General features: G+C 38.2%; 1 protein-coding gene across 1 annotated transcript; it reads right to left on the reverse strand.

The window, feature by feature from the left end:
* Positions 1-18,756: 18,756 nt before the first annotated feature.
* Positions 18,757-49,635, reverse strand: ANKRD50 (ankyrin repeat domain 50). Its single transcript, XM_041759121.1, has 5 exons — positions 49,501-49,635; positions 46,972-47,919; positions 29,652-29,881; positions 23,469-27,019; positions 18,757-21,866 (listed from the first exon to the last, which is right to left on the reverse strand). The coding sequence occupies exons 2-4, from the start codon at positions 47,481-47,483 to the stop codon at positions 23,472-23,474; spliced, it is 4,290 nt and encodes a 1,429-aa protein (XP_041615055.1). The 5' UTR covers positions 47,484-47,919; positions 49,501-49,635; the 3' UTR covers positions 18,757-21,866; positions 23,469-23,471.
* Positions 49,636-72,089: the final 22,454 nt, after the last annotated feature.

Genomic DNA, 72,089 nt, shown 5'->3' on the forward strand with positions numbered 1-72,089 from the left:
GTCAATAAATGACAAAATTATAGAGCAGAACATGCAAGGCAACTTTGCCAAGGTCCAGCATTACAGAGAGGCTAACCTGAACAAAATGCAAAGATTGCCAACTACTATCATTAAATTAAATTTCTCTTTCAGTATTTGAATGTGGTTTTCAAATTTCTCTCTCTTTGCATAGCCTGCTTGTTCTCTTCTTTGTAAGTGTTTGACATTTCATGTGACTTTGTTATTTGGGAATATACTGGAATTTCCAACAATTTTAATTCTGAAGATTTTAATTTCATTAAAATTTAGGTATAATTTAAAACTGAGTCCCCGGTATTAAAATTTGCCAGTACTTGAAATCTAGATATAATACCTCTTGTAAAATAGTTTCATATAATCCTATGAAGAGTTGGAAGAGCAAGAATTATTATTTCTAAATTATAAATGTGAAAACAGTATCTCAGGAAGCAATATGGAACAAAGAACAGCAGAACAGAGACGACTTCTCAGGTTTCCTGGAAACTCAGCACTCTTTCCAATATAATGCAAATCATTAAAAAAAAATTCTCCCAATAGTATGCTACCAGAGGAATAGTCTCCATAGAAACCTAGGAAGTTTTGTGTTTTGTTTTTTTTTAAATGTTCTACATACATTAACATTCATGCTAAAGATAATTTTGCCAGAAATAACTCCTACATGTAGGTGCAAGGGATTTTCCAATTTAGCATTTGAATCCTTACTGGATGGAATTTATGTTTCGTGCCAACAGAAATCATAATCCCAGTAATCCCCAAGTTTTACTAGAAAGTAACTAACAGTACTTTATTTATCCTTGCTAATGGATGGATCTCTGTGAAAAGGTAGGAACACATTTTTTGTTGTGGTTTTAATGAATGAGAGCTCCTTCCGATGTGAACTGGTTTTGGAAGCAGGTGTTCTGTTTTGTTTTCTTTCTCTTGTTTTGTGTAGATGAGGGCTTTAAGTTTCAAAATCAGTTTATATGTGGTAACTTATCATATTATCATATATATAGTTCTTTCCTATATTCAAAGATAACCAAATGCTTATGGTGACTGTTCCTCTCTTTGCACAAAGTCATGCTGACAAGCCAGATTCTCACTTTCGAAAACTTTCTGGGAATCCTCCTGGATGATTTGCTGACTACTAAAAGTCTCTGCAAACAAATTGCAGAACACGAGAAGAAAATCATATGATCATCTGGCCTTTCTTTCACTTCCACTGGCGCATATTCAGGTTTGCTCATCTTTTCCCGTCTCATACTTAAGAGATAATAAGAGATAATAATTAAGAAATCATTTCTTTTCAAATCTTCCCTACAGGCAGATTTCTTCCACCAAAATCATAAAACTTTTTAAAAAAACATTTCTAAGGATTGTTACCCTTAACTTATATTCTCCCAATTACAAAGATCATTCACTAACACTACACATTGTTTTGAATGTAAATTATGCCTTTATTCTTCTATATGTAAGATAGAGCCTAATACATCTTCCTGTTAACTATACTGGAATTAAAATTAAAAACTTAATAAAGAAAACATTTTCCTTACAGATTTTATGAATTTGGAAGTAATGCTGAGTCACCCTTCACCTTTTGTTTTCCACACTTTCCAACCTCCTTTTGCGTGACCCTTCATACACCCTAAATTGTCACCTGCTTCTTCAGCTTTTCCTTCTACTTAATATTCAGTAAAGCAAATCCAGAATTTTGGCACTATCTGTTTACTAATTTTTTTTTGGCAATGAACAAGTTATGGAGTCCTCTTAACATGATTTCTCAATTCATAAAATATGAGTAGTATAACTTCGTGAAATTTTGTAAGGATCACACGCAAAGTAATTGTATATGATGCATTGAGCACAGTGCCTAAAAGCGCTTGGTAAATAGTCTACTCTCTGTAGCTCTGAAGCTGAGGAGAGGAGCATGGGGAAGGTCTGTAACTTATAAGATGGTTCTCTGTAGAAGAAGGAAGGAAGGAGGGAAGGAGAGGAGGAAGGAAGGAAGGAAGGAAGGAAGGAAGGAAGGAAGGAAGGAAGGAAGCTGAGGAGGGAGGAAGAGAATATGGAAGTGGAGGGTGGAGAGAAAGAAGAAAAGAAAGAAAAAGAAAAAGAAGAGGGATCCCTGGGTGGCGCAGCGGTTTGGCGCCTGCCTTTGGCCCAGGGCGCGATCCTGGAGACCCGGGATCGAATCCCACATCAGGCTCCCGGTGCATGGAGCCTGCTTCTCCCTCCGCCTGTGTCTCTGCCTCTCTCTCTCTCTCTGTGACTATCATAAATAAATAAAAAAAAAAAAAAAAAAAAAAAAGAAAGAAGGAAAGAAAGAGAAAACCACTAAATTAGTCTTTACCAAAATTCATGGATTCCGGAAGCAGGATTTTCTCCCCACTCTGGTCAGTTCACAAATGCTGTCTGTCCTTTAACTACCCACTGCCTTGGTGTTAGCAGGACTGACTCTGTTTGGGGTTTTGCCTACCGGCCTCATCCTAAATAGGCTATTTCTTTGCAAATGTAGCCTCTGATTGCTTTACACCCATGTGTTCCGCCCGCTGTTCTCATTTCCCCAACTCCAGAGCTGACGTTACTATTCTTCAAATTGAGGGCACCCTGAGGATGGAAACCTGCAGGGAAGCAGAATGAACTTAATCCCATTGTTAGTTTCTATTCTAAACTGCTCAGCAAGCAAAGAGCAACTCTTGATAGAATGTGTTGCTCCTGAGAATGTGTTGCTCCTGAGGGTGAAAGGGTAATGAACTGTGAAACCAGATGGCTCAGTCCCCTCAGGCCATTACAGGGTTAACTTCCCACCAACTCGAGGGCAGCCTGGGTGCCCCCTCCTGCCCATCACCTCCTCACATCCCTGTGTCTTAAAAGAAGTTTCCTTTCATTGGGGAAAAGAAATGTTAAAATGTGCTAAGATGAAGCACAAGTCATTTGTTGTAGAAACTGATAGGGACTGTTTCCATTTCCTGATCCTTTTCCCTTTCTTTTTTTTTTTTTTTTTTTTAAGATTGTATTTATTTATTCATGAAAGACACAGAGAGAGAGAGAGAGAGAGAGAGGCAGAGACACAGAGGAGAAGCAGGCTCCATGCAGGGAGCCCGATGTGGGACTCCATCCTGGGATTCCAGGATCACACCCTGGGCCAACCCAGGGATCCACCCAGGGATCCCTCCTTTTCCCTTTCTATCCATTCTATTTTTTTCAATAATTGTATTAGGACGATGACAGGAGCCACAGGTGATTAGTGGTCAATGTAGTTCTGAAGATGTCTTTTTTTTTCTCTCAAAACTTAGTGGAAGGTACCTTCATCCAGTAAAGTTAAGACTAGAAGAAGAGGAAGCCAGGGCTGTTCATTCGGTCCACGTTACAATCCTCATTGTCCCTTGGCCTTTTTTCAAACTGTAATACTGTGAGAAATCAAATACAACCACAAATCTTGCAACACAATTTTCATTCTGCATTGTTCTCAAATATCACTATCTTGATTATGACATGAAAAATGCAGAAAACTCCTTCAGAAAGTCATTTGGGGAACCAAATGCCATTGCTTTGATCCCTGGTTTCTAGAAGTCAGGAGCAGTCTTCATGGGACGTCCCAAATAAATCACAAGTTCCCCCTGGATGACCTAACCCGCAGTTTCATTTTCCTAAGTAGAATATTTCAGAGTATTTATTAGCCTTTGAAGGGGAAGCTTGTTGCTAATGCTAATTTGGCTTTTAATTTGCTTGTATCTGTTTCTTATTTACCTCTGCTTTACCTTAGCTCCTAACGTGGTAGTCACCAGGTGTAACATTTTGCATTACCCCTAGTTGCTAAATCAAAGCATAGAGCTGTCTACACTATAATTAATCCTGATTAGTAAGGAAGAAAAAAAAAGTTGTCTGCACACAAAAACCCATTTCGCAGTTTTCATGGAATGAACTTGTCCCAAGAAATCCATGAACCAGCTATCAGTCAGCATCTCATGAAGGACCATGCTGTTCATTTAAACTGGCGGCCCCGGTGAACGTACGTTCATAGGCTGTGTCTATAGTCTTGGCCATGATACCAGAGAAGGCCAAAAAACTCATATGACCAAAGAGTTTTATCAGAACTGTTCACACTTAATTAGACTGATGACTACAAAGTCATAAATGAATGAATAGGGGCTAGTTATTCAAGTCAGTTAATTTAGAGTGTCCTTTGCTAAACCTAGCAAGGCAGGTGGGAAAAAGAAAAAGAAAAAATTTGTTCAAATTTGGCATTTGTTCTGGGACTCAACAGGTATTCAACGCGAGTTAGCTCCTGGAATCCTCCCAACCTTGCAGTCAAGGTGTTATGGTCCTGATTTTGCGAAAAGGAAATCAAAGCAGAGAGAGGTTAAGTTGCCTAAGGTCGCAGTGCTAGGAAATGGTAGATACTGGATATGAAATTAAGTCTGACTAAAGCAGTTTATGCCTTGCTCTTCTGCTTGGCTCGTGGCGTGCCGCCCAGGCAGGAAACTGCTTCATGTCTTTCGCTCATTCATGGGCTTGCAAACGGGGAATGCTGAAGGGAGGTGGTGATGAGTCATGTTGGCGTAATTCCAGCCCATGTACGAAGTGGCAAATGGGACCTACCTCACATGCAGGAAAAAGATTAAATGGGCGCCTGGTAAATAAATAATATTTTAAAATATTGACCTGGAGGGGCACCTGGGTGGCTCAGTGGTTGAACATCTGCCTTTGACTCAGTTAGTGATCCCAGGGTCCTGGGATCGAGTCCCGCATCAGGCTCCCCATAGGGAGCCTGCGTCTCCTTCTGCCTATGTCTCGGACTCTCTCTGTGTGTCTCTCATAAATAAATAAGTAAAATCTTTTTAAAAAGATATTGACCTGGAAAATGAGAATTCAGCTATCTGATTTCATTGGCCATTCTTTTTGAAATGGGAATACATTCACTTGGTAGATAAATAAGAGATGTCCAGTGAGAAAGTCTCCCTCTAGCTTGGCTCTATGGGCCCAGTTGGCATCCTCTTCCTCCTACATGGAAGCTGTTGTTTATACAGAACTTATCATCATCACCCTTTTGCTCAAGGTGTTGTGTATCAAGCTTTTCTCGCGTGACACGATGTTGTAGGGATCTCTTAGTGTTAGTACACGGGGAGCATTCTCGCTTTTAGGTTTTTTTTTTAAGATTTTATTTATTTATTCATGAGAGACCCAGAGAAAGAGGCAGAGACATAGGCAGAGGGAGAAGCAGGCTCCCTGCGGGGAGCTCTATACAGGACTCAATCCCAGGACCCTGGGATCACCACCTGAGCCAAAGGCAGATGCTCAACCACTGAGCCACCCAGGCGTCCCTTGCTCTTACTTTATAGCCATACTGTTCCACTGCACAAATAGGCCAAAAAATGTATTGAATTAGTCTCCCATCGATGGACATGTCTTTCAGATGTCTCGCCATTTCAGTTTTTGTTTCTTAATTGTACTCTCATTTTTTGTTGGGCTATTGTCTCTTTCAATGAATTAACTTGTGCCGTCTTCATTTCAAACGTGTACAGGCCTATCTGTAAGTAAACTATCAAAGTGGAATTTCTGGATCGAAGAGAAAATTAATTTGCAATTTCATTATGTAGTAGGTAAATTGCTTTCCACAGAAATCGTAGCAGCCTGTACTCCCTTCTGCAGTGTAGTAACATGCCTGTTTTCTCACAGAGTTTCAAAAAGGGGGTTTTGAATGACTGAATTTTGGGACTTTTGTCATTCTGATAGACCCCCAAAAATGTTATTTTCATGTTTTTCTTCCACTGTATGTTGCACCTGGTTATTGAGTGTATATGTGAAAACTGCTGAAAATACATGTTAACGGTGTACCTCACTGCTTTATTGAAATCTTTAATTGCTTATGGTAGTTTTTCAGTTGATTCACTTGGGCTTTTCTAAGTATATGATGACAATGTTTGCACATAGTGATAATAACATTTCCTGCTTCATTACAAACTCAACCCTTTTTTCTTCTTTTTCTAATCATGTTGGCTATGACATTAGAACAATATTGAATAAGAATAGGGACAGTGAATTTTCATGATTTATTCTTGACTTTATTTATTTATTTATTTATTTATTTATTTATTTTTAAAGACTTTATTTATTCATGAGAGACACAGGGAGAGAGAGGGAGAGACATAGGCAGAGGGACATGCAGGCTCCCTGCGAAGAGCCTGTTGCAGGACTCGATCCAGGGACTCCAGGATCATGCCCTGAGCCAAAGGCAGATGCTCAACCACTGAGCCACCCAGGTGTCCCCTATTCTTGACTTTAGAGGGCTGTATCTCCTATTTCATCAGTAAGCCTAAAAATGAATTTTATGCTGAGAAATATATTTTATCCTATTTCTATAGTGTTTTTGCCAAAAACTATTGTAATTCATCAAATGTCATTTCAGAATCCATGAAGGATGTGTGTGTATATATAATTAAAAGAACTACTATATGAATAGCTTTCCCAATATTGAACCATGCTTGAGTTTCTGGTTGCCAATATTTATTTAGGTCTTTTTTTAACTAAAGATTTTATTTATTTATTCATGAGACACATAGAGAGAGGCAGAGATGTAGGTAGAGGGAGAAGCAGGTTTGATGCAGGACTCAATCCCAGGACCCAGGATCATGACTTGAGCCAAAGACAGACACTCAATGACTGAGTTATACAAATGCTCCCACTCAAGTTTTTTTTTAATCAAAAATCATAAGTAGGGTGCCTGAGTGGCTCAGTCAGTTAAGTCCTGGATGGTCCTGGAATGGAGCCCCACATCAGGCTCCCTGCTCAGTGGGAAGTCCACTCTTCCTTCTCCCTTAGACCCTTCCCCAGTTTGTGCTGTGATCCCTCTCACACACTTCCTCTCTCAAATAAATAAATAAATAAATAAATAAATAAATAAATAAAATCTTTTTTTTTTAATCTTTTTTTAAAATTAAAAAAGAAAAAGAAAATCATAAGTAAGGTCAGTATATGGGTCCATTATTTTCTTTTTCATGCAAGTTGGTACCGATTACCAACTCATTTTGCACTGCAGTGTGAAAAGGTAAAATTGACTCTGCACACTGAAATCATGCAAAGAGATCTTAATAACCTTTGAAATTGAGTGCACATTTCTCAGCAGCATCCAGGGTTGTGCTGACAGTTTCCCCAGATGACATTAACCAATTCGCACCAACTCCTGAGACAATGAAACCAACATTTATTGGCAGTGAAATAAACGTCAGTCTTCTCATAACAGCTGTATACGGTTTCAACCGCAGTGGTTTCCTGTCTTTAGCACATTTTAAACGAAAAAATGTTAAAACAAGTTCGGTTTGTTTTTTATGTTTATCAAACTTGGCTAACATGGTTTGTACTATAACTTAGTGGAGACCCGATCTCACCCCATCTTTGGTGTTAAATCTTCTTCTCACATCCAGTTGTACTCTGGCATCATCCATTTTCATGTCTTTGCTGTGCTTAAGTCTTTGTTGGCCAATTTCCTCTTTCAATGATCCATCCTTGTAAAATGATACAAGGGTTTGTCATTGGGAGACAAAGAAACAACACAATTTCATGTTTTGCTGTCTGTGCATAGAGTGAGTGATGGATCCTCAGTGACCCATCACAATAGACTTTGAAAGAGGTAACATGATGGACACTGGTCATAATGCATATCTGTTATGTACATAGTGATTTGTGGACTGAAAGCTAGCAGTGAAGTGTTTGCTTTATGCACTTACTGTTGGTTAATACATCGTGGTTACTGAAATTTGAACCCCGTTGTTGAGGAACTAGTGTTATTAAACTAAACTATAATAAGTTCATGCATTATGAAGACTGCCTACAAAGTATTTGAGTTTTTTTTTCACAATGTTTTAGAACAGTTTTAAAGACATGAAAATTTTCAGCTCTTTGTCACATAGAATTCTGTGAGGTGATCTATTCTTGCTTCTTTTCTTTTTTTTCTACTCTAAGATAGCTATATTTATTTTATAGAAATAAAATATTTAGATTTTAAAAAATCTTGTCTGGGGTCAGAAGTGGTAAGTTAGATTTTTTTTAAGATTATTTATTTATTCATGAGAGAGACAGAGAGAGAGAGAGAGAGAGAGAGAGAGGCAGAGAGACACAGGCAGAGAGAGAAGCAGGCTCCATGCAGCGAGTTTGATGTGGGACTCGATCCCCGGACCCGGGATCATGCCCTGAGTCAAAGGCAGATGCTCAACTGCTGAGCCACCCAGGTGTCCCTAAGTTAGATTTTGTAGGAAAATTATCCATTTCAGATTTTCAAATGTATCTAACATTAAATAGATCTCAATGTATGCATCAAATATAGGTTGGTTATTTCAGGTTGGTCTTTTACCTTAAGAAAGTGTATTTTTGCTGCATTCTTTTGTTTTTTGAGTTCTGCTGCCACTGGGCCATCTTGCTGTCCCCTTTCCCTGAAACTATATTTGCTGATCTTCATCCCGAGAAGCTTAGGAGATGCTCTTACTACGCACAGCAGACCCTATCCTTTTATTTGCATCTGTGAATGATGGTTGTCTTCTGATTTCACTGAAAATGAATATACAGGTTTTGTTAATGTTCACCTTGCTACTTTTGTATAAAATACAGAAAGACAAAAGGGAAATTGATGTCTTACATTTCATGTTTTACTAGAAGTAATCACTGGCTTTCCAACACAAAGTTAAACAATTTTTTTTATTTAACATATACATGTATCGCAAAAAAGTAGGACTTTCATAACTAAATGACCTGTGAATACCTTTGTCACTGTAGCTGCCAGGGGCTTGGTTTGTGGGAAAAGCGTGATTATAAAGGAAGAGTTTGAGGGAGTTTTGGGGGGATAATGGAACAATTCTGTATCCTGATTGTAGCAGAGATCATATAAATTCATGTGTGTGATCCAATTTCATATAACTATTTAAAAAATGAAAAACAAAAACATGGGGAGTACAAATAAGGTGTTTTTTTTAAAGGATTTTATTTATTTATTTATTTTGGAGAGAGAGAGTACAATCCGGGGAGGGGCAAAGGGAGAGGAAGAGAGAGAATCTGAAGCAGACTCCTCGCTGATCTCAGAGCCTGATGCAGGGCTCAAGTTCCCAACCCTGGGATCATGACCTGAGCTTAAACCAAGAGACAGAGGCTTAACTGACTGAGCCACCTAGGAACCCCACAAATAAGGTTTATGGGTGTTTTTTAGCAGTATTTTTTCAGTATCAACTTCCTGGTTTTAGTAAGTGTACTATGGTTATATAATATTATCACTGGAAGAATCCAGGTGAAGAATATACAAGAATCCTAAATCACTTTTTGCAAGAAAAATAAAAAATGTACTTACATTTGGGCAAATTTTTATTCTAATTCTTAGATCAATTTCTTTTTTTTTTTAGATTATTTATTTATTTATTTGAGAGAAAGAGAGCACAAGTGAGGGGGAGGAGGCAGAGAGAGAGAAGCAGACTCCCTGCTGAGCAGGGAGCCCAATGTGGGGCTTGATCCAGGACCCTGAGGTCATGACCTGAGCCAAAGGCAGATGCTTAACTGACTGAGCCACCCAGGTGCCCCTATTTTTATTTTTATAGAAACTCAGACCTTTTAGATATTTAGGTATGCTTAGATGTAGTAAGAAACTCAGTAATATTGTTTAGTCTATGCTCATTCAGGGTTCATATGTGTTTCATTATGTCATGGTTGTATTTCCATATAGCATGGTTATCTTCACTTGAAAACTTGGATAAAAATTTTCTCAAAATTGGAATATATGCTACTGTTTCCTGTACTGATCTTTGATGGGAAAACAGGCATCTTTGTTCAGTAGTGTGAGGTTAAAGAAAGAAATATGATCCACTGTTCTTCAAAATAATCAAACTTGGGATGCCTGGGTGGCTCAGCAGTAGCATCTGTCTTTGGCTCAGGGTGTGATCCCAGATCTGGGATCGAGTTCCACATCAGGCTCCCTACGAGGAGCCAGCTTCTCCCTTTGTCTGTGTCTCTTTCTCTCTCCCTGTGTCTCTCATTAATAAATAAAAAAAATATTTTTTAAAAAATGGTTAAAAATAAAAGAAATAATAAAACCTCACCGTGGATTCCCTTCAATGAGGGAGGAAGAATGTCAGAATAATCGAGACAAAAAGTGAAAGGTAAAATCTTAGAGGTTGATGTGGGAAACCTGGGAATGGGAAATCACTCAGCTTGGATGAAGAAGGTCTGGCACATGATTGAGATTAAGTTTTCTGAGTCATTCCGTTAAAGGAGGAGGTTGAACCAGAAGACCCAGGGCAGTGCTTCCCGAGCACAGCTGGTGTCCAGAAGAAACTGAGAAGCTGTTAAAGTGGCCAGCTGGAGTTGGAAATCCACAGATCCAAGATAAATTTCACATCAAAAATTACTGCTTTGGGGCACCTGGGTGGCTCAGTGGTTGAGCATCTGCCTTTGGCTCAGGTCGTGATCCCAGGATCTTGGGATCGAGTCCTGCATGGAGCTCCCCGCCCTGCATGGAGCCTGTTTCTCCCTCTGCCTGTGTCTCTGCTTCTCTCTGTGTCTCTCATGATAAATAAATAAAATCTTACAAAAAAATTTACTGCTTTAAGTAGGACTATAACAATATCCATTGCAGAAAGAAGTGATATTCCTATCTAACAACCAATTGATTGAAAAAGTGAGTGTTCTTAAACTAGTCTACATATGCATTTTCAGACCTTAGAGAAATATTCTTATTTATAAGAGCATCTTATCCCTTGGAAATTCTAGATCACCTACAATCTTTATTCTTATGCATTCCCTTATGAGCATATTTGACTGAAATATATTGTAAATAGCAGTTTTAGTGCCATGAAGTCAAAATTTTCTTTGAGTTATTCTGAAGTACTTCATTATCATAAAGGAATTCATTATTTGAGGTTTGAATAGGATCACTACAAAAAAAAAAAGGAGGAAATACTTCAGATAAAGCCTCTGTTTGACTTTATAACTGATAAAACATTTCTTTAATGTACGTTCTATTTTATATTCTCTCTAGCTTTTCATTACTTAATTTTCAAAAATGACTGACCAATTTTTCTTTCTCTTAAAATATATATATTTTTGATTGTTTATCACCTCCATGGGGTAATCACTTGAAGTTCTTACTCTTGTTTTGGTCTGTATTAGCATATACTTTGGTTAAAAAGAAAAAAAAAAGTTTTTTTTTCTTTAATGCAAGTTAAAGACTGTTTTTTTTTTTTCCTTGTAACTCTTGATTTTTACCCTAAGCCACTGATAGGTTTTTAAGGCAGAGATATTCCTGTGAACATTCCTGTGAGGCCCATTGCAGGAGAAACTATCACATGTAGGATAACTAAGGTCATGGCCCCCTCTTGACCCTCTTGTCCTGTCAAGGTTAAGGGTGTCGCTCTTGGCTCAGGTCCCACGCTTACATTGCATCACTGCCCTGGGAGAAGGGCGGGAGCCCACAGTGACTGTCCTGGGGTTCTTTTCTTCAGGAAGTCTATGTGTTTGGATAGGGAAGGTGCCTTTATGATAGAGAGGAATGTTTGATGGGGAAAATATTTCAAAGCAAGGTGGCCACAGTCTTCTTCTCCCTTAAGACCCTATGGAGGCCCAGACACTCCTCTGGGAATACCAAAGAACAGCTTCTGGAGGGAAGCACAGGTACTCTGACATGAAGGCAACGACATAAAGCTGATCTCTTGATTGAATCCCAAACAGCTTTGCCTGATTTCCTCGTGTTCCTGCATCTTCTTCATAAATACATTTATATAATTCTCCAAGTTCCACCAAGCAGATGGAGGCGCAAACTGGCAAAAGATCCATCCTGTTCTTGGTGTCGTAGGGCTGCCTGACACATACCAGAAGCAAACGACAGGGTTTGAGGATACTACCCAACACCAGCCCCAGCACTGCTGCCCTGTTCCCTCTGAACCTACACAACCCAAATCCCTCAGCTGTATGTCCCTAACCATATATTATTCTCTAGTCCCTTTGAACTCCAGTTTTAATGATTTGGATGTTGGGTTTTTCTTCTTCTTTGGTTTGAATCAGACTTTCATCTATCAGTGTCTCCTTGTTCCTCTCAGCTCATTCTCTCATCTTGTTAGTAGACAATTCTCCATGAATCCCTCATGTTTCTGCCCATCTTGTGACATCATTTGTCTGGAATGTCTTTTCAAGGATGTCTGTGTTGCAAATAGCCTTGGAATATACAGCATTTCCTTTCAGTGCAAAGGGAAGATTTCTTTGCTGTCCGAGATGAAAACTATGGCTCTCTCTGGGATGAGTATGGGCAAGTCTGCTAGCAGCCCTTTTAGAAGATTGAGAGTCCTAGGCTCACAGTTTCTTGGTTGTGCATTTGATGTCCTTCTGGGCCTGCTTCTGCATCATTCCCATTGAGCTCAGGGATAAGGAGAACCAACTCAAACATGAAACCCATGAGGCCTGCTGTTGGTATAATATTTATTATAATATAATATTTATTTTTATATTTATTTTTTATATTTATTTTATATATTTATTATTATAAATAAATATTATAATATAATATTTATTTATAATATTTATTGAATAATAAAGTTCTGTGTCTGATCTAAAAGTCTTGTGTCTTCTGCTGGTATATCTCTGAAACTGTGGCACACTGACTTGTGACTTTATAAGGGGGATAATCACAGTTCTTGGTGTTGACATAAGCACTCAGTTGACATAAGCACTAGGGCTAGCATTTTCTAGCTGGGATTCCCTAGCATTTATTTTCCTTTCCTAATAGCACCCCGATGCCCTCTTGAGAGTTCTGTATTCCCTATTGGACAGTATCTCGGGAAAATGATTTCATGTTCTGTCCTCTCCTAGCTAAGAGATGGGAGCATGACCCAAGTTGACCTCACTGAAACTTAAACAGAATGACAGACACAATGAAAAACAATTGGTATTCATTTATCCCAGCAACCTAAACAAGTACTTCCTGCTATTTCTGAACATCCTTTTTTTAGAATCTATAGATAACCTGAACTCTGCCTGTGTCCAGCCCAGTTTCTTCATGTTTCCCATGAATTTTGTGAGTTCCTAATATTCCCCAAATGAGTTTCCTTTGGCTTGAGTTGGTTTTTGTTTCCTTCAACCAAAGACTTCTAAATAATCACCTCAGTCTAGCACTTTGCAAGTCATAATGTGTTTCATGTGTGTTGTGGATTGTGTTTTCACATAACATGATTATCCTTCACTATGTAGAGTTTTTGGGTTAGAAACAAGACAGTTTTAGACACATAAATTAAAAAAAAAAACAAACCTAAATTTCTAGATTCTGTAGATCTTTTCTCTGCCTGCAAAGCTATTTCAAAGCATTCATTCATTAATTTAACCAATATTTACTGAGCACCTTCTTTATATTAAGAACTGCTAGGACTATGAACAAAAGGGCAAATGTCTATTTTTTCATACAGCTTCTAATCTCATTCTATTATACATCCTAGTTTTACTCTTTCTTTAAAAAGAGACTGTTAAGGGATGCCTGGGTGGCTCAGTGGTTGAATGTCTGCCTTTGACCCAGGGGCCTGCTTCTCCCTCTGCCTGTGTCTCTCCCCTCTGTGTGTGTGTGTGTCTCATTAATAAATACATAAAATCTTTTAAAAAAGAGCCAGAGAGAGAGACAGATAAAATATAAATGCTTTGTGGGCAAAAACCTTGTTTTTCTTCTTTATCATTTTTATTGGTGACTGCTTATTAAGTATTTAATAAATATTTACTGACTAAAAAAATAAGTCTCACTTCTAAAGGGAAGTTGCTGGCACTGAAATGTCTGCATTATCGGTCACAAACAATTGTCCAAAACAGAAGATTAAAAGCAGTAGAACCCAAAGGGATGAGAGGATAAATAAAGTTATTTTTGTATTTAAGTCTTAAGTTAGTAATAGTATGACAAAGTCTCGATGTCCAAAGGACACTAGAAGTCATTCTTTATTAATAAGAATTTAACTGGAAAGTATGATTACCTTTAAAGAGAACAAGTAATAAATGTAAGAAATGCAAATAATAAAATAAATGTAAATAAAATTTAATTTACAGTTAATCAAAGTATTTTTTTGCACAAATCAAATGAAATATAATTCAGAACTTTAAGGCAAAACCATTGTCTTCGTTAATTAGTTCATACAATCTCATCTTCCTTTCCCTTTCAGAACCTCTGTGTTTCTTTTAAGATCATATTTTCTTTTGTTTTCCATCCTGGCACATATTTTTTAAAACTTTATTTCACCAGTTTTATTTCATTTTTAATAGACTATTTTTTTCCCACATGCCCAACTGTTCCCATTGCAGCTTCTATTAAAATCTACATCAAATGAATTATTATGGATCTCAAATCAAATGCCTATTACTATTATACCGGAAGAACTTACGATGGTTTCTTAGGGAAAAGGTCGGGGAGTGATGCATCTGTGACATGGAGCAGAGCCGTCAGCTTACACTTAACCTTGTTGTGTCCCTGAAACCCTCTGGCTTTCCCTGTTTGCTGCATAATTAAGGGACAAACGGATGCATTTTCTCAATTTTAGTGACGGTTACTAAGTTCTCCTTAAAAGAATAAACTGAATTCAACTTAATTGTTTCCAGTTACAAAGAGGTCAGGTCAGGTTATCAGCTGAAAGCAATCAGAGTCTGTCACATGTTCTAATAAATGATAAATAATTGGCTTGTTTTTCTGCGATATTCAATCCAAGCTAAGTGAGTAGAACAGATGGAAAAGCAGTGATGGGAAAATATATACTATTTTTTACCGAGTTTGATCACTCTTGGAGGTTGGGTAAGCTCAGTATGTTTTGTCCAGTGGACCAAAAATAGCAGAATTTAAATATTTCTCCCACAGCTGTCTCTGAATGAGAAGAAAGTGCCATGAGAAGAATAGTAAATGAACACTTACTATGTTTGAGACAATCCAAAAGATACAAAGATGAGTTAAGACTCAATGCCTGTCAAGAAAGAAGATTACAGTGGGGGAAAAGGGGACAATGTTTAGCATAATGCATAAGAAGGACCACAAAAGGCAAGTGTAAAAATACAAGAGTAATTAAAAAGCCCTTCCCTCTGGTTGGGAGATGGGGAGAAAGATGAACGTGGGCATAGAAATATAGGTCAGAAGGAGCATGGAGTGTTCTAGCAATAGCAAATATGTCTGTGGGGGTTGGGGAGCAGAGGGTTTGGTGTGTGGCCAGTGGGGTGGAGTGGTAGAGGCCAGGGAAGCAGGGGCGGCGGGCAGGAGGGGCAAGAGCTAATCTGTGGGGGGCTCTTGGTGACAGGCATGAACTGTGCTGGCAGATGGTGAAGGTTTCTGGGCAGGAGTAAACCGTAATCAGAGTGAGGTTCTAGAAAGAAAACTGGTGGCTACCTGAAGGACAGACTTCACGGGAGACAGAGTAGAGGCTGGCTGGAGCCTGTGACAAGAAGAGGGCCACGCTTTCAGAGATAGATGTGTTCAGTCTGTAGGGGCGGAGGAGGCCCAGCACAGGGGAGAGGAGTCCTGGTGAAGAGCGGGTTCTGGGGGAGCAGATGAGGCCCCAACACGAATGGTGGGAGTGAGAACTCACGGGTGACAACTAACCTTGTGAACAGGGAAGAGAGGCAAGGCAACTCTGTGATGCATTTTTAGCCCATGTTTTATTTAACAGGCGTTATTTAAGACTATGGAGCAGGGAGTGCGATCATCAATTTTTTTTTTTTGGAAAAAAAACCCACTAGTATATACAAAGTTAAATTAACTTATCTTTTCCTGAAGGACCTCTCAGAGATTTTATTTTATTTTAAAGACTTTATTGATTTATTCATGAGAGACACACAGAGACAGAGGCAGAGACATAGGCAGAGGGAGAAGCAGGGTCCCCTTGGGGAGCCCGATGGGGGACTGGATCCCATCCTGGAATCCAGGGATCACGCGCTGAGTGAGCCACTCAGGTGTCCTGCCCTCAGAGATTTTGATATGATGATGTGCATTGTGATTGGCCAAGAGAGAAGAATAGCATGCAGCACTTAGAAAACCTAGTATAACATAAACATCTATTTTAGACCTAGCAACACCTTTTGGAAACAAAGTACAGTAATGTTACTTTGGAGTTTTAAACCTACCTGCCTAGGAGAGTGATGTGGAAAGTAGAAACCCTCTTAGGAATTCAGCTAGGATGGATATTTGTTTTTTTTTTTTTTTTTTAAGATTTTATTTATTCATTCATGATAGTCACATCTATAGAGAGACAGAGAGGCAGAGACACAGGTAGAGGGAGAAGCAGGCTCCATGCAGGGAGCCCGACATGGGATTCGATCCCGGGTCTCCAGGATCAAACCCCGGGCCAAAGGCAGGCGCCAAACCGCTGCGCCACCCAGGGATCCCCGCCACCCAGGGATCCAGGTTTTCTTTTTTTTTTTTTTTAATTGGAGTTCAATTTGCCAACAGGATATTTGGTTTTCTAATCAAACCATTAACTATTTGAAATTTTAATCACAACACATTGTATTTCAGCTAAAAATATATAGCAGTGCATCATCCCTTGGTTAATTTCTTGAGGAAGGACCAAAGCCTTGTCTACGAAGAAGGGCTCCCTGATGGGATTTCCCTGTCCTCTCCCATGCATAAGCCCCACATATAGAGCATCATCTACAATATCCGATTTCAGTTTCTTGAAAGTAGAATGAAAAACTATTCACAAAGGAGTTAAGAGGACTGGTGTTTAGGTGAGAAAGTTGATGGCTTTAGGTTTGGATATACTGAATTTATGGTGTTTTTAAATGTGTTTGTAGGTTTTTTTTTAGCAGGTTATTTGGGAATGCATAGCTTGCCTTTCCCTATGAGAATTAATCACAATTATAGCATCTTTTTTTTTTTTTTGCATGTATACAAGTGTTTATGTTTGTTCTATCTTTACCTACTGAAAGCTACTAATGGAGTTAAATCACCATCGAATCTCATAAGATCACGTTTTCTTTTAACCTCTACCTTCACAATAATCATTATTCTCAGATGCAGGAGGTTTATAAATATATGTTTTGGCCAATATCTTGGTCAGGATGATGGTTAAATAGGTATGCTCAACTTGTAAAAAATGATAGGACAGTGCCTTAAGATTTGTGTATTTCCGATACGTTATAGTAGAGCATAACTTTACAAACAAAATGGGAATAACACTCTTCAAAAATGTAAATCAATTCTTTTGGGACCTATCATTACATCACTTTTCACCATGAAGACTGAAAACATGCAAAAGCTGTAAGTAAAAGCTTCTTCTTCTTCTTCTTCTTCTTTTTTTTTTTTAAGATTTATTCATTAGACACAGAGAGAGAGAGAGAGAGGCAGAGACACAGGAGGAGGGACAAGCAGGCCCATGCGGGGAGCCAGACGTGGGACTCGATCCCGGAACTCCAGGATCGAGCCCTGGGCCAAAGGCAGACGCAAAACCGCTGAGCCACCCAGGGATCCCCAGTAAAAGCTTCTTCTAAACATTGCAAATATATCCTTCTACGAATATGTTTCATAATTTAAGTTTTGTCAATGTGAGAATGACTGTACATTTGAGTAGTACTCCAAACATGCAGTAAATTTCAAATGATTCCATTTTAATATTGGATAGTTTTAATTTTACTGTACTAGTAAGATAGGTCAGCAGAAACCCTATCTTGAAAGTAAGATTAGTGCATATATTTGCTTAATGGAAATTTCCCCCCAAATCCAGGAATCTAAGCCTTCATAATATCTAACACTACTATTAGTTGGAATCCTCCCAACTACTAAGGCAAAAGAGTTAAAACCTTAGTCATTGCCAAGTTCTCAGTGTATTTCTTTGGATTGCCAGCTAGAAAATTCCATAGAAGTTTGCTAACCAGTCTTCTTCAAAATTCTCCCAAGTACCTCACCATTTGTGTTTAAGCATTGTTATTAAAAAATTTGAGGGATGCTTGGGTGGCTCAGCAGTTGAGTATCTGCCTTGGGCTCAGGGTGTGATCCCGGCTCCTGGGATAGAGTCCCACATCAGGCTCCCTGCAGGGAGCCTGCTTCTCCCTCTGCCTATGTCTCTACCTCTCTTTCTGTGTCTCTCATGTATAAATAAATAAAATCTTTAAAAATAAAAAAAAAAAGTTTGAGTCAGATTTTTATTAATCCATTTATAAAGAATTACTGTAATTACTGTAGAACTCTATAATTATAAAATCACCTAACACAGAATTCCTTGCTGGCTTTTGCAGAAACCTCTTTAGAGTAATATATTGTATATATTCACACAAATGTAGATACATGCATATGATGTTGTGTTCTGGTGGGAGAGGCAGATCATGAAGTGACCCAACTTTACGAAGAATACATAGAAATTTATTTAGAAAAGGACCATATTTGCAATTAACTCCAAAATATCAAATGTGAGATGTCCATAATATTCTAATGACCAAGGAGCATGCATGTACACAACTGATTGGATTACTGCAATTTCAGAGTCATGAAATCTGACATGGTGACAACAGTAATAACAGTTATTAGGGGAAAAAAAAAAACCCACTAAGTCCTTATAGTAACTTTTGGAAGACATAAAGTCAAGATCTTTTTGTTTTTCCACCTTCCTTTGTGAAGTTTTTATATCTCATTTTTTTTTTTTTTTTGGTAAAATGTTTCCAAATTCGTCTTCTCAGTATTTATTTAAAATGTCAAAACTTAAAACTGATATATATATATATTTTTTTGCTGCAAATGTCATGCATGTTCTGTTGGGTCAAGGATTAAAATTAAAACAAGATATCCTCTGTAGAGCAAATATATTTATTATGCACTTTCATATACATAGGGATTTTTGCTTAATATAATACAAGGAATAAAATAAAACTTTTACAATGTGAAATTCAATGTACATTTTAGGCTATTTACATACCCCAAACCAAGGAAAAAATAAAAAAAGAAAGCATTTGTCTGCAACTACATTTGCTGAGAAGTGTAAATGGAGAACATTAAGCAAAACAAACATTTGCATAGCCAAACAATATTGAGCAAATTATTTACTCCTGTTTTTAAAGTAGTGAATTTTTTTTGGTAAGGATTCCAGTAGGGGTGCGGAATGAGGAAGAGAGACACAAGATACTGGCTGTACTCTGCAGTACATGGGGGTTCCAGTCAATTTTCCTTCCAAAGCCTTTCCAACATATATTCAGATCTTAGTTTTTCTTTACTGTATTTTTTTTTTATCACTTCCCTTATTACCAGCTCATGACTTTTAGGGAATGGGCACAGATGGAATGTTAAAAAGTTATAAGCACATGGCATTATAGGTGTGTACTGACATCAGGTGATTTACAAAATTTAAACATTTTGATTTTTAAAATAGCTATTTAGACATTTTAAATTGAGGGGGCTATTTTTTTTACTCTTAATGAAGCAAAAGCCACATTCATTCATGTTATTCAATCCCCCACAAAAACAAATAGGCAAAGCAGGGCATCTTCAGCACCCTTATCATCCTTATCCTAACTAAAAGCCATTTCTTTCCTATTCCAAAACACAATACAAAAAAATCCAGAGGAGTACTTACTTGTGAAAATCATATTTTTCCAACATATTCTCTTCCTACCAACTGTTTCAAGTGTACATAATATGGATATGAAAACATTCAGCTCTTTGAAAAACATAAATCCCTTATGTAATGAGTCATATCTTTGCCCTTTGGCCACAAGGTGCATTTTTGTAAAAAACAATAAAATTAAATAAATACAATTCCAATAATTCAAAGTTATAGAAAAACTGGCAGCTTTCAGGGTTCTCTTTCTAAAGAAAAATACACCTAATAAGAAATTAGAGCTTCATCTTCTACAGTAATGTAAATGTACTGTATTTGAGATACGAGTAAGATTGGTTCTAATAATAGTATGTATTCATATTTATCAATAGAATCATTAACACTTTTAAGGCTACTTTGCAAGAGTCCTATTAAGTGTATTTAATAAATGTCCCATGGGGACAAAAATTCAATACTTGAAACATTCACATTCGAGTTATCAATATTGCCATGTCACCTTATTATCGATTGAACTTCTCTCCTATTCCTGATTATGACTTACCGATGACACAAACAAAATGTGTTTTGCTGACTTTAAAAAGTAAATTAGAAAATAAAAACCTTACACGAAGATTCAAGTGAAACACTTTTCACAACCAATTACACGTTTCTATTTCTGTGAACAATGCATCACATATGTGTCCTTCATAGATGAGGATGACATTACTGATCTCTGTTACGAAGACCTTTGTTACTCAAGATTTTGCTCTAGTAGCAGTGTTTTTATGCTGAATCTCCAAATTCTCTTTCCTCATTCCTCTTCCTTATCAACAAATGCACATGGGAAAATAGAATTTCTGGGCTTTCTAAAATTCACGGGGCTTATCCAAAAATCAAACCCACAACAATGGCTTCTCAACAATAAATTCTAACCTTTCCAGGCATTACACAACCCACTTAAGTCAGCTCTGCTGGTTTAGAGTCCATCCAGGAGGCCCAGGCTGTGGGTCCCCTGCTCATTTGGGCCAGTCACCTTGGTTTTCCTTGGTCATAGATTTCACCTTTAACCCTACCATCCAGTTATCCTGTGAGCAACTGGCCAAAGAAGAAAACAGGAAAGAGTATGTGGACAGAAAAGTGCAAATCTATCACTATCATTTACCAAAACTCAATTTAAAAAAAAAAATACACATGTGCTGTGACTGGCAGGTTAGTGGTGTCACCTGTGAAGGACCCACATATTACGTTCATTAGAAATATTCACCCAGCTACCACTAAAACTGCTTCCATTGATTTTGAGTGGGGGTTATTTTGGTCATTCAATGATTTACAAGATAGAAACAACTGAGAGAGAAGCCAGCATGAAATTTACACTGGTCAATTCTATTTAACTGGACAGGAGATAAGTGTGGTCGATGAATTGTTCAGGGATCAAAAGTCTACCCTCAGGTGCATCTCCTTCTACGTACACTCGCCCTGAGGCACAGCCTTGTCCCTGAGAATTTCCATGCCTCAGAAATGATAGTCTGTCTTCTTGGAGGTGGACTGACTAGTGAGTGGAAGGTGAAATTGCATCCCAGTGAATGAAACAGAACTTTGTTCTGCCTATAGTCTGTTTTGTTCTTTTCTTTCTTTCTTTCTTTTTCTTTCTTTTTTTCTTTCTTTATTTCTTTCTCTCTCTTTCTTTTTTTCATCCTTAGCCAGAGATTAGGAGGATTCTACTGGGAAATTCAAATTTAAACTACTTAGAGCAGCTCCCTAAAACACTAGAATTATTTTTTAAAACTGTCAACAAACCATTTCTCACCTCAATGTGGCATTAAATAGAAACACATGTTCAACCAATGCTGAAGGTGTACTGAACATAAAATAGTTGCATGATTTATTTTATTGAGCAACATTTTTTAAGATACAAGAAACAAGCCATACACTACAACAATGCAAATGTGACTGAAACAATATGCTTACGTTTCGTTTGCCACTAAAAAGAAAAAAAAAATAAATACAAAGAACACTGCCTTTTCGTATATAATTGATCATGGCACATGCACATTTATCAAATCTTAACTTAAATTTTTTTCTCAGCTTTTATCAGGGAACTGCAGTATATACCTGCATTTAGAAACAAAAGTGCTTATTCTTGTGTAGTGAATACAAAGCACACAAAATGAAATTTTTTAAGCACAGAGGGTTACATTGAGAAGGCAGCCTTACTATTTAGGCACATTACAGTAATTAAGGTAACTGTACTGCAGATATCACATTCTTCATTTTTTTTTTCAGCAAATCAACAGGCATTTTATGTTTTCATCCAGTAGCTGAAGAACCACTCCAATCACAATGTCTTCTGTTTCACAGAATAGGAAACTAATGTAAAAGTTAAAAAAGAAATTAATTTCTACATTATACTTACTATATAACTCCATGTAGTTTTAAGACCATATATAATTATAAGTACATATAATTATATAATAGTATATATATATATACATATATATATACTATGTGAAGCATAAAGTAGACACATCAATTAGAGATTCATTATTCAATTTAGAAATCACTTTTAAAGATTCCATACAATGTTTACCCTAATTCATGTGTTTTATTGTTTAATATAGATTTATACTTTGCCTTTACAAAAGATATCATTAGAGTTAGAGAGTTGTACCATCAGAACTAAATATTCTTAAAATAAATCACATTGCAGAATGAACTACTTTATACAAACTATTTTTGAATGAGATTTGACCAGTCATCCATTGATTCATATTGAAGGGTATTTACTATTAGAAAGCACAGGAAGTTTATAATTTATAATAATGCTTCACCTAAAATACCCTAAAATATAGCTCCAAAGACAAAGAAGGGAAAGGAGGAAATATCAGTTTGCTAAAGTAAAGAGTACAATTCTGTTAAAGGATGAAAAATGATTAAGCAAAGTGGGATAAATATACTTGCAGTATAAATTAGCAAAGATTCCTAATGAAACCTTGGGATTTATCTCAATGGAGAGAAATGTGCTTCTGAAAAAGTATCTATTATATAAAATTACGTATATACTTTCTCATTAACTTCCCCTATGTAAGTAGTGAAGCATCCATTGTAGTGGAAAGAAGTAAAAGCTTTTACTTAATAAATATGACTTTATTTTGATCTTTAAACATATAATTCTCATGTCTAAGTATACTAGGCCCTAAATGCCCTCTTACCAATACACCCAATTTATCATCTGCCCTCACCTATTCTTGGTGTGTGCAAATTTTACTCGGAAGATTCTTAAGAGATCTGTCATCATAAAAGCTACTTTGTGCTAAGTCTTTGACTTCTTCCAGGGTGAGAAAGAAGGAAATTAACATTGACTACCTATCTACTAAGCACTACATACACTATTTTATTCAAATAAAAATGTGAATATTACAGAAATGGTCCTCTCCCCTCCATTACCATCAAAGAACTTTAAAGAGGGGAAATGACTGTCTCAAAAGAAATTCTTAATCAGAGATCCGTAAGTATAGTATATTGGTTCATTCATTTATTCATTCACTCATCCACTCGTCCATTCACTGACTCAATATATTTTCACTGAGAAAAGACTATAGGTCAAACAGTATTCCAAGTACATGGAATATGGCAGAGAACAGATAAAAATCCCTTCTTTCACAGAGTTTACATTTTAGTTGGGAAGAGACAAATAATAAACATAAAATACATAATAATAAATAAAATACATAAAGTATGCTAAATAGTAAGTTCTTTGGATAACAAAAAGCAGGAAAGGAAAAGAATGGTGGTGGTGGGACAATTCAAATTCACAAGGAAGCTAAAGGCAGGTTTTGCTGAGAAAGAGGATGGCATCTGAATAGAGATTAGGTGAGGGAATTAGCCATGTGACTAGGAGGGAAAAAGAGTATCCTCAGTAAAGGGAACCATACTTTGGATAGTTTATTCTTTAGGTTGATGAAAAGTTACCTTTTATAACGGTGTTTCCTTTTTATAGTTGAAGCTAGGGTCAGAACCCTCAATCTGAAGCTTCAGGGCTTGCTTAAGGCTTAATTCCGTCTCTGAGGAAGGATATCCTTCTAACACTTCCTGATGCCCTCTGTCTTGTATTGTCCTCGGGACTGAAACTCTACCAAGAAAAACCTGGTTGCTCTGAAGATGATAATTTGGATTTGTCATTATTCCATTTCTCTTCTTCTGCTCCCCACTTTGTTGATGAATAAGAAACTGCTGCTGAGATCGACCAATTTCTTGCTGAGTCGAAGGTACCATAATTTTGCACTGGGATTCTGCTGGCATTTGTTTAGGTGGTGCACTAGTCCCAGATTTGGCTGGAGGCCCTCTTTTATCGAACTGAGTCATTTCATATTCTAAAACCTTTGGCTGTGAAGAATTATTTTGTTTAGCTTTTTTCCCAGGTGCTCCAGATTTGCTGGAATTTTCTGATTTCCCTCCTTTATTTGTTTTCGTCGACTTCAAACTGGGTTTTACCTGACTCCACTCAAATTCACTACTCGGTGAATTATGGCTCTGTCCCAAGGATTGTGTTGTGGAAGACGGAGAAACAATTGACTGTCGACTTCTACTGCGCGGCAATGAATGCTGCTGAATTTGTTCTGTAAACGACAGGCTATGAAAGCTATCAATTGGTACTGTTTGAGCTGTTGCTGTAGAGGAAGTGGTTCTCAAAGATGAATTTTTTGAGCTTTTCAGGGAATTATTTGACAATGATGACTTCTGACGATCGACTGTAGAATCTGGAGATTCTGAAGGAGAACTGAATGCGTGAGCTGGCCCATTAGGTAAACCACGCAGTGAAGGCTGCATATCCCCTCCACCAGTACTGCCAGAGCTATTTGATTTGATGGTTAACGACTGCATTTTTGAAGATACTGATTGCAGAGGTTTTTGCTCCATTGTATGAACGGGAGAGGGGGAACAGCCATTCAAACTAGACGCACCGTACTTTTCTAATAATTTGATTATTTGAGAATGTCCGTTTTTGGCTGCAACACGCATAGCAGTGCGTCCGAATTGATCAGCATGGTTTGGATCAGCACCGTGCTCTAATAAAACCTGCACAACATCAATGTGCCCTTCCTGGGCTGCAATACAGAGTGCAGTCGCACCCTGATTACAAGTGTGGTCAACTATGGCACCGTGCTCGATCAGAAGCTGGACCACTTTTACATGGCCCTGCCAAGCTGCAGACTGCAAAGCAGATCTCTTTTCGTTGTCCGCAGCATTGATGTCAGCATGGTAGGTTATCAGAACCTGCACCATTTCCAAATGGCCTTGCCAGCAGGAAACATGAAGTGCTGTCCTTCCTTCGGCATCACTTGCTTCTACATTTGCACCATTTTCTAGAAAGTACTCAGCCATTGTAAGTTGGTTTTCTAGGGCCAAAATATAAAGCGTAGGCCTCCCATCAGCATCCTTGTAGTTAACGTCGGCTCCATGGCTAAAAAGTAATTCAACAATGTCCCTATGCCCTTCTAATGCAGCAACCCGCAGTGCATTTCTTCCATCGTAACCTCTTTGATCAATGTTGGATTTATTTTCTAATAATATTTGAACACAATCATAATGACCCTCTTGTGCAGCTAATATGAAAGGTATTCGTCCATCATTATCAATCTCATTTGTTCTAGCACCTTGTTCAATAAGTGCTTCACATATTAATCTGTGACCTTCAAAAGCTGCCATATGCAAAGGTGTCCACCCGGCATCATCTCTGTGATTTTCATCTAACCCTCTATCCAATAGAGTACGTACTACCTCAACATTTCCTTGGGCTGAAGCTATGCTGAGGACTGTCCTACCTTCACTATCGATGCTATCCACGGCTGCACCCCAAAACAAAAGCGTGTTTACAACTGAGGCATGGCCCATAGAAGCTGCCGCTAAAAGGGGTGTACGACCATTGTTATCTGTGTGGTCCACATCTGCTCCCCCTTCTAGAAGCAAGTCAACCACATCAACGTGTCCTTCATAGGCAGCTACCAGCAGTGGAGTCATGCCATCTTTATCACAATGATCTACTTCAGCACCTCGATCAATTAAAAGACTAACAACTGATGCATGTCCTTTACTTGCAGGCACACAGAGTGCAGCTACAGAGAGTGCAGTCCTGCCATCAACATCCTCATGATTCACTTCTGCTCCGTGGTCCAGCAGGTGTTCCACAATTTCTCTATGTCCCATGTATGCTGCTGCTATCAAGGCAGTTCTACCTTCATTATCAGCTTTGTTGACTTCAGCACCATGTTGTAGCAAATTCAGTACAATATCCTCATGTCCTCCCCAAGCTGCTGCTCTCAAAGCTGTTCGGCTATCAGCATCTGCACAATCCACTTTTACGCCAGCATAAAGTAGTGCAGAAACTACCTCAGTATGGCCACCCCAAGCAGCAGATCTTAATGCTGTCCAACCATCTTGATCAGTATGATTAATATTTGCACCACACCCAATCAAACAATTAACCACCTTGGTATGTCCTTGTCTAGCAGCTAGGGTAAGTGGTGTATGTCCATGCGCATCTTCTATCTCTAAATCTGCTCCCCTGGAGACCAGTAAATTCACTACATCAAGATTGCCACTGTATGCAGCATTAGCCAATAATGTTCTTCCATTTGAATCACACTGATTTACTGAAGCTCCATTATCTAATAATGTCCGAATGGAATCCTCTCGTTCTAAGGCTTGTCTGACTATGCACGATGTGCGATCGTCTTCACTGTTGACGTGAGCACCAGCTTTAACCAACAGCTGTAGCACTTCTTGTTCCTTGGGAATTAGAGTAGACAGGGAATCTCTGACAGGTGTACCATTCCATATCATCCAGAGAGCTAACTCAGCTGTCTCCAACTGTAAGTTTGAGTTAATTAAATGCAATGCAAATTCTTGTGCTTCCAATGGTGTTAAATTCTTGGCTTGACAGGTATAACTCATGGCCAACATTCTGTGTCCTTCTGCTGCATTACATAAATACTTCTGAGTGCAGTGTTTCACATCCAGAAGCCACTCTGCAAAACTATAGTGAAACAGTATTTTAGTATTTCCTAGTCCATCAACAAGAAGTTTGGAGAGGACATCTAACTTACGTTGGAAGTCTTCCAAGGTTAATGACATATTTTTAGTCCATACTGCATGATATAATTCCGTGATGGTCAATGGCCGGCAGGCTGCAAGAATCACATTCAAAATGGGCTGAACTTTTGCAAACTGTTTCCTTACGAAAAGTCGCTGACACAGCCAGAGATATAGACCATTTAGAGTTCCTGGGATGTCACGAATCTCTCTTAACATAATAAAATTTTCTACAACTCCATCTAGAACTCGTTCTAGATAAAGAAAGCATCCGCTGCTTTTAATGTGCAGTTGATTTAACATCTCTGCGGTTTCTTTTGTGAGGTGTTGTCGCAAAGCTTCTTCTTGATCTAAACGATGAAGGATGTACTGCTGAACATCCTTAACAATGTATGCCTTCCGAAGGTCATCTAAGCTTATTTTCCGAAAACCTAGAGACAAAAAAGTGATGTCATCAGTTGAAAGTGATTACTGAAGTTGCCATATATTTGAAGAGGATGTCCTCAATATATAATAAACTAATAAGCAAATAAATCAATAACAAATCAATTAATATTAAGAAACATCTGAGCATGTATATACATATATATATATTTTAAAGATTTTATTTATTCATGAGAGACAGAGAGAAGGCAGAGACATAGGCAGAAGGAGAAGCAGGCTCCTTGCAGGGAGCCCGATGTGGGACTCGATCCCAGAACTCCGGGATCACGTACTGAGCCGAAGGCAGATGCTCAACCGCTGAGCCACGCAGGCGTCCATATATATATATAGATAGATAGATTTTAAGGATTATTTTAAAGATTTATTTTAGAGAGAGAAAATGAGAGAGAGCCCTCATGCATGAGTGGGGGCAGGGGCAGAAGGAGAGAACCCCTGATTCAAGCAGACTTCCTGATGAGCACAGATCCTACCCCAGGGCTTTGACCTCATGACCCACGAAATCATGACCGGAGCTGAAACCAAGAGTCAGCCACTTAATCGACTGAGCCGCCCAGGTACCACAATATCTATGAATATATAAATCAGTTTTCCTTTCCTTCTGTAAAAACGCATTAGTGGCAGATAAACTATTTCATTTTCTGCTGTACAAGTGGAAATATTTCTTATCCTATTAGTGGCTCAGGGCGCCTCTCAACTCTAATGATGAGATAGTAATCTTAACACTTAAAAGTCATACATACATACTCATGAAAGCATCTTGGTAAGATTTTCTGTACCCCCAAATGACTAAGGACAAAAAGTTGCCAGAAATAAAAACACTTGCTTATTTTTGCAAGCTGATCTTTTTCACATGAAAAATTTATGTATTTCCATCCACATAACTGAATGTACACTAGCCAGCCTTAATTATGAGACATTCAAACAGAGTATCACCTGTCCCTACCTTTATATCACTACTCTAAATACACTTTCATAAAGAATACACACAAAGTGCTTACAGTCTAAAAAAAAAAAGCTCTTCCAAATCTAAATGCTTAGTAATATTAATAATTCATATGTTCATCATTAATGATAGTTATCTATTCGGTAAAACAGAACTGAGAATACCTGTTAATAATTTGAGTATCTTGAGTTAAAGCTACTGAAAATATAACTGCTTTTTAAAAGTTGCAACTCCTAATCATTATATATGTGATTCACTTTTATTATGAATATGCACAATTTAATACATTGCCATCAAAGCACTTTAACAAATTTTTATAAGGCTGAAAAGTGCTCAATATTTTTAGAGGAATAAAAAACTGATTTACTGAAATGCTGGACCATTTCCCTGTTGAACCACTTTGTATTCTTACTGGAAATATTTCCCAGGGTATGAAACTTCTCAATGCTACTGATAATAGAATGATAGAATGATACGATGTGTTCCAACCTTTATAACCTGATGCTCACTGAAATTATTTGTTATCCTCAAGAATCTGGGAGGGGAGGGTCTAGGAAAATAAAACCTAAAAGTACAACAATAAGAAAGTCAAATAAATTCTGGCATACTGATATATTAATAAACTATGTAGCCATTAAAATAGTTATTAAAAAGACAATATAGTGACAGTAAAAGGCTTCAAATGTCAAAAAGCAGGAAATCAAATTGATATAAGGAGGACCTCAATTAGGCAGGATAACATACACAGAATTTAACACATAATGTTAAGGAGTGGTTACTTATTACTATATCCCTGAAGGATGTTAATATTTGACTATGTTGTCATTTAAAACATTTTCCATATGGAGCATGTACTATTTAATAACCAGATAAAACAAATATGAAAATCTTCAAAAATACTAGAGGATTAATTTCTTTGTGCACAAAACAGTTTCAAATAGGCTATTTCCTTCAGTCCCATAATAAGTCCAATGCTGTTACCCCACAGTTATACCCTCATAGGCCGATTCTGATTAAGGGCCAAAGTAATTTTCATTAAATTAACTCTCACCTGAAGCCATTAATAACAATGCTGCTGGTTAGTGCAGTGAATACATCAGGAAAGAGAAAATCTCATTCCAAAAATGTTAAATTCTCAGATACGACTGGATGAAACTTATTTAGACCCAGTAGAAATCTTAATGATCCTTCTCTCTGGGGATACATCTGCAAATTTTAATTCTGAATACACTCATTTCAATTCAAAACCCATATATTTTAACTTAAAACAGCGAAAAGCAGAAAGAAATATGTAGGACATAGGCAAGGAGAACTGAGAAAAATCTAGGAAAAAAGTTAAATAAATGAAATATGCTATGTTCGTGGATGGAAAGAAAGCACTTTGTAGATTTCAAATTTCTCCTATATTCAAAGTTTTAACCAAATTTAATATTTTTTATTTCATTAACAGAATTCTTAAAAGTATGCTATTAAAGCCAATCTGGAGGAACAGAAGTAAAACTATATAATTTAGAATAAAATATTGGTGACAAAGAGGGCTGGGAAGTAACTATAAAAAAAAAAAATTTAAATATTAAACCAATGTGGGATTCCCCCAAAATGCCAACAGATGGTTCAGAAGATAAGACAGATAATTTAGAAATATGTCAGTAACACATCAACAAACATACACTTACCGGTAAACATTTTAGTAACAGCCTTACTCTGTTTTCGGGCAGAACACAGAAGCAATAGCCATGGTGGAAAGAACTCATGGTGACCAGCTAAAAGTTCTGCAACAGTTCCAGATAAGCTGGTAGACGTCTGTTCACCTTCAGTAATGTTACACCCTTCATCAACAGAATCAACAAGTAGATATAGGCTTTGCTGAGGAGGCTTCATTCCCAAAAGAGGGAGAAGAACACATCTGCAAAACACACCCGTATGAACATTTTGAGTATTATTGGCTATGATGTTTAGTTTATCACTCAAACATTAGTAACACTGGTTATAAATATGTTTTAAGAATAAACTAAATTTTAGAATACAAATATTGTACAAGCTTTAGTTCCTCACTTTATGAATACTCATCCTAAATAGTTCACATTTTCAGTAACACTTTCCACCTTAAAGTATGTGAGAGTGTGCGTGTATCAGTAATTCAGCATAAAAATAAGGAGGACAGTAGGAATGTCAGGAAACTAGATTTCAGTGTTCCCTTCCTGATTTTTTCAGTCACAAGTAAAAAGCTTGAATTGCTTATAACCAAGTTAAAATGTGTTGCAAAGGATAAAGAAAAAAAAACAACTTTGGGGACTGCTTTAATAAAAAGAAAATATGGGGCAGCCCGGGTGGCTCAGCAGTTGAGTGCTGCCTTCAGCCCAGGGCATGATCCTGGAGACCGGGGGTCGAGTCCCACGTTGGGCTCCCTGCATGGAACCTGCTTCTCCCTCTGCCTGTGTCTCTGCCTCTCTCTCTCTCTGTGTGTGTGTGTCTCTCATGAACAAATAAATAAAATCTTAAAAAAAAAGAAAGAAAGAAAGAAAGAAAGAAAGAAAGAAAGAAAGAAAGAAAGAAAGAAAATATCAAGTATCCTACAGAATTTAGAAATGTTTTATCATTATTTCTCTTACAAAATGACTGCAGGTTATACTGGCGTATCACACACAAATTTTACTTGAAAAGACAGTACAAAGATAAATTACTATAATCTAGATCCCATTTGGGACCATTTGGTGTATGTTCAAATTTCAATGTAAAGGACAACTTATTAGGTTTAATTCAACAAACAAAGCATTTCCTACTCATAATTTATACTGCAAATCAATGTAACATTTTCATAACTGAAACAATGCTCATTCATTTTCAACAAATATTTACTTAAGCATGTCATGTACTGAATAAGGCACTGAAAGGGACATAATCCATTTAGTTATGAATACCAAATATTTATAGATAATCCTTCCTACGACTCTCTTAAACTTTAAATCTAATTTATCAGTATGTCCTATCAATATTTCTTTACAAAAATCTCTCAAACCCACCTCAGTCTGTAACATTAACCCCCTACTCCACACCACCATCGTCTCTCTCTCACCTGGACTGTCAAACTCTCCTGTATGTTCTGTATGTTACTTGTCTCCAGCCACTCCCCAGAGTTCCTACTGCAGCCAGAGAAACTTTTTACAATACTACTCCAGCCACACTAGCCCTCTTTCAATGACTTTTATTATATACAATCACATGAGGACCTTTTCATTTGCAGTTTTCTCTACCTGAAATGTGCTTTTTTCTCTTTATGTAATTAATTCATCCTTAATCTTCAACTGTAAACCTGAGAGTCACTTTTCCAAGACTGAATCCCTATAATATGCTTTCACGGTATTAAATATTCCTTTCAAAACACTATCCAATTTGCAATGTTAGGCTTACTAATTCAATGTCATTAATCCTGGTTTCTTCCTTTACACTGTAAGCATCAAGAAAACAGGGACTATGTCAGTTTTGCCCAGGATAATGTACCCCGAGACTTAGCATAGTGCTGTGCCCATAATAGATCCTAAATAAAGACTTGACATTGTTGTAGTCTAGAATGGAAAACAGGAAACTTCAAAGCAGTGTTCCCAGTGCTATGGTAAACAGCAGTAACATGTACTAATGTGGTAAATAAGAAATGACCAACTCAAGGGAAGTAGAGAGGAAAGGCAGAGGATGTCAGAGAAATATTCAAATATTAGGTGCTCAAGATGAATTAAGTTTTGAAGAACCAATTATAACTTTCCAGGAATTGTAATAAACTTACAATAAATTTACAATAAAATACAATGAAGGGGAAGCCAGGCAACCCTGACAGAAGGAATATGCTAAATATGGGAAAATTTACTTTCCTGTATCTTATGTATATATTTCCTGTATTAGGAGAACAAAGAAGGTTAATGAAAAACCAATACTATAGTTAATATACGTATTATAGTATTTAACATATTATATAGTAAGTACTATCATCACTGCCAGTTGAGAAATAACACACAGTGCTGTGAGAGTACACAGAAGGCCAACCTAACTTACATTTGATAGGGACAGGGAGGGGAGAGAGCTTGGGAAGACAAAAAAAAAAAAAAAAAAGGAGCTTCATAAGGAGAAAGAGCTAGGGTAGGGATAACACACAGAACCCCCATTTCCTCCCCCAAAAGTCTAGTTGAGGCAACCTCACCTGCAAAATCTTGAAAAGAGAAAGACCATTGAACAAAGTATGGAAGAGAAGAGTTAGGACAATGCATAAATACTGGGCTTTATAAACTTTATTATGAAATTTGGAGTACGACCTAAGGGTATTAGGGTATTAATGAGCCACTGAAGTATTTTAAGCAGGGAATTGATATGTTTATATTTGTGTTTATAAAGATAACTGGCTATACTTGAAGGAGAGCCTGAAGCAGGGTTAAGTCTACAAGGGAAGAGTGACATGGAAGGCCACTGCTTATAAAAAAGGGGAGGGCACCACTGCTAACTTCCATTCACTGTTCTATATGCTTTCAGTAGTTTACATATCCATTAACTCATCAGATTCTCACATTAACTCTTTAAGATGGTACTATTATAATTACCCATTTCCAGATGAGGAAATCAAAGCAACATGAGGATAAATCATTTGTCCTAAGTTAAAGGAAGGGATTCAAGTCTAAGGACTGACTCCAGAAACTACACTAGGTGCCAATTCATCCGGTTTGCCTGGGACTTTCTAAGTTTTAAGCACTGAGTCTAGAAACTAGCTGCCCTTCCTCCCCCCACGCCCCCGCCTCCTGGGCAAACCAGGTGGTCAGTCACCCTAATCTATACTCTTAACCATTAGGGGCTTCTAATAATTATAGCACATATTGTAAGGATTTGAGGGAAATCTGGCAGGTGAAATTGATGGGATATGATTATTTCATGGCTTTTGTTCACTCTAGGTTGTTGGCTCTTTTCCTAGTTTCTTATAATAGCAACTGAAATAATTATTTCATACTTTTCTTCTAATATGATCCTTTAATACTGTGTATTCCTTTCTAAGTATTTTCAATATCATCTAGCTCAAAATAATTTCCCTTTGATTCCTTCTTTCAATTATAGGTTATTTAGAAGTGAGCTCTATAGCTTTCAAATATTTGGGAATTTCCCAGGGTTTTTTATGTTGTTGTGTTATTATCATCATTTATTTCAACTGTGATCAGATAACATACTTTGTATAACAGGCATGCCCTTAAATTTATTAAGATCTGTTTTGTGGCCCAGAATATACCTATCTTAGTAAAAGTTGTATGGGCACTTGAAAAGAATGTGTACTCTGCTTGTTGGGTAGACTGTTCCACAATGTCAATTAGGTCAATTTGGTGATAGTATTATTCAATTGTTCTTACTGATCTGCTGTTTATTTGCTCTATCAATTACTGAAAGGAGAGGTTAAAAGATCAGAATGTAAATGCAGATTTATCCATTTCTTCTCGAAATTGTATTAATTTTTGATATTTTGAAGTTATGTTATTAGGAATAAACAGTTATGATTGTTACATCCTTTAGGAATTGATCACTGTACCATTATGAAATGCTCCCCTCTTATGCCTGGTAATATTCTTTTCTTCAAAGTTTACGTCCCTTGATATTAATGTAAGCTTTTCCTTTTGTAGGGTTGGCAGGGTATATATTTCCTCATTCTTTTTCATGTAGACTATATGTCTCTTTCTATACAAAGTATACTGTAGGCAACATATAATTAGATCTTACATGTTTTATGCAATCAAACTGCCATTTTAGTTAGGATATTTACAATTTATATTTAATATTAATATGATTACTGATATACTTCAGTATATCAGTTGTAACTGACAAAATATTCTCCTCAAAAATTACATCTATATTCACAAAGCTATGTAAGAGTGCCTGTTTAATTTTTCCACAGATGCACAGAAAATGGCATCATTATAGTCTTAGTTTACATTTGCCTATCATGAGGCCAATCACATTCACATATGCCTAGGAGTCATAGGTTTTTTTCTTTAAATTGTGTCTTCATATTCCTTTACCCATTTTACAAAAGACTGTCAATTTTTCTTTTAGGGACGCCTTAGTATTAAAGAAGTACATTTTTTGCTAATTTTCCCCCACTATTTGTTATTTTTCTTTTTGGCTTTTAAAAGTATTTTTTAACATGCAGTTTCTTTCTTTGTTTTTATGTAGATAATATATCAGAGCTTTTTTTTTATGATTCCTGAGTTTTATGTCACTTTTCTAAGGGTACTTCCAACTTTATGCTTAAAAAACATTTCCTCATGTCTTCTTCAAAAGCTTTGAATATTTTATTTTTACTTTTTAATCAAATTAATTTTGACATAAAGATGTGACCTAGGGTTCCGATTTATTTTTCCATATGGCTCCACAGATATTCCAAAACTATTTATGAAATTATCTTTCTCCTATTGATTTGAAATATCTCCCTTTTCACAGAGTAAGTCCTAATACATATTTTGGATATATTTCATTTCATTCTGTTGTCTTACCATCTCTTTTCCAAGCACTTTGATTTCTGCTTCATGTAATAGTTTAACTCCAGCAATTGCTTATTAATTACATTTTCATTTAAGGCTACATGATGTTTGGCCACGCATTTCTTTTGTTCCATGGCAACATTTTTCCAGTGAGAGTTTTCTGTGCTCGGTTTCTCAGATTCCTTCCTCTTTTGTTCCTGAGATATATTTTTAAATATCTGTGACAGCTCTTCTTCAGTAAGATAAGTTCCCTCTGGACCAGCAATTGCAGGTTACTGTATCCAGTGTCCAGGCTTGTAAGAATTCTCCTTATGACTCAGTTACAGGCATGAAAAAGGCCTTTGAGCTTCTACTTCTCCCCAGCCAATTAAGACCAGAAGCTGTGGGGATACACACATGAGGCATGGTTTCTCACCACAAACCTCTCCTGAACTACCCCCAAATGTCTGACTCACTCGTCTCTGCCCTCTTTGTTCTTCCTTTCTGCCTAACTGGGTCCAGGGGAGCTTTTAGTACGTAAGTCTTTAACCTGTCTCCATGGTTCCAAATAAGAGCTTTCATACTCTTGATGATATTCAGGGTATGGACTTATTTTAAAGAATAAATGTTCTGCTAGTTTGGTCTGCATCTCAATTTGATGTTAACTTCCATATTATATTGAGGTTTGGGCTTATAGCTCTTTTATCATTTTACTTCCTTGCTTTTGTACTATTTTCCATGTCTTACTCAATCATATTACAACCAGAAGCCAGTTTATGGCTTTAAAAATGTTAAGCTATTTTTTCTAGTCTTGACCTCACCTAAATCTCAAAAGTAAAAATCCCCCAAACTATCTATCCCTGTGGATACCCCATATGCATCTCAAATCTAAATGTTTAAAGAAGTATCCTCTCAATTTTTCCTCCCAAATACATTCTTCTCCACCTGCCTTCTCCATGTCACTTAATGTATCTTATCATCCCCTAATTTCTTTTTTTAAGATTTTATTTATTTGAAAGAGAGGGAGAGAAACAGAAAGAGGAGGGGGGAGAGACAGAGAGAGAGAGAGACAGAGAGAGAGAGAGAGAGCGCTTGTGCAAATATGGGGGTGGGGTGGTGAAACAGGCTCCCTGCTGGGCAGAGAGCCCAACACAGGGCTCCATCTCAGGACCTTGGAATCATGACCAAAGCCAAAGGCAGATGCTTAACTGACTGAGCTACCCAGGTGCCCAATCATCCCCTAGTTTCTTAAGTCAAAAATCATAGGTTTCATTCCTGAGTTCTCCCTTTTGCTCCAGCCACAATGCTCTCCTTTCAGTTCTAACATCAAACATGTCTTTTACTCCTGAAGGACACCTTCCCTAATCACCATGTCTTAAGACTTTGTCATCACTTACTACTGCTACTCTAAACACTGCATCTCAACTGTCTTCTTTGTAGCAGTTATATTCTCAAATTAATTTATTGCATTATTTGTGTAGTTGTAAGGCTAAGTGAAGCTCTTTCCACCTCCGTATCCCCTCCTCTAGGATTTGGCTTTCTTCTCCTACCACAGTAAGCTACTCTTCTTCATATCTTCTCAACCTTTCAATTTTGAAATATATCAATATCCAGATCTTGGATCTTCTCTTTACCTATTTATATTCACTTTTTACATAAGTTTATTAATGCCCTTAAGTACCATCTATATGCCACTGAAAACCAAATTTATATACACAGCCAGGAACTTTTTTTCTGAATCTAGACTTGTGAATCTAACTACTTACTCAACTTCTCTGCTTAGATATCTAATGTTGAATATATATTAAAACCCAAACTTCAGACCTCTAAACCTCATCTTGTGTTTCCCTTAGTCTTCTCCATTTCAGTAAAGGGCAATCCCATTCTTCCAGTTTCTCAGAACCATAATTATACTTCTCTTTGTTCTCTTCATACTCCACATCCAATGTGCTTTCAGATCAATCTTAAAAATAATCAAAACACAATAATTCTCACTACCTCCACCACTCTACCCAAGTCCAAGCACCACTGCCTCTTACTTCCATTACTGCACTAATCAGGTACTTACTGCCTTGCTTCCACCTTCACCAAACTAGTTCTCAACTAAGTAGCCGACATGATACTTTAAAATCTTAAGCTAGATGTTACTATGCTGTTTAAAAGACCTGATGTCTTCCAAACTACTAATAGTGAAAATAAATGTACATGTTGTACTTACAACAGCCTCAAAGTCCACACATTGTATGGATCCTATTTCTCTACTTGACTCCTTTTTTTTTTTTTAAGATTTTATTTATTTATTCATGAGAGACACAGAGAGATAAAGAGAGAGGCAGAGACACAGGCAGAGGGAGAAGCAGGCTCCATGCAGGGAGCCCGATGTGGGACTCGATCCCGGGTCTCCAGGATCAGACCCTGGGCTGAAGGCAGTGCTGAATCGCTGAGCCACCCGGGCTGCCCCCCAAATTCCTAATGTTTTAAATTAAAATATATTATTCCTCAGTCAATAAATAGTTACTGAGTCTCTACTATATTCTATGCCCTGGAGATATAAAGGGAACAAGACAGGTAAATAGTCTGCTCATTCCAGTAGGTAGGCATAAAGTCAAAGTAAACAAATGGCACAAAATAATTTCAGATCATGAGAGACACTGAAAACTAAGGAATGAAGAAAACAAAAGTGTGATGATCTGATTTAAGAAACTGACTGGGTAGGAGACTTCTTAAAGATGTGATGTAAAGGAAAGGCTCTCTGAGGAGGTAATATTAAAGCTGGCATCTAAGTGATATCAGAGCAAGTAGTCACATAAAACTACTGGCTGGAATTTGACCTATTTCAGAACATAACAAGGGTAATGATGTGGATAAAGAGCAATGAATAAGGATGAAAGTGGTACAAGCTGAGGTCAAACGCTAGGCAAGACTGGATCATGTAAGTTTATATTTTACTCTAAAGGTAGTGAGAAGCCACTGGCAGATTTTAAGCAGGTAATTAATACGATCTGATACTCCAACTGGTTTGTGAAGGTAAGAGGGACAACAACAGCAACAGGAAGACCATATTGGGAGGCTAGTGCAGGAGTCTATGCAAGAAAGAACAGAAGTAGTAGAAATGGGACTGCATAGAGGTGAAGACATTTGTTTTATCACTGAAATAAAATAAAAAATAGTTAATGGATTATTGAATGTAGGGGATGAGTGAAATTGAGGAATCAATGATTTCTAAATTTTTGATGAAAATTATGGATTTTGTACGTGAAGTATTATTTCCTTAGCTTTTTTACTGTTAGCTATTTTTACAATAGTGGTATAGTATTGGTTCCACACCTCTAGCATTCTCCTTGAACCGAGAAGCTAGCCACAACATGTCCTTCTCATGGTGATAGTACAAACAAAGAGGATAAACCCAACTACTCATGCACATTTTAAGCCTCTGTTTGAATCATGTCTACTGACATCGCACTGGCCAAAGCAAATCACATGGTTGAACCAAATGGAAAAAGTCAGAGAAGTATATTTCTCCTCTGGTAGAAGGACCTGCAATATCATATAGCAAAGACCAAGAGTACATGGAGAGATGAAGAACAAAAACAAATCAATCTATCACAGTTTCTATGTATTCAAATCATGAGTCATAATTGTAAAAGGTCTGTAACTTCTGGAAAGCTCCTAATCTTTCTTCTAGATAACCGCAAGATATAATTAGTTCTCCTAATTAATACTTATTTATTAAGCAATTATATGAACACTTAAAATTCTATTTTATTACCAATGGCTATATTTAATTATGCATGTACACAGTAAAAAAACAATAACAGTAGAATATTTCTCAGATTAGAATAACACGAAAGACAAAAAAACTGACTGAAAAAAAGTAAGACAATTATATATAGTATGGTCAAAGACATAATGAGAACAACAGTAGGGTAAATAGGCAACCAATCAGAATATACTTAAAAATGTATTTCTAAAAATGTAAGCTCTATGCCCAACATGGGACTTGAACTCACAACCTTGGAAATCAAGAGTCAAATGCTTTACTGATCGAGCCAGTCAGATACCCCTTAGAGATATTTTTAAGGGCAGAAAAGCATCTACTTCATAAATTCAAGCCTCTACCATATGGAAACCATTTTATTTCATAACATTTTTTAAAAACTGCAAACATGCTAAAAACAAAGTAAAAACAAAACAAAACCACCTAAGAAGAAAATAATCTACAATATATATATAATAAAAAATCCATACCTTTATTATACATACATGAAGTTCTCACTCAACACTGAGAAAAGTTAAGAATATTCTTACTTTTCACATCTCCTACTAGCTTTAACACTCCTACATGCTTAAAATGTTTATTGAAACAACAAATGACCTTATGTGCTCTGATGAGGCTTCTGAAACAGGATACTACTTTAGATGGAACAGAATGAAATTATCAAGAGCTATTAAGATATGCAGAGAAATTTGAATTTGTTGTATAGGTTATCACAGTCTCAGAAGAATGACCCAAAGAAAGCACTGTTTTACTATGGTTAATTGGCAAACTATGAACAAAATGAATTGGGATATAGAGTCTAAAATTAGGTAGATCAACTAGGAGTAGATGAATAAATACTCTAGATTAGGGTAAAAGATTCAAGAAACATTCTAAGAAAAAGATTAAATGCCTTAGAATAAACTAATAGGAAAAAAAAAACACCTCTAGAAATAAGCTCAAGGCAGTGCTTCTTAAACTTCAATGTGGGGGATCCCTGGGTGGTGCAGCAGTTTAGCGCCTGCCTTTGGCCCAGGGCGCAATCCTGGAGACCCAGGATCAAATCCCAAGTCGGGCTCCCGGTGCATGGAGCCTGCTTCTCCCTCTGCCTATGTCTCTGCCTCTCTCTCTCTCTCTCTGTGTGTGTGTGTGTGTGACTATTATAAATAAATAAAATTAAAAAAAATAAATAAACTTCAATGTGTACAAGATTCACTTAGGAGATGGGTTTAAAGGCATATTCAGATTCAACAGACCTGAGATTCTGCATTTTTACTAACCTCCAAGTGATGCCAATAAGGTTGATCTTAAGATCACACTTTAAGTAGAAAGAGTCTAGGAAATAAGAATTAAGGAACAACTTAGATAAAAAAGTCAGTTTTCCCAGAATTTCTGATAATGATCAAGTTTCATATTATATGCTTTCCATGTATCCTTCCATCTTGGCACCTGTTAAAGTTGCATTTTTACATTTATTTTTGTGATTATTTGTTCCATGTATTTCCCCACACACACTTAACCCGGTGAGTGTCCTGTTTGGGTCACAACTTTAGCCCTGACACTGAGTGTATTTCAGGCACCCAGCAGGTGCAGAATATTCATTTCAGAAATAAATGAATGAGCCAATGAATAGAAATGTTAAGAGAGATGATGATTTGAAAAACACAGAAAGGGCAGCCCTGGTGGCTCAGCGGTTTAGTGCCGCCTTCAGCCCGGGGTGTGATCCTGGAGACCGGGGATGGAGTCCCACGTCAGGCTCCCTGCATGGGGCCTGCTTCTCCCTCTGCCTGTGTCTCTGCCTCTATCTCTCTCTCCGTGTCTCTCGTGAATAAACAAATAAAATCTTAAAAAAAAAAGGAAAAAAAAAGAAAAACAGAAAGTGAAAAGATACATGTTGATCAGAGTGAGGATAAAAGCTGATGATACAGGGATCCCTGGGTGGCGCAGCGGTTTGGCGCCTGCCTTTGGCCCAGGGCGCGATCCTGGAGACCCGGGATCGAATCCCACATCAGGCTCCCGGTGCATGGAGCCTGCTTCTCCCTCCGCCTGTGTCTCTGTCTCTCTCTCTCTCTCTCTCTCTGTGACTATCATAAATAAATAAAAAAAAAAAAAAAAAAAAAAAAAAAGCTGATGATACAGATTTCATTGCTATCATATTAGACATGAGCATTGGTAGCCATGTAAAGTAAATAAAATTATTGAAGGAGTATGTTTAAAGAGAGAAGGGAGACCTAAGTATGTTTTGTTGAACAAATACTTAGAATCTAGAGGGTTCACTAGGGAGGGTAACCAAAGAACAGAGTCATGGGATTTGGAAAGGAAGAAATTCAAATAATGAAACAAATTCTAAGGCTAAGATAGAGTGAGCAATGAGTTCAAAATCTACTATGCATAAATATCTTTCTGTGATTATGGATACATAGAAGTCTGACTTCAATAAGTTAAAAAATGAGGTGAAAGTAGTATTTGCATACAAAAATTCAAGATATGAAGATTTAGTGGGAAATTTGAAAAAATCTATTTTTTTCAGAGGAATAGGAAACATGTTTCTGTATGAAAATGCCAGTAGGAGCCAGGCTGGATTTATAGACAAATGAAGTGGTCTTGGAATAGAGTAATAGAGTTGGGGAAACTCAATCAAATGAGGGCATGTAGGCCCCATCTAAAGACAGCAGCTAACTCAGTTCCACCAGATTACTGATTCAAAAAAATGAGAACCTAATAATGTCAAAATTTCCATTTCTTTCCAAGAACAAATAAAAATCTGGATGTGTGTGTGTGTGTGTGTGTGGAATTTCCTGAATTGGGTAAAAAATATTCTATTTGTAGGGCATAACTTTTACTCTCTCTGGTCTAAAAAAAAAAAAAAAAAAATTCTGAGCTAAGAAGTAAATGAAAGAATGACCAAGCAGAACTAAAAACGTGGCTGAAATTAAACAGCATAAATATGGACCAATAGGTTATGTCATTTTTCTTTTTTTTTTTTTTTTAGGTTATGTCATTATAGCAGAAGTGACTAAAGGTTAAGGAATCGTTCGTAAAAATGATAAGGTGTACCAGGAACGGGAATCAATGGAAGGCTCTTAATTATGAAGTATAAAAGAGAAAGAATCCATCAGGGGTAGAAAGAAGAGGTTTTAGGAAGGGAACATGGGCGGGTTTGCATAAATGGAAGTCCATCTTAAAGTAAAAATAACATGGTTAAAAGTTGGAAACAACAGACAATTCAATGAAAAATAACTATCTTAGGCTAAAAAGAAATATAGAATTTTGATTATGAAAATGATATTCATTTATTTAAAATATGAACAGTAAAGATACTTTATAAGATCTTTTAATCTGATAATCGCTAGGAATAGATAATGACAATTATTTTAAATAGTATTAGTTATACAAGACAGATAATGGAAAGGGAATATTTTCCCTTGAAAATACCCCAAAACCAAAAGTAAGAGGGAAGCACACATTCCAGTCTCATTCTGTTCTTGTCCCTTTGTTGAGTATGCCAAAAATAGTTGGAGCCAGTTAAGACAGAAGATAGACATCTGACCACTTAAAACTATCTGGACTAATGCCATATTCATACATGCTAAAGAGCAGACACAGCAGGTTAATAAATTAATAATCACTATACCAGACTGGTCTGCATGGAAAACTGACCTAAATCATATAACATTTCAATTTTTTCTTTTGCAAGAGCTTCAGCTGTCCTTCAATTAGGTTCAGACATATTCTAGATAGATAAGCAGCATTATTCACTCATTCAAATGATAATCATTTATCACTTACTGTATGCAAAGTGCTGTTCAAAGCACTAAGGTAAACATAAAAAATTAATCAGTCGTGAATAATGTCATGAAGAAGCATATGCCTAATAGAGGAGATAACAGAAGATGCATGCATAAAGAAGTTAAAAATCTAAAGAGATACAAGTGAAAAATTGTAAATATTCAAGGAGAAGGAAATAAAAAGATTAGAAGATTTAAGCATTTGAGGATTCCCATCTGACATAAACAAATGTCATTTGGTCTTCAATTCCTTTCTAACAAGCATTTCACTACTAACACATTTTTTTCTGCTAAACTCTCAAAGTTTAGAGTCAGTCATCCTAATTCTTCATCACAATTTTATTCCATTTGCACATCGCACAGAACAAAATTCTTTTACTCAGGAAAATTGATATAACACATAGAAAACTCATACCTGGTTCTGTAGATTGTTAATTAAAAATAAAAATTACAGAATGAGATCTACCAGGAACAAAAATTTGTATTTCCTAGCACCACATCCATCTAAATTGCCAAGAACACCCTTGGGTTCAAGGACCATGACAGGAAGGTTCAGAAAGGAGTTTCTGGTTGAATGAAATAACCACATTCATTCATTTCTGCCTCTAAACCAGTCACAACATCTGAAACTACCACACTCCTTCTCACATTCCCTAACTTAGATATCTTGATACTTCTGTCAAAAATAACTGAGATTTGTTTTACAGTTTTATGACTGCCAGGGAACGGTAACACTAACTCTAGAAAATACACAAAATATACAAAGTTTTCCAAAAAGAGCCTGAAAAGGCAAAACTGGCAAAGGGAAAAAAAGCAAAAAAAAAAAAAAAAAAAAGAAATCTGTCTCTAATTCTCAAATAAAAATGTAATTGTCATTAACTTAGTTTCATCAACAGAAATGAGGAAAAAAATCTAAATATAGCAACAATAGCTTTGTTAATTGTTAATACCTTAACCAATTAAAAGAGAAAAACGGAAAAGGGAAAAAAATAAATTAAGGGGTCTTCATCCATCATTCCCTTTAGCAGATCATATAACTCTTTGCAACTAGTGTTAAAACATTCAAGTGTTTCATGAACACTCGAACGAGTATTTACCCCAAATATTATTTCCCTTTATACAAATAAATTTTATTGTAAGAACTTAAGCTCCATGAAGGCAGGGCCATTTGTCTGTTCTATTCACTGATTTCTGTACAGCTGAATTCGACCTAACACACAGAAGGTTCTCAAGAAGTATCTCCAGCTGAACTGTGCTTAAAACACAAGACTCAAATATTTGCTATAAAAATCAATGAATATCAGAAGAAATTTTGTGACAACTAAATCTAAAAATCAAGATACTATATTATGACAGAAAAGAAAGAAAGCAGCATTTAAGTAGAGTAAAATAACGTTCTTTTTTTTTTTTTTTTAAAGATTTTATTTATTTACTCATGAGAGACACAAATAGAGAGGCAGAGACACAGGCAGAGGGAGAAGCAGGCTCCATGCAGGGAGCCCGATGTGGGACTCGATCCCAGGACTCCAGGACCATGCCCTGGGCCAAAGGCCGGCGCAGACCGCTGCGGCACTCAGGGATCCCCCATCTTATTTTTATTATCACATAGGAAAAAGGATTTCAATAGACCAGTAATTAACAAGTTACCATGTAGGTGTATGACTTCATCTAAGAAGTTTTTTTTGTGGTATTACATATTCTATCTAGTATTATTGAAGATAAAAACTAGGGAAAATTTTAGGAAGTAAATTGAAGAAAGTGTATAAAAATGTATTCAATAATAAATCGCTTCTCTGCAATTCCCCCAACTTTGTGAATCTGTGAAGAACTAAGATTTTTATCAATTTTCTATTACTATTAAATTGTTTCATACGTGAATATATTAAACTATCAATACTATTAAGTGTTAGATGTTTAAAAAGTAACAATACAAAACTGGTTTTTAATTTTTTTCTTTTAAAGATTTTATTTATTTATTAGAGACACAGAATGAAAGAGGGGGGGGGCGGTCAGAGACACAGGCAGAGGGAGAAGCAGGCTCCATGCAGGGAGCCTGACATGGGACTCGATCCCGGGTCTCCAGGGTCACACCCTGGGCTGAAGGCGGCGCTAAACCACTAAGCCACCGGGGCTACCCTTAATTTTTTTCAAAAGCATATTATAATATGCTTTGATCTCTGTCTCGCTTAAAATATTATAACTTCTTGAAAACAGTGATTGTTTACCTGTTAAATTACATTTCTCCCTGCCTAAATAAAATCAATTCCTATTAAAATGCTCTAAAGGACTTATTTAACCAATCAATCACCAATAAACTTAAAATAAAATCTTGACTCTCTGTCCAAAAAGTAAAGGCTTAGACCATCTAATGCAAAAATATTTCTCTTTAACTATGAACTGTATTGTCATATTTGTAATTGACTACGGTTATATTAGAGCTTCACAGTCTTAAAGGAAATGTACTCCATAAATCACCATAAACAGTTGTTACAATACCAGAGTCATCTAATTTATTTGATTAATTACTTTAGTGATGAAGAAAGAAAGTGACCCAGGTTTTTGAAAAATCTAGGAAGAGATTAAGAGCACCAAAGTGTTCCAAATAAAAAGGCTATGCTTCCTCTATCAAAATACAGATTAGGAATACAAAGTGATTAGTTCCTTCTGTCAATCCGAAAATCAGGACTGGTGTGGTTTTTACATATAGCTCTAATTGCTTATTTCCCTTCAATTAGTTAAAAGTCACACAGGGAAAAAAATAGGGGGACCATCTGAGTAGAAGGACCTTTTTTCAGAAAAATCTATGCTACCATACAGAATGATATGCTCAAAATCAAAATAAAGCAAAAATATAGACTTATCAGACATGATTTAAAATTTTTAAAGACATTAGAAATTTACATATGAATTCTAAGAGAATAAACTGTATAACTGCTTAATTTAGTTGGACTAATAAATTCAACTTAGCTAAGTTCTTTGAAACACTAATATGTTAAATCCACATAACTTATAAGAAATCGCATTATAAAAAATGAAAATTCAGCTCTTCAACTAGTGTTAGGATCATCAGAGAAAGTAGAAAGTCCATAGGAAAAGAGCTGTTGATAAACAGAGATTTTAAGTATCTTATAGAGTTTTATATATTAAGGATTACACTACTGGTTCCATTCACAGTGATTCCATTTTTAAAACTGTCCACTGAACCTGGTATTTCATATTTGTGCACCAGTATCACCTATCGGATTTACTTGTTACTTAAAAATGATCTAATAGTTTTAACCCTGATGTTGGTGGCTAACAGGAAAAGATAACAGATTTGCCCTGAGTTTTATTGAACTACAATTATACATTAAAAACTGCAGTAATATCACACCTCTCAAAGATACCTCCCTTTGGGTGACTTTAATATACCTGTCCCATGTTTAAATTCATATACCACTATCCATAAAGATCATTCCAGATTACTACTACACATCACTTATATGAGTAATCTGAAACCTACACTCCAAATCACAACTGTGACGCACACCCCTGTCCTCCACAAACTTCCAATCTACTCTCCCCTCGAGTCCTTCAAGAGTTTCTATGACTCTTTGCACATACACACATGCTTCAAATCCTAGCTCTGCCACTGACTGGCCTGTAACCTTAAACAAGCTACTTAAGCTTCCTGTGCCTTGGCTTCCTCATCCATGAAGTGGGAGTAATCACAGCACCTATCTCACAGGATTGCTATGAAAATCACGTAACAATATTTGTAAATCATTTAGAACACTGACACATAGTGTTTGCTATATTATTAGTATTTTCAATTATCACTTAAAAATTAATAGATTTAATGCCATTAAATCTGAGGACATCATAAAAAAATCACTCCTTTCATAGTGATTCAAATCCTGTTTCAATGACTCTAAGGGACACACGGAGAAACAGATGGACATATGGTGTGTCACACACACACACAGGTATGCTAATCTCCACCACACAGTATACCTGCCGCTTTAGGGAACAAACTTTCGCCTGCTAAGAACTATTTACCGTGCAGGGATAAAAGTCTATGGAAAATGGGTAATGCAAGTGACAGTGAGGCAATAGCAAGCACAAAAATAACAATATGCCTGCTTCTTTTACAACGAGCAGAGACGGGTGATATGCAAAGAATTATTCTCAAGGAATCACATTTTCTTGAATACACTTTGGATCTACAACAACTCTAAAAAGCAACTTGCTCACTTCTTAGACCAATTGATTTACCTATGGGAAAATGCTTAATTGAGGTTAGGGAAAAGTTGTTTTTCATATTGACCACTGAAAATACTAAAATTATGCCAGATTTTCATTATTTTATAAATATCACATATTTAAAAGTACCACTTAACTTTTTGTTTACTTGATAGGGGAATAAGTCCCCAAAACACAGATTTTCTGCAGATTCTCAATGGTCAATGATCTCTTTCAAAGAGAACTTCTCTTAGAGAAATAATAATACTGTAACCAAAAAAGATAATAGATTCTATGCTGAAAGCTCCTTTAAATTCAGCATCATATTCAGTTCGCTCTCCCCGAAAACGTAGCCCACTTTCAGGCAGCTAAATGGTTTTCTCTACCATAAGAACAAAAATCCCTCACCAGTTATAGGTAAAAGTAGAAAAATAAATAAATAATTATCATAAGTTTAAAAAAATTAAATTTCAACAGTGCTTCACATTCTGTTATTAAACAAGTAAAATAAAAGACATACTTTTAATCCATATCCTATGCAACACAAAGCTTAAATTCTGTTTCTTTCAATACTCAAAGTAGACATGTGTATTTCAACTACAGATTACCCCCAAATACACAGAGATAGTACAGGTACCCCACAAAATTAAAAAAAAAAAACTAAAAAAAAAAAAAGAGAGAGAGAGAATCTAGAAAACATGTGAATTTTTGCTTAGAAACCACAACACCAGGGCATTCTTACTGTTACCTTTTAAATGCTTCAGCTGGGTTCCTTTCACATTCTCCAGGCTGTAAGAGGCTTTGGACTGCTGGATCCCTTAGTTTATCCTCATATCCTTGGAGTAGTCCACTGCGGCAGATCTGGGCAACTAGACCTCTAACAAACCCTCCAACACACAAAGTATCAGAGTCTTGGGCTTTGCAGAAATGAAAGGCCAAAGCCTGTCGATGTAAACCTCTCTGCAAGCTTGTAGGTGAACTTGGCCACAACAGCTCAGTGCATAGGGCTGTCTTGCCACTGCCAGGCCCTCCTACCAACAACACACCCCAGGCAGCTCCTTTTCCAGAGACAACACTAGCATTATTCCCAGAATTCATTACAAGGGATGGTGTGTTGACAGCACTATTGCAGCAGTTAGTTTTCTCCTGGAGGCAATGCTGAAGCTTGTGGAAAACCCACTCCCTACAGTAAAACTGCTTCCCCTGCAGTAAACTCGTTTGAGCCATTTTGCAGACTTTCTCTTCCCAAGGATTAGTCATAATAGGTTCCTTATCTTCAACATCTGCTAGATCCTGGATACATCAACACAGGTCTTTACATCCATTAGGACATAACTTGCATATTAAGTTGACTTTGAATGATACATAACGAGTTACAGTAAAACTCAATAGCCACAGATGCCACTTGCCAACTGAATGTGCATGACTTTATTTGGCTCTTTACTCTTGATTATCAGCAGAGAGAATATATTAGTTTAACTGTTGAACTGGTAGAAAATTGCCTGGTTCCAAAGCATGGCAATACTTTCCCTAAATCTTGATGGGTCACATAACTCCATGGTTATGTCTGGAGTTTATGTGATTGTGGATGTTTCGAGTGTACAGATGAGACAATACATCTGGAAAACTAAAGAGAATGCCCAATCTTTCAATTTGCACAAAATGCTTCTCCAGATTCGAAGTGTTAACTCTGTATCTGAAAATTAGATGCAGAAAATATGTCCGTTATAGTAAATGCCATCAACTAGATTACGCGTATACAGCAGACAGGTAGCTCTATATTTCTTGTGGAAGGACAGTGGCTCAAACTATTAGACCTTGCCAGTTTCAGGCCTCTGGGCAACTGCCAGCGAGGAAACGGTTTCAAGTCATGGCCTTTCATGTGGCAGAAATGACAGGCCTTCATAATCCAAAGCATTCCTCAAATGCACTTTTCAAGAGGGTAGATTCTTAACGAACCTGTTCACAGGTTTCCCAGGTTCAAGATGCCTGGGAAAATCAACATTTCCACAAGTAACCAAAATAGATCTTAGGGCAAAATATTATAACGTTAAGAGCTTATTTACTTAGAAGCTCACAAAGGATACAATCTGCCACTTAAAATAATCCTTACAAAGATCCATATACTTCCAAAAAAAAAAAAAAAAAAACAAAAACCCATAGACTTAATCTTTGGCACTTTCAAAAAGTTGGACAATTACCACCCCCCCCCCTCCAGAATCATAATTACATTTTCCTTCCTCTACGGTTATGCTTCCCAAACAGCTTACATTTCAATCGTTACCCTAGATTGCTCTTATTGTTGTTTGTAAACTTACTGTAGGAAGAACAAAAAAAAAAAAAAAAAAAAAAAGGGCTTTATGCACACACAGTAACATCCTCAACTCTTGGCCCAAAAGGTCCTTCGGACTAGCTTGGTAGAACAGCGCCAGTTAAAGGAAGCTCCACTGCACTGCACGGTCCAGCCAGTCGAGGACTCTGCTGACTCGCCCAAGTCACACTTCTTTTGTTGATAGTTCGCAAAATCTAGGGGGTCCCTACCCGGGCTGCGGCTGGAGGGGAACGGGGAGGGGAGGGAGGAAAAAAAAATTTTTTTTTTTTTGTTTGAGGGGAGGCTGGGGATGATCTTCCATGAATGACACATCTAACTGCGAGGGCGGTGGGAGTCGGTCCGTCCGTCCTCCGCGCTGAAGATGAAGGGCGCGGACCGGGGCGAGGGATGCAACTACGGCAGCGGCCCGAGGAAAGGCTGCGGGGAGCAGCGGGGCGCTTCGGGGCTGGGGCGCGGGGGGGAGCCGACAGCTCCGGCCTCGGCTTCCAGCTGAGAGACAAAAGGAGCTCCGGGATTCCCAGGGACGGGAACCACCTCGGGACGGCGCGGCCGCCGGGAGCCGCAGGGGGGCCACCTCGCGAGGCCACGCACCTCTTCCCGGCCCCAGGGCTGGGAACGCCCCAACACCCCGCCCCGCCCCGAGATCTTGGGGTGTGTCTCCGGGGGGGGGGGAGGGGTGCCCGACGTCCTCGCGGATCCCAGGGGAGGGGTCGCCGCCCCCGAGGGTCCCCGGCCCCGCGCCGCCCCCGCCGCCGCCCGACCCCCCGGGGCAGATCCGGGGCGAGACGTGGGGTCTGCGGCCGGAGGGCTGCAAAGGCGCGGGCGGGGGAGTCAGGTTCGAGCCCAGCCACAGCCCGAGCCCCCGAGCCCCCGAGCCCCCGAGCCCCCGAGCCCCCGAGCCGAGCAGGGGCCTGGCTCGTGCCGCCGCTGCCGCCCCTCGGTTACCTCCGCCGCCGCCGCCGCCGCCGAGCCCCAGACACTTGCTCCTCCGAGAATCCGCGGCCGCCAGCGCTGCCCGGGCTCCAGCTGCAGCCGCGTCCTCCGCCCGGCCCGGGGCTCGCCCTCGGCTCCAGATCCCCCGCTTGGCCCCCGGCGACGGCCAGTTCCAGCTGCCCCGGCAGCCTCGGTCGAGCTCCTCCCAGCCCCCACCGGCCAACCGCCGCCGCCGCCGCCGCCGCCGCCGCCGCCAGGGCAGTGACTGTCTCAGGCAGCCCGGGACGCCGCCGGCTCCGCCCCGCCCAGGCCCCGCCCCCGCCCGCCCCGGCCCCGCCCCCGCCCCGCGGCCCCGCCCCCGCGCAGGCCCCGCCCCCGCCGCCCGCGCGGCCTTTCTTCGCCCGCCGGCCCCTCCCCACCGCGCCGCCGCCGCCGCCGCCGCCGCCGCCTGTGCCCGGGCGTGTGCGGGCGCCCGGACCCCGCTGCCGGCGTCGCTGGACAACCTCTCCCGGGGGTGGCCTTGGGGCCCCGCCTCCGGGGGGCGGGGCGAGGGGCGGGGGCTGCGTCCTCGCGTCCCCGAGCTCACGCGAGTCGCCGCTCCCACCCGCCCCGCGCCGCTCGGCCCGGAGCCTTCCTTTGTCCTCCCGGCCGGAGGGGCTCGCGGCTCGGGGCGGGGGCGCCCTGGCCGCCCCCGGGGTGGAGCCGAGCTGGGGGGCTTGCCCCTGGCAGCTCCTCACAGCCCCCGTCCCGAAAGGCCACGTCCCCGCCCCGGTCGCGCGGGCTCCCTCGCAATCCCCTACATGCCCGGGCGCCTTTGACTGTGTCAGCCCGGGACGGAGGGAGCGGGCAAGAGCCGGGAAGACTCGTAAGACCGAGACGTGCAGCGGGTGCGGGGCGGCCTCCGCCAGGGGGAGGGGCAGGACTCGGGGTCCGCTGTCAGCCCCGCCCCCCCCCCCGGGACGGCGCCGCCGCGGGGAGAGGCCACGGCCGAGGGCAGCCCGCCGGGCAGTCCCGGGGGCCGCTCGGGCCGGTTGCTCGCGCTCGCGGGGACCCCGCCGCCGTGGATGTGCCTGCGGCCACCGAGCTGGGAAACGCGCCGTCTTCATTGTTTTATCACTGACGCTGAAGCCGCGAGCTCTCCTTCTCCCAGTCTCCATTAATTTGAATATTTATTTCCCAAGTACTAAACCAGCCTGCCATCTGTTTCTTTTGATTTTTTTTTTTTTTTATTTTTTTCCTGCAATTTCAAAGTACAGCTATCGCAGTTAACTAGAGAAACCTATGACCGAATAGATTGCGCTTCGGCTTAGCCTTGCGCTCTGCTTATTCCTGGCTAGGGATACCCATTTGCAGCTTGCTGATCTTAGTATTTATTTATTCTTATTTAAGATTTATTTATTCATGATAGAGAGAGAGAGAGGCAGAAACATAGGGAGAAGCAGGCTGAGCCTAACGCAGGACTCGATCCCGGGACTCCAGGGTCGCGCCCTGGGCCAAAGGCAGGCGCCAAACCGCTGCGCCACCCAGGGATCCCCTGATCTTACTATTTATTTATTTATTTATTTATTTATTTATTTATTTATTTATTTATTTATTTATTTATTTTAAAATGTTTTTTCTGATCTTACTATTTAATTCATTTTGTGTGTGTGTGTGAGAGAGAGAGAATCCTGAGGTTCTATTCCAAAGCACAAGCAAAAAAGGCAGAAGATCTAAATTCTCCAGAATACGAGAGCTGAAACTTGATTTTTTTAAAAAAAAATACAATTTTGATTTGCATTTGCTTAATAAGCCATTTTAATTACCACTTAGCTTGTTCGCCACGAAGCTTTATATATAGTCTTCGACTCCTTCAATTTCATGGCTGTAATATGTGTTTAGAGAAAAAAATTATAAATATGTGCATCGTACTAGCATTTCCATCAAACTACTTGCTAATATAATAATTGAAATAATTTCTGCCCCGTACAGAGAGAAGTTACGGGAACTTGGTTTAGTGGGCCTATTTTTCTTTTTTGAGATTTTATTTATTTACTCATGAGAGACATAGAGAGAGAGAGGCAGAGACACAGGCAGAGGGAAAAGCAGGCTCCATCATGCAGGGAGCCCAATGTGGGACTCGATCCTTGGACTCTAGGATCACACCCTGGGCTAAATAAAGGCAGACACTAAACTGCTGAGCCACCCAGGGATTCCCATATATATATATATTTATGATAACTATCTCAGAACACTACTTGAAATGCATCAGCAATAACTGAGCTGTAATTAACTTTCAGACTTGTTTGGAATTTTTTGGCTTTAAAGTTTATTTCACATTTCACTTTTATGGCTTTTTTGCTTTCCCGAATAGAAACATTTCTGAAGAGGAGGGGCTATGCCCTACACAGCTTTGCATTCCCAACACTTAGCAAGGTTCCCTGCTTGTAAAGCCCGTCTGTTCTTTCATTCCATAATTACTTACTTGAAGCTTCCAACGTACCTGGCATTGTGCTGAGCTTAGTGATGGGTTATACACGACTGTGGCTGGATGAAGATAGTTTCTTAAAATCTGGGCAACTATTGCAGGGCAAAGGAAACAGGATTATTTTAGCCTACTTTTCTTTTGAAATATCCATTCAAAAATGATGTTTTTTGTTTTTTCCACCTCCTCTAAACCATATTGCTGCCTTTAAATCTCTCTCACCAAAAGCTGAGATCTCCATTGTTGGGGAGGAAAAAAAAAAAAAAAATATATATATACATATATATATATATATATACATACACATATATATTAGACATGTGCACATGTATATATCTAATATGTATGTGTGTGTTCATGTTTTTACACTTAGTGGGCCTATTTACCGATCTAACCAGGACATAATTTGAGAACAAAAAAGAGAAACAATAAAATTAATTAAAATTGTTTAATTCTTAGATATATTTATTTATTGAATGGAAGTTTGATTATATTTGATGGAGATATTGAATAGTTCTATTGAAATATTATTTTCCAATAATATAAGTTACATATATAAACACATAAATATATATTTATACACTAAATTTTATGGCTTTTTTATCAATTACATGAATGCTAAAAATGGCATAAGCAGCAAACTCAGTACATATTCACATAGATTAATCAATTTCTTAGTGTATTTTTTTTCTAGCACTACATACTGGTATTTTTCCAGAGAATGCACTTTTTTTAAAATGTAGTTTTCCTTATTTTTAATCTGTTCATAAAAATTGCCTCAAATCTTCCTCAGATTTGAATAAATTTGAAATTATTGACACCATTAATGCTTCTCTGTATACCATGGTATATATTTTTTAAAGGTTTTATTTATTCATGAGAGACACAAAGAGAGAGGCAGAGACCTAGACAGAGGGAGAAGCAGGCTCCATGCAGGGAGCCTGATGTGGGACTCGATCCTGGGACCACATCCTGAGCCACAGGCAGGGGCTCAACTGCTGAGCCACCCAGGCATCCCTACCATGATGTTTTCAATTGAAAATTTTCTCTGTAAGTGCTGAGGTACCTAGTAAGTTCAAAGCAAACTCTAATAAATAAAATATATTCTCAATTTAAATGTCTTTATATTGAAATGCACAGTTTTCAGCCCAAATCTTTCCATAGGAGTGTTCTTTTTTCAACCTCACTCAGAGTAACATCATTCAGCAAATACTTTTACAAGACAAAGCTCATCATATATATTTTCTTTATGTTTATTTTGATAGTTGCAACCAAGTTTAGATACTGCAAAATTATGGGTCTTCTCATTTTTAATCCAGTTAGATGCAAAATATAATTTTATTCACTGAAAAACAGAAGCTCTATGAAAAGATTCTCCTCACAAGTTTAAGTGCTCCAAAGAACCAAAGCACAATCACAAATTTTTTTTTTACAATTACAAATTTGAAAACTAAGTCTTTTATAATGTCTGTGCCCTATCGTGAAGTACATTCAGTTCCTTTCTTTTTTTTTTTTAAAGCTTTATTTATTTATTTATGATAGACAGAGAGAGAGAGAGGCAGAGACACAGGCAGAGGAAGAAGCAGGCTCCATGCTGGGAGCTCAATATGGGACTTGATCCCTGGACTCCAGGATCGTGCCCTGGGCCAAAGGCAGGCGCTAAACCGCTGAGCCCCCCAGGCATCCCCCATTCAGTTCCTTTCTTGATTGGTAGAGGTATACTTCAATATCTTCCTGTTTGCAACTTTTGCTTTCAATAATTACAATACCTAAAAACTGCAAAAGTCTACTATTTTAATTTTAGGGTTAACGATTTTAAGTGAAGATTCAAAAGATTCCTTTTAATCCTCTAGTGTACCTAGTGTCCATCACTCAGATTTGTTTACACAGTAATTTTTAAAATAAATACCAATGGCAGGCAGTCTTCCATATTATGCCACAAGTTTAAAGAACTCTGTTTACTTCACAAAGCATCCAGCCTACTTGCTCTATGTTCTCCTACAGGGTCACTCAGTCTCCATTTCAGCTACACCTTACCTGTAGCATTCCATATTTGCTCCTGATTCTCTGAAGTGGCAGCCTGGTGAGTTCATGCATGTCAAAGGCTGCAGAAACAGTAACAGCAGTAGGCCACAGCACACCTGACTGGTATACCAAATGCCCGGTAGGATCAACAAACTTGAAAGTTTCTCTATTACAAACACCAGGAGTTGGCTGTACCTAGCCTCCCATAGTCAAACTCTATTTTTTTCCCCAGCTGCTATCCTTCACACTACCCTTGAAAGGAAGGAGTTAGTTACTTTGCATCTGGAAAGAGTCCGGAAAAGAGTTATTGCTGGCACTCTTTCAAATTTCCCCACAAATTTAAAGAACTCTGTTCACTGCTAATGCATCTCACACGCTATTAATATTAAACAAGACCATAGCAGAAGCTGCAAATAACTATGAAGGTCTACCAAACCCCTTCCAGGTTATTGTAAGACTACTGCTCATAACAATGCTTTGTTTACACCAACATACACAAGTTATGTTCGTTAATTGGCCCTGATGTGGCCCTAGACTACAGAAGTCTTTGACATAGTAAGCATTATGATAGGAACATCGGCTGTGGCTGTCTGCTTATATGCTCCTTTTAAAAGAAAGCTTATTTAAGCTTTCCATTTTAAAAGTACTGTTGCCAGCTTTATTTGTTACTGTTCTTAAAAACAAGCCTAAAAGTAGTTTTTGCTTATAAAATCTGTAAGGTGTAGTCCCCTTTCCTTCAAATGATTAAACAAACTCCAAATGAGATGTATTTTGCAGAGTTACCAGCTAACCGGAATAAAGACTCCCTAGCTGTGGTTACTGAGTAGCTGCTACAGTGCTCTCTGTATCCTACAGGCTCCTAGATGGAGCAAAAACTCTCAGTAGACCCTAAAATTAAACCTATAGTACACGTGAATCTGAAACTCATATCTTTGCCCAGCTACCAAAGACAGCAAGGCGTTTAAAGTAGCAAATTAGGGATCCCTGGGTGGCGCAGTGGTTTGGCGCTTGCCTTTGGCCCGGGGCACGATCCTGGAGACCCGGGATCGAATCCCACATCAGGCTCCCGGTGCATGGAGCCTGCTTCTCCCTCTGCCTATGTCTCTGCCTCTCTCTCTCTCTCTGTGACTATCATAAATAAATAAAAATTAAAAAAAAAAAAATTTAAAGTAGCAAATTAGAATCCGCTAACATATGTCCTTCCATTGGATTCTCATCCTGCATTTCCCTACCTTTTTTTTTTTTTTTTTAAGATTTTATTTATTTATGAGAGACGCACAGATAGAGAGAGACACACAGTCAGAAGGAGAAGCAGGCTCCATGCAGGGAGACCGATGTGGGACTCGATCCCGGGACACCAGGATCAGGCCCTGGGCTGAAGGCGGTGCTAAACCGCTGAACCACCCGGGCTGCCCTTCCCTACCTTTTCTAATATAGACTTATATATATTTTAAATGCCCGTTTCCAACTATGATGTCACTATCAGCCTTTTATCAAATCTCTTATCCGGATAGAGGTCATTTGTGTATTCTCTAAATCACATTTAAAATATCTAGAACAGCTGAAACTGACTTGGTAATAAATTATATTCCTAACTCCTGTGTCATATGGTCATATGTAAAAACAACAATAATTATATATAATTATAGTAATTTAAAATAATGCAAAATGTCATTTGTCAAGGTGGATTTCTCTAACTTTATTATGTCTATGTACTAAGCATTCTTTGATACAATTTCAGTGAAATATGAGACAGAATTAACCTCTTGATTTGCAGCACATAATTTGTTAACTTGATAGGCCCAAGGTAAATGACAGATATTTATTTATTGTCTTCAGTCTCTCTGCTTTTCTAGACACCATTCTTTTTTTTTTTTTTTTTTTCTCCAAGCCTCTTGTTTGCTACACCAGTACACTGTGGCATCAGCAACCTCTGAGAGGTAGGTTGTGTTAATTTGGAAGATTAATATAATATACTAGAAAGCATAAAAATAAACTGACCAAAGAATGTGTGGGAGTAGTTCATCTTAGAAAACATTTTCCTAAGGTCACAAAGGCTCCTGTGAATCCCACGCTTCCCATCCCACACATGTTGCCAGGGAACTCATTTATATTTCACTGTGGTGATGGTGGAGTCAGGAACAGTCATAATGTAGCAGTGCCAAGAGATCTATGGAAGAATGGTTAACTTCTCAGAAAGTTTGTTTTGTTTTCTCTCCATTAGGCTAGATATTAAATGACCTCCATGGAGTAATTCGAAGTCTCCTTCCTAATCAGTTTTATCTAGGTGCCTGTGCTCTTCAGATAGCCTAATACATGATCATTCGTTTAGAGCATTCCTTTTATTTTCGTTTCATTTTGATTAAGCCCCCTCTATTTTTTTTGAAAATTCCTCTGATGGAAAAATGTAACTGAAATCCCAAGTCTAGAACCAAATTGGTTGAGGAGTACCATAGGCTGAGTCTCTTGACTATGAAACACAGCATTCTATCAGAGATCATTGGTACACTAGAAACATAATGAAAATACCACCCAAAAGTTATTTTTTAAAAGGCACATCTATAGATTCCCACACTGGAAAAAGGAAGCACTGTTTTTATGCCTTTCTTTTAGCTATTAAGGATACCTGTCCTAGGTAGACTCCAAAGATACCCTCAATGAACCATGCTTACTGGAGTCTACACCCCTAAGTGTTGCCTCACATTGTATCTAGTCTGACCTGTACTTGCATTAAGCAATAGAATGAGGCAGAGTGACACTATCCTGTCTCCTAACCTTGATTTGAAGAGAACTGGCAGCTTCTGTGTCATGTCTTGGAATGGTCACCTTTGGAAACCACCATTAAAGAAGTCTGGCTACTTTGCTGATGTGGAGAGACCACACCAGGAGGCCACGTGGAGAGGCCCTGAGACAACCTGGAGGAGTGGAGAGACCCACTCAGCCCATCATCCCAGTTGGGCCTTCTGATGACTCCACCCCCAGCCACCATTTACTACAACTTCATGAAGAACCCCAAGTAGGCCCATTGCAAGATTTGTCTAGCTGAGCCCAGTGGGACTACAAACTATAAGTGATGTCAACATGATTGCTATTTAAGCATCTAAGTTGCAAAATGGTTTGTCATACTCTAATAAATAACTAAAACATTATATGATAGAAATAAATCTAGTATTTCACAAATACTACATATAATTTATCCTGTCCCTCTTTCACCCAGTGTCTTGGGCTATTTAAATAGCTCTGGGGATCTGAAACAATATTCCTTTATTTATACCATCCTAGTTTTCTGTAGTATATGCACAATCCATTTGGGAAATAAATAGGAAAAATGAGACAGAAGTGAACTCTTTAAGATCATATAGACTGAATGAGGACTTATATTTATTTCCAAGTGTTTTTTTCTCTCCACTGCATATTTCTTATTACATTAGAAACCATTATTCAACAAAGATGTTTCTGACTTTAGCCTACCGGATACCCACATGATATTTCCAGATATACAAAAACATCAGGTTCTAGCAAACTGATGAATGAAAACCTGAAGTAGGTTTACTCAATTTAATACCGAAGTTTTATATATAACTAGGATGATATGTTGGGGAAAGCAGGGGGATATATAAATCAGAAGTAAATTATTTCAACAATGTTGATTTAAGTTCTGAATGTTTGTAGCTACTTCAAAATTAAAAAAAAATAGTTTAGCATTAACCTTAAGTAGGAGGTTTTGATTTTTTTCCATAGAAGATTTTGTATATTTGCTCTTAATATACTATTAAGAAACTTAACAAATAAAAGATAAATCTAAATTTCGGACGATTTAGGTGAGCAAGCTCATTAATAACTTATTCAAAATCTCATTTTTTTACTAGAATATTTAACATGGAGGTAAACTAGTTTACCCTAGGATCATATCATTATATAAATTCCATCATATTTATTGTTACAATCTCAAAAAGAGAAAACTAGACATTTTTCAATCAAATCAGATAAATTAAGACCCCAGGTAAGATGGAAAAGGAAGTAATCAACTTCATAGTTGGAGAGATACACTTTGAAAAAGAGAACTAATTTCTTTTTTCTAAAAAACCACATGAAGAACAAAAAGAGGATACAGTTTGAGGAGATTTCACGAGGGAAGATATCTAAGAAACAATGAGCATTACCTGCAGGAAATCACCATTGTTGGAACCGTAGGAGGTTTGTAGCTTTAAGAAAGTATAGCTTTGGTCTGCATAGGCCGTGTGCTGTACAAGTGCAGATGACACCATTCAGATGGACTCTCATGTGTTTCACATAAATCAGAGTTCTTGAACATAGTGAGTGCAGTTAGAGATCATATCTGAGCATCTATGACAAACCCACATCCAATGGTTTGACACATAGGACTTATTCTTTTAGTAATAAAAAGCCAGAATGGCATGGCTCATACAGTACCTCTAGAGTGCCATCAGGAATCACCCTTCTAGCCTCTTCTTTCTCCTCCACCATCCTAAGTATATATCTTTCATTTTCATTGTCCCATCATGCTGGGATGACCAACTTATCCCAGCTTTAAAACTGAAAGTCACATATCTAAGAAACCTCCTTAGTCCTAGTAAACCAGGACAGCTAGTCACCTTACATGGTGCCAACATGGCATTTTACCTCTAGTGTCTCATGTTCTTTCCTCATATCCTTCTCATATCTTGGAGACAAGAAGATGAGGATAAGTAGAGAATGAGGGGTGCATAGAACCTATGTCAGGAGAGTAAAACTTTTCTAATAATTCTCAGCACACATCTAAGTTACCAGAACTACCAAGATAAGCTGGGAAATGGATTATATTAGCTAGACACATTGTTACCCTGAAAAAAATCAGGTTTCCATTTGTAAGGAGAAACAGAAACCTAGGAAGACAGTTAGCAGTATGTGCATAATTTTGCCACTTTCTCTAGAAATAGCATCTCAGGATAAGAATAGAGAAGGCAAACAAGGGGGCAAACCTGAGCTGGAGATTGTCAAAGAACGAATTTCAGAAGGATAAGAAAACACATTATTTGGGGGTACGTATATCATTATTGAAATGGCTCATCATGCAATGCATACTGAGGGAAAAGTTCAATAAAACTAGGAAGGGTATCACCCACAGAGAAAAATGATAGAGGAATTAGAAACTTAGAATTAAATATTAAGATTCCTTTTCAATCCTGGGGGAGATACCTTGTGTGAGAAAGTCATTTATTTCTTTCATTTTATTGGTATTAGATTGTTTACCTTCAACTTAATATTCACCAAGTAGTTCTGTTTTATTTATTTTAACACTCTAAACTTTAGGGAGAAAATTTTATTTAGATTTGTCTTAAAAATTTAACATTTTTGTTAACATCGATAATAAACCAATAAACACATTGACAATGAAAACCTAATAGAAAAATAGGTAGATAGTTAACGAAGGATTTAAAAAAATATATTTTAATGAAAATGTGTGTGCAAAGTTAAGTATTTTAATGTCACATAACAACTGAATAAATCATTGATTGAAGAGCATACCAGGGGTGTCTGGGTGGTGCAGTTGGTGGAGCACCCAACTCTTGATTTTGGCTCATGATCTCTGAGTCGTGAGACTGAGCTCCCTTTGTGATCCGTGCAGTCTGCTTAAGACTCTCTTTCCCTAAGGGAAAACTTTTCCCTAAGGGAAAAGTTCCCTAAGGGGAACTCCCTTACACTGTTGGTAGGAATGCAAGCTGGTGCAGCCACTCTGGAAAACAGTATGGAGGTTTCTCAAGAAGTCAAAAATAGACCCAGCGATTGCACTACAAGGTATTTATCCAAAAGATATATATGTACATATATGTGTGTATATATGTGTATATATATATAAATACATACACACATGCGTGTGTGTGCTTGCACACAATGGAATATTACTCAGTCATCAAAAACGAAGTCTTGCCATTTGCAAGGACGTGGGTAGAACTAGAGTGTATTATGCTAAGCAAAATAAGTCAACTAGAGAAAGATAATTATCATATGATTTCCCTCATATGTGGAATTTAATTAAAAAAAAAACAGAGGATCATAGGGGAAGGGAGGAAAAAAATAAAATAAGAAGAAGTCAGAGGTGAGAAAAACCATAAAGGACCCTTTTTAAAATAGATTTTATTTATTTATTAGAGACAGAGACAGAGACAGAGATGGAGAGAGGGAGAGAGAGGCAGGCTCTATGCAGGGAGCCTGAGTGGGACTCGATCCTGGATCTCCAGGATCACACCCTGGGCTGAAGGCGGCACTAAACCACTAAGCCACTGGGTTGCCTGAAGACTCTTTAACTATAGGTAACAAATTAAGGTCTCTGGAGGGGAGGTAGACTGGGGAAGGGGTAACTGGATGATGGACATTAAGAAGGGCACATGATATAAAGAGCATGGGGTGTAATATACAACCAATGAATCATTGAACTCTATCTGAAACTAATGATACCCTATATGTTAATTCATTGAATTTAAATAAAAAAAAAAAAGACTCTCTCTTCTGGTCTTTCTACCCCTTCCCCAGCTCGTGCTCTCATTCTCTCTCTCTCAAATAAATAAATAAATAAATCTTTTTTAAAAAGAAAAGCAACACCATTTATTTTAAATAATAAACAACCACTGAATTGAGATCACTTTCTGTTTAAATTTAACCATGTTAAAATTCATATCCTATGCATTTATTCAGATGGGAAATACATAGGGCAAAGAAGATTTGGAATAGGTGATAGAGATAAGTAACTACTTTTAAGGCAAGACACAGTGAACATAAAATGATCAATTTCTTAGAGGCAGACTCCTCCTCCATGACAGCTTTTAAAAGTTCCAATTGGAGATTCCATATATTTGCATAGAGGAGATCGAGAAATTCCACTGACACTGTTGTAAGAATTGGGAATGAAGAAACTAAGACGATAAGCTTATGAGGCAGCTAAAGAAAGCAGTTGCTGATCAATGTGCAGTAGCTGTGTCCTGGTTGACAATCTCCTGAGGCGCACAATTCTTGTACTTCTCCTTCTAGAGCACAAGACTTCCCAGACTTGCGCTCTACTTCCTATAATGGCATAGGTCAATTTTACCCCAAAGTCTTTCTCACTTCTTTAAGCTAAGGAGGAAAAATCAAGAAAAAGGAAAAATCAGACAGTAAAAGAACAGAGCAAATATAACCTGCAAAAGTGGCTGCCTGTTGAAACTGAATATGGATTTAGGCCTGTGAGCTCTTTACTGATAAAAAGATCTGGAAATTTTGACTACCTCGCAGTAAACTTTTATTTATTTTACTTATTTTTTTATTTTTTAAAAAGATTTTATTTATTCACTCATGAGAGACACACACAGTCACAGAGAGAGAGAGAGGAGAGAGAGGCAGAGACACAGGCAGAGGGAGAAGCAGGCTCCATGCAGGGAGCCCAATGTGGGACTCGATCTCCAGGATCACGCCCTGGACTGAAGATGGCACTAAACTGCTGAGCCACCGGGGCTGCCCTAAACGTTTATATTTAATAAAATTATTTCAAAAGTATTTTCTAAAATTACAAAAGCATTGTAAAATAATACATTTATCTGAAATCAGTATGGTCTCCTTTTGACTTAGAGAGTAGAAGAAAAGTAGCATCAAAATGCTGATAAAGAGGCTCCAGGGGCACCTGGGTGGCTCAGTGGTTGAATGTCTGCCTTTGGCTCAGGGTGTGATCCTGAGGTCCTGGAATCGAGTTCCACATCGGGCTCCCCATAAGGAGCCTGCTCTCCCTCTGTGTCTCTCTCTGTGTCTCTCATGAATAAACAAATAAAATCTTTTTTTTTTTTTTTTTTTAACAAATAAAATCTTAAAAAAAAAACTCTCCATTTTTGGCACATTTGTCAAGATGGCTCTGTAGTAAAGGAAAAAGTATATGAAGGAAAACTTGCTGTTTGCCTCTAATCCAGCTTTTGGAGGCATATTAGATTTTTGGTGGATCAGTTATCTATTGCTACATCACATATTATAACCTAAAGCTTGGTGGCTTAGGACAATACTTTAAATATTTCACATTCTTTGTGGATTGCCTGGGTGGTTCTGCTGGTCTTACCCAGGATCTCTAATGTAGTTGTGTTCAGCTGGTTTCACTCCCATGTTTGGGTCACCAGCTGGGTCGGCTGCAAAGAATGAGGTGGCTGGGCTTTCTTCCCATGGCTTTTTCACAGCGAGGTGGTCTCAGAGTTCCATGTGAGCTAAGGCAGAACCTGGGAAGTCTCTTGAGGCTGTGGTCTGGAACTCACACTATGTCCCTTCCACCATGTTTTATAGGTCAAAGCAATTTAGGAGGGCAGATCAGATTCAAGGGGTGGAAAAACAGACATGCAGAATATTAGTGTTAGCATTTTTAGGTATTACAAATAGGAAAGTTTGAGAATTTGACAAATAATTCAAACCCTCCACCAGGAAAAAAAAAGAAAAAGGCAAATGTGCACAAAGCCTGTGTTAATTTTAAAGCAAAAATAGCCTTTCACATCATGGGACTCCAGGTTGAATCCCCTATTTAAACAGCTCTTCCTAACTTCAATGTGCAACGTAACATGAATAAACAGGAATACAGTTAAAAAGATTTGCAAAAGATTAAAAAAATATATGGCCATCTGCACTGACATTTTTCTCAGAGTTAGGTTCTATATTCTATATTAAAATTTATGTTTTTACTTAACAGGACTTTGAAGAGTTAAGGCACAGAACAGAAACTCATAATTTCCTTGACTATGGATGAAATGATTACTAATATAAATTAATACATAACAAAAGAAAATTTTTTCTTTCTAGTTCTTTAAAAATCTTTTGACTTTAATCAACGTGTCACTCTGTCTCTGATTAAATTCTTTTAATTTAAGAAGGTTAAAAGCACTCTATTTTTATCTTCTTTAGTTACTGGTGGTTGAAAGATCTCTCAAACAGGAAAGTGAAGTAGAGTTTTTGCATAATTTTGATTAATAATGAAAAAATTATATAAGTGTATGTTGGAACACACATCAACATAACATTTTTCAAAAATAATTTCATTTTTAATAACTGACATTAGAAATGCCTTCTGAAGACATAGTTCTTATGTAACATAATTTTTGTGATATAAACAAATATTACGACACATGGTTTAAGTTGACTAAATCCCAATTAAAATAAAGACTATTTTATTTTAGTACTTTTATTTATTTATATACATTTATTATTTGCTCCCGGAAGAATTTAAAAATGTCACATAAGTAAGTGCCTGGCGTTTCAGTCTATAATCTTCAATTGATAAGATAAAAGCAAGACTCTCAGATATGTACACAGGTTACATAAAGGAAACCCTTACATGGTTCCTGAAATTTGAGAGGGAACAAGGTACTGCCATTTGATAACAAGAGGTAGAGGCTGGAAAGAGGAAAATACCTTCATCAAGATATGCTCTCAGACCAAAAAATAAAAAGAAATTAAAAAAAAAAAAAAGATATGCTCTCAGACCAAGGCAGAAAAAATTATTGAAGACTTCATTGCGGGGAGTTTACATTAAAACCAAAGTCCACAAAGTATACATTAAGTGAAAAATCTACAGTTCAAACCTCACAATTGGACTAAACCCAACTATAAGTGATGATTTTTAGAATTTTTTTTTTTTATATATATATACACAGAGATCGAAGGCTGGAGAAGGACTTGATACACCATTGGTGACTTTGAAGGTGGAAGAGGGGCTGTGTGCAGGACAGGATAGTCCCGCAAGGAGCTTGGAGTAACCCTGACTAACTGCCAACCAAGAAATGGCAATCTCAGGTCTACAGCTGCAAGGAACACAATTCTACCCATAGTGAGAATAAGCCTGGAAGAAAAAGTTGAACTCCAGATGAAAATGCAGCTAGTTGACTCCTTTAGTTAAGCCTTGAATACTTGGAACCCATGCAAGCCTGCCCGGACTTCTGATGTACAGAAACTGTGAGATATTAAGTGTGTGTTGTTTTAAGCTCCCAAATTTGTGATAATTTATTCTCTAGCAATAGAAAATTAATCCTGATTTTGGTGTCCATGATGCTACCAGAGCAAATGCCCACAAATGTAGAAGTGGTTTTGGAATTGGGGGGGGGGGGGACTGAGATTGAGAAACATGATAGGAAAAGCCTCGATTGCTTTTGAGAAGACCGTTAGTAGAAATATGGACACTAACCATGCTGCTGTTGGGGGCACCTGGGTGGCTCAGTTGATTAAGCGTCTGCCTTCTGCTCAGGTCATGATCCTGGGGTCCTGGGATCCAGCCCAAGCCCTGAGGTGGGTAGAGCTCCCTGCTCAGAGGAGGATCTGCTTCTCCCTCTCCCTCTGCCCTTCCCCCTGCTTGTGTGTGCACATCCACTCTCTCTCTGTAAAATAAATAAATGAAATCTTTAAATAAAATGCTGCTGCAGATTCAGCAGGAAGTGAGGAACTTGCTACTGAACCCTGGAGAAAGGTAGATCCTTGCTGTGTAGTAGCAGAAAATTCAGAAAAGTGGTTTCCTGCTGTTACAAAGAAAGCAGAACTTGTAAATAATAAACTTGGATATTAAATTGAGGAGATCGCTAAGCAAAGTGTTTAAGGTGAGGCCTGGTTCCTTCTTTCCACTTATAATAAAACAGAAGAGGAAAGAAAGAAACTGAAGGAAGGACTGTCAACCAAAAAGGAAGAAGGACATGCGGACTTGGGAAATTCTCAGCCTATATAGATGGCAAAAGATGCTAAAATTAAGAGATTACTCCTGAAGGTGTGGCACAGAGTAAAAGGTGCGGGTGTGTCTATACAACATTTTGCTGTCACTCTGGAAAGATCAAAAGGTCAGAGTGTTCAATCACCAGAGATTAAAGGTGTGCCCCAGAGATCTCAATCAGACCTGAAGGCCTCTCTGAGAAGCTTGTTGGCAATGTCTCTTAGCCATCTCAGCTCAAGCCAAAAATAGAAAAGGAATTATCTCAGAAAAAAAATCTATGAGTGAGCCCTTTGTCTGATGGAGTGAACCCCCCAGAAACCCACGTAAAGCCACAAGGTACTTGGGAATATTTTATTAGCAGGAGCCCTGCCAGCTGGGACTGAAAGGGCAGAAAAAATATGAAATAAAAGGAGACTCTCCGCATACCCAAATTCTCCAGGTAGATAGCAGGGTCTGATAATCCTAGTCAGCTACAAACAGGATCTCCCTTTCATGAGAAAGGAGGGATGACTCAGAGCTGAGATCCCAGGAGGCAGAGGTGAAAGCCGCAGAGAATATCCTTAAACCTTGAAACCTATTGGGGCCTTACCAGCTGGATTTAGAACTAACTCCGTTTTCCTTGCTTTGGAGCCAGACTGTTTAAAACTGTATTCATTTTCTATTGCAGGTGTAACAAATCACCACAAGCGGAGTGACTTAAAACAACACAAATTGACTGTCCCCCAGTTCTCCAGGTCAGAGTTTACTATGGCTCATCCAGCTTCTCAGCATCTCACAAGGACAAGATCAATATGTCAGCCAGGCTGGACTCCTGTGTTGGGGTTCAGAGGAAGAATCTGTCTTTAAGTTCATTCAGGTTGTTGGCTGACTATGTTGGTTCCTTGTAGTCCCCAGTTTCCTTGCTGGCTATTGGCTGGGGCCCAGGCTTATCTCCTACGACCACCTACCTACCTTTGCGTACGCCCCCCCACCCCACTTTCTTCAAAGCCAGCAAAGGTGCATTGAATCCTCCTTCTGCTTTGAACACCTCTGACTTTCTCTTCTCAGTTTCAAAGTTTGTTCTGGTATTTGAGTGTATGAACCCATTTTAATTATAAGCAGTAAGAAGCCCGCAGTATCTCAGCAACACACGTAAAATGGGTGTCCTTGGTTAAAGGCAGAAACACAGGTCAGTGTCTCTGCGGGAACCACCCTTTGATTTTCTAAGGGTCCATTTCTACAGCCACACCCTCTCCATGCTGCCAATACTGAATGTTAACTGAAGAATATTGATGAAATAAAATGACAAATAGTAAGTAGCACTCTATTTTATTGGCCATATTTATTTGGGATAAAACTGGGCCATTTATTGGGATAAAACTCTATTGGATTCTCGGAGAAAGCAAGCCGATCAGAACAGTAAACTTAGAAACCCAGGTATCAGGTTTCTGATTCTACTCTTCAGTGCATAAATCAAGTTATCGGGTTCATTTTTCACCATAGGATTTTTTTTTTTCATAATAAAAGTTTTAAAAATATTACTAAACAAATGGAAAGCCATGTATTATTATTATTCATTCTGTGGCACTGCTACTACTGCTGTGGTTGTCTCTGATAAAATAGTTGTTTCCACCTATTTTAGAGAAAGAGAGATCTGGCTCTTGCATCTGTCTTATGATTCCTTTACCACACATATCAAATATACACTACGTGTAATTCCCCAGACATACTGTTTGTTCTTTTGTGCCTCCTGACCTTGATACTCTAAACCGACTTGCAATTTTGTCATTTTTTTTCATCTGCACTTTTCATCCTTTAGAAATCAGATCACTAAACCTTTAATACTTCACTTAATATTTGGTGCTCTTCCATGTGCCTTTTGCAGATAGAATGGTGTTCCCTCCAAAATTCATGTATTGAAGTCTTCATCCTCTATGTCACTCTACCTGGAGGCAGGGCCTTCAAGGAAATAATTAAAATTAAATGAGGTCAGAAGGGTGAGGTTTTTTTTTTTTTCTTTTTTTTTTAAGATTTTATTCATTCATTCATGAGAGACACAAAGAGAGGGAAAGGCAGAGACACAGGCCGAGGGAGAAGCAGGCTTCATGCAGGGAGCCTGACGTGGGACTCAATCCCTGGTCTCCAGGATCAGGCCGTGGGCTAAAGGCAGTGCTAAACCGCTAAGCCACCCAGGCTACCTGAAGGGTGGGGTCTTAATCCAAGAGAATCGGTGTCTTACAAGGAGAGGAAGAGACACCAGGGATGTATACAAACAGAAGAAAGGCTGTGTAAAGAAACAACGAAAAGGTAGTCATTTGCAAGTCGAGGAAAGTGAGCTCACCTGAAACCAACCCTGCCAGCACCCTGACCTTGGATTTCCAGTCTCCAGAACTGTGAGGACATAAAATTCTGTTGTTTAAGCCTCCCAGGCTATGGTGTTCTGTTAAAGTTGCCCTGGTGGGGTGATGCAGTGCCTTTGTAGTTCCTCATGCATAGCTCATAAGGTGTTTTTGTTGCTTTTTTTTTCCCAATAGTAAAACCCAAACTGAAAACTAACAGTAATATCCACCTATAAGCATAACTAGAAATATGAAGGTTGATTGCTGGCTTCCATCCTTAACTTCCAACTTCCAGAAACATTGGGCCAAGTTTAACATTTCCAGTGTCTCAACTGCCGTTTTCTCTGAAACTTCTTATCATTTGACTTTTACCTTTACAACCCTGCCAAAATAGTTTTCAGTTATGTCATCAATGACCTTCTAGGGAGCCACTCCTCCTCATTTAATCAATCTTACTGTGTCAAAACACACTGTTGAGCATGCCATTGTTTCTAAGTCACAGTTCTGTTGTTTTTCTCATAAACCTTTGACTATCTCTTCCTGTCTTCTTTTGTGCATTTCTTTTCATCCGTTTCCCTTAAATAAGGATATTCCACATGGTTCTAGTCACTGTCCTCTTTTTTCTTTCCAAATTCTCATTCCGGACTTCAACTTCTGCAGTTGTCTGTATTTGAGGGGATCTCCCAAATAGACCTGCCCGGTCCAGCTACTCTGTACTGTGCTCACTACTGCATATTTCCATTTGGATTTCACACGGGGTTTTAAACTCATTATGCTCAAAATGGAATGCCAATGATAATTTTAAAATAAAGGAAATTGTGCACTGAGAAAATAAAAGGGAGATAATGTAAATCTTGGAGTTGGAGTAAATATTTTTCCAGTGCAAACTTGCTAGAGATAAGAAAGCTAACGCAAAATACAACAAGGCTTCAAGTCTGTATTTCTGAAAGAAAAGCAGAAGGGTTGGATGATTATCAGTTAAGGTGGCCTCTAGATTTTTGTATGCTCTTGTTTTCAAGGGCAGAACTAAAACTATAAAAACCTGCATTATGCAGACAGATCACAGAAACATCTTTAGACGTTCTGAAGTAAATAAAATATAAGTTGTTAATATCAGTTGCTATATCAGTTGTATATTTTTTCCTTCTAAAACATTTATGTCAGTTCTTAATTTTTTTGTCCCAAGATACCTTCACATTTTAACAATTTTTGAAGAAGCTACAGAACTGTGTTTATGTAGATTGTATCTATTGATGTTTACTATATTTGAAATTAAAGCAAAACTATAAATATATTTAAATAACCATAAGCCTATTTCATGCTAATATACATAAATTTATAAAAAAATAATTATATCCTCCAAAACAAAAAAGATTATGTGAGAAAAGATCAATGTTCTATATTTTGCAAATGTCTTTAATGTCTGGCTTCATAAAAGATAGTTGGAATCTCCTGTCTCCCTGTGTGTGTATTCTGTTTTGATATGCAATTTTGATTGAAGTATGTAAAAAAAATCTAGACTCCCACAAATAGATAATTGGAAAGAGTATTTTAATAGCCTTTCAGAAAATGTATAATATTCTCTTTTATATGACACCAAAACTTGGCAAGTGGTGATGTCTTAAAGCTTTAAAGCTTTAGCTTCAGTATGGAATCTGAATCCATACCAATGAACTTTTCATACTATATTACAAAAATTTAATTGGTCTCTTAGTCTGCTGGGCTGCTTTAACCATAGCATAGAATGCCATAGTCTGAGTTGCTTCAACAGAAGTTTAGGGTATTTATAGTGTTTCTGAACTCTGTCCTACAAGTTTCTCTGGGTCTATTTGAATAGAGAAAATGTGGGGAGAAGAGTGCACAATGTGTGGCACAATGCCAACCCCCCTACTGCACCCCAGCTTCCCTCGGGGCCAGAAATTGCAGTGGTAGCAAGTAGGGGAATAAGGATTACCCCTGGTATTGATGGTGCCTAGCCAGGACTGGCCATCACCATTGCTGTGTTCCTTTGTTTTCTCCTGCTAGCCATTCCCAGCCTCTCATTGTACATTCAATTTTTGTTTCTGTGGTTTTTATTTTTAATAAAATGAAATAAAATCTAAATAGTGGTTTAAAAAAAACCCACTACAAATACCTTGAAGAACAACAGAAATTTATTTCTTATATTTCTGAAGTCTGGGAAGTCCAAGTTTCAAAATACTGGCAGATTTGGTGTCTGGTGAAAGCCCAGTTTCTGGTTCATAGACACCAATCTCTTCGGTATCCTCACATGGCCTAAGTGGCATATAAGTCCCATAGAGATGACCTAAGCATCTTACAAGGGCTCCAGTCCAATTGCCAACACATTAAAGTTCCAACATATGAATTTAGAGGGACACAAACTTTCAGTCTATAACAACTAGTCTATCTTGAACTTTCCTTTTTTATCTTGAACTTTCAATTTACTTTTACCCATGCATGAATTTGTAACACCATACATTGGTCATTTGAAAAATATTAGTTCACAGAGTTATGCAAATGCAAATACATTTCATTATACAATGTCAAAAAATTCCACATTTGTTCATATCACCACAAATTGAATCAGAAAAAAGTTAATCAAGTTCACAGAGATGCAAGCTAATATTTCACAATTTTAATTTCAGTTCAAAAGCATAAATTTGGTCATTGGCTATAAAAACTATCACTGGTATTTTATTTTATTTTTTTATTAATTTTCTTGGTAAAGATTTTATTTATTTAGTCATGAGAGACACACAGAGAGAAGGAGAGGCAGAGACACAGGCAGAAGGAGAAGCAGGCTCCATGCAGGGAGCCCAATGTAGGACTCGATCCTGGGTCTCCAGGATCAGGCCCTGGGCTGAAGCCTGCACTAAACCTGGGCTGCCGTGTCAGTTGTTCTTTCAATTAAAAATAATGTTTTGTGAAAAAAAAGTGGCCAGTTTAGAATTCACATCACACACAAGTGCTTTTCATCAAAAATGCAACAACTGCTAGCATTCCCCATTTGAATCATATCAAGGTGCCAGCAGTTTTACTCACTATTGAGTTTGTACCTGTCAATGCAAATGTCAACACAGTGAAAAAGGTAAAAGATTTTAAAAAAATATTTTTATTTATTCATGAGAGACACAGACAGAGTCAGAAACATAGGCAGAGGGAGAGGCAGGCTCCCTGCAAGGAACCCGATATGGGACTTGATTCTGGTTCCCAGGATCACTCTCTGAGCCAAAGGCAGATCCTCAACTGCTGAGCTACCCTGGTATCCCAAAGGTAAAAGATTTTTAGCATTTTTATGAAAGGAATTTTGACCTCGAGGATCCCCTGAAAGGGCTTTAGGGACCCTTAGTGGTCTAAAGATCACATTTGAGAAGAGCTGATTTACATCACTCTAAAGACCGGATTATAGTAGAAAATAGGAAGAGAGATCACATTTATTATGTTTTTCTTTAAACTGGCTTCTCTGTCCATATTCTCTGTCTTGTTTAGTGGCACCTCTTTCAGTGAAGGTCCTGGCAGGTAAAAGGATGGCATCCTCACTTTGAGTGTTCTGAAGATCATCTTAAATATGCTAAATAGAAATGTGTAAGCAAGGTTTGTAGAAACAAAGAAAGGACAGTGCCATGCCCTGAGGTTAGCCACAGCAGAAAGTGTTAGCACCCAAGGCCTAAAGGGACAAGTGGGGAGAGGAATTACTGGAAACTGGGGGGAATGGCACAGAAAGAGCGCTGCCTGAAGCTGGCCTTCAGTTAGAGGGCAGGGCCAACCTGTGGTGAACCCTTAGGAGAAGAATGGGAAGAACATCTTGACCTCCCACCCCTGCCTTCTCCCACCTTCTGCCTAACTCAAAGTGAAACCAGAGGGCCGGAGTGGAATCCACACAGTTTAGCCTCTGGGCACAAGTCTAGTGACTCGTGGAGAGTAGCTTTCAAAGGGGAGAAGGAAGACATCCAGGGACCTAAATGGATCTTGATTTGGCATTTTGCACCTCCTTCATTAAACCTATAATTTGAGCGTTCACTGGACCTGCTATTTGGACATGGCTGCTGTGAACATTGGGTGACAGGTGTCCTGTCATTTCACTGCATCTGTATCCTTGGGTGAATCCCCAGCAGTGCAATTGCTGGATTGTAGGGTAGCTCTGTTCTTAACTCTTTGAGGAACCTCTGCACTTTTCCAGAGTGCCTATATCAGCTTGCATCCCCATCAAAGTGCAAGAGGGCTCCCCTTTCTCCACATCCTCTCCAACACTTGTTGTTTCCCGTCTTGTTAACTTTAGCCATTCTCACTGGTGTAAAGTGGTATTTTATTGTGGTTTTGATCTCCAGAGTTTTCTTGTACCCAGTGTGGTGTGAGCAAAAATCAATTGTTTCTTACATACCTCCAAAGAGCTCATAAGTACCTTAGAGAACTGGTTTTCTAGATTATGGTTTAAGTATGATTAAAAACGAAAAAGCAGAGGCTTGTGTGGACTAATAACTAGAGATCAAGGGGAATATGAGCATTGTAGCAGAGACCAGTGTGACTGGAGGAGAACAACCATTAATCAGACTGTCCACTTTCTACTCCCTCCTGCTTCTTCCTTCACTGTATCTGAGTGCTGAGAGATCTCTTAGAACACTGAGATAATTCTAAGGATCAGAGGAAGATTGAACTATGACTAGACTGAGGAAACCCTGAATTGACTAAGGGAATTCCAAAGTTTTAGCGAGGCTATTCTAAATTGACAGATTCTCAGACTAAATTTCTATTATCAAGCAGAATGGGAGTCACAGTAGAAATAGGTTCAATTATAGGAAAAGGAAAATCACATGCACATTGTATTGAAGAGTAAGACTTTTTTATATGCTAAAAATGCCCTATATATGCCCTACTAACATGGGACTTATAACACTTTGGCTCATTTATTTGTTTGCAAATATGTCCTTCTCACCTGAATTGTAAACATTTGAAAGAAAGGAAAACATTTTTGTTCATTTTACTATTACCAGTGCCTGCACATTATCTGCCCACAATGGTTCTTCAAGGTGTGTAGAAATATCAGAAAATCATTGATTCTTTCATAAATACAAGTATCAAAGTATTAAAATAGTCTAAAATA

The sequence above is a fragment of the Vulpes lagopus genome, chromosome 6 (assembly GCF_018345385.1).
Source record: "Vulpes lagopus strain Blue_001 chromosome 6, ASM1834538v1, whole genome shotgun sequence".
Classification (NCBI taxonomy): Eukaryota; Metazoa; Chordata; class Mammalia; order Carnivora; family Canidae; genus Vulpes; species Vulpes lagopus.

What these genes read in the sequence shown, in the direction of transcription:
- ANKRD50 (XM_041759121.1), bottom strand. Translation starts at nt 47,483, where the DNA reads ATGACTAATCCTTGGGAAGAGAAAGTCTGCAAAATGGCTCAAACGAGT. An exon ending in CCAGCTGAAGCATTTAAAAG is followed by an intron (nt 29,882 to 46,971) that starts GTAACAGTAAGA and finishes TGTGTTTTGCAG; the next exon opens with ATGTGTTCTTCTCCCTCTTT. An exon ending in TGTTACTAAAATGTTTACCG is followed by an intron (nt 27,020 to 29,651) that starts GTAAGTGTATGT and finishes TTTTGTCTCTAG; the next exon opens with GTTTTCGGAAAATAAGCTTA.